This window comes from Natator depressus, chromosome 6 (genome assembly GCF_965152275.1).
Source record: "Natator depressus isolate rNatDep1 chromosome 6, rNatDep2.hap1, whole genome shotgun sequence".
NCBI classification, from domain to species: domain Eukaryota; kingdom Metazoa; phylum Chordata; order Testudines; family Cheloniidae; genus Natator; species Natator depressus.
The window spans coordinates 129,815,635-129,887,723 of record NC_134239.1 but is presented as its reverse complement, the minus strand read 5'-3'; the positions used below and the strand labels follow the sequence as shown (position 1 = coordinate 129,887,723).

The 72,089-nt window shown below is 45.6% G+C and overlaps 1 long non-coding RNA gene across 1 annotated transcript; it reads left to right on the top strand.

Annotated features, from left to right (window-relative positions):
• The first annotated feature begins 13,912 nt into the window (after positions 1-13,912).
• Positions 13,913-25,857, top strand: LOC141990245 (uncharacterized). The gene is made up of 5 exons (XR_012640120.1): positions 13,913-13,924; positions 16,207-16,289; positions 16,860-16,952; positions 17,908-17,976; positions 25,725-25,857. It is a non-coding gene; the product is annotated as an uncharacterized LOC141990245 (long non-coding RNA).
• Positions 25,858-72,089: the final 46,232 nt, after the last annotated feature.

Here is a 72,089-nt window from a genome sequence, read left to right as displayed (position 1 = left end):
ACACAGGGCTCTGGTTGGCACCAGTGAAAAATCCATACACTGCTGCTAACACATCATTATTATGCAACATGATCTAATGGAAAGGGTTTGATGTTCCTGAATAAAAAGTTTTCTGGATTTCTGTTCCACGAAACATTTAGAAATGTTGCCTTTTTCTTTTGATTGGGAATGAAAACACATTTTGGAACACTGGAATTTCCTGCAGGACAGAAATTCTATTTTCCAACCAGCCCTACCTGAAGCCTTTTGGATATACGTGCTGTTTGCCTCAGGGACAGCAGACATCGTGCAACTGGTATTGTTGTTTCTGTGACTTTGTGAGGATTAGAACAGGTTGTTGAGTTCCCCATGCCATGTGATGTGAGATACACAGCACTGCATTTGGCTTGCAACATCAAAACAAACAGGAAGAAGTGACAACAGCCTCATGAGATCTCCATTCATTGCCTGAAATATCAGACATGTCCATGCCTGGCCCTCACTCTACAGAGGATGCTCCTAGTTCCAGAGTCCCTGGCCACTGAAAACATTTAGGAATCTCACCCTGGATCACAGAGCAATATAGGTTAATAGATTCCAAGGCCAGAAGGGACCACTGTGATCGTCTAGTCTGACCTCCTATATAACGCAGGCCAGAGAATTCCTTTCGAACTAGCGCATATAACTAAAAAAAAAAACCCTCCAATCTTGATTTAAACATTGCTAGTGCTGGAGAATCTACCAAACCCTTGGTAAATTGTTCTAATGGTTAATTACCCTCAGACTTACTTCCAGTCTGAATTTGTCTAACTTCATCTTCCAGCCATTGGATCGTGTCAGACCTTTGTCAGCTAGATTAAAGATCTCATTTTCAAATATTTGTTCCCTATGTAGATACTTACATATTGTGATCAAGTCACCCTTTAACCATCTGTAAGGTTATGCATTTAGGGATTAATAACAAGAATTTTAGTTATAAACTGGGGATGCATCAATTAGAAGTAACAGAGGAGGAGAAGGACCTTGGAGTATTGGTTGATCATAGGATGACTATGAGCCGCCAGTGCGATATGGCCGTGAGAAAAGCTCTAGTGGTCTTGGGATGCATCAGGCGAGGTACTTCCAGTAAAGATAAGGAGGTTTTAGTACCATTATACAAGGCACTGGTGAGACCTCACCTGGAATACTGTGTGCACTTCTGGTCTCCCATGTTTAAGAAGGATAAATTCAAACTGGAACAGGTACAGAGAAGGGCTACTAGGATGATCCGAGGAATGGAAAACCTGTCTTATGAAAGGAGACTCAAGAGCTTGTCTTGTTTAGCCTAACTAAAAGAAGGTTGAGGGGAGATATGATTGCTCTCTATAAATATATCAGAGGGATAAATACCGGAGAGGGAGAGGAATTATTTAAGCTCAGTACCAATGTTGACACAAGAATAAATGGATATAAACTGGCCATCGGGAAGTTTAGACTTGACATTAGACGAAGGTTTCTAACTATTAGAGGAGTGAAGTTTTGGAATAGCCTTCTAAGGGAAGCAGTGAGGACAAAAGACCTATCTGGCTTCAAGATTAAACTTGATAAGTTTATGGAGGAGATGGTATGATGGGATAACATGATTTTGGTAATTAATTGATCTTTAACTATACATGGTAAATAGGCCCAATGACCTGTGATGGGATGTTAGATGGGGTGGGATCTGAGTTACTACAGAAAATTCTTTCCTGGCTATCTGGCTGGTGAATCTTGCCCACATGGTCAGGGTTTAGCTGATCACCATATTTGGGGTCAGGAAGGAATTTTCCTGCAGGGCAGATTGGAAGAGACCCTGGGGTTTTTCGCCTTCCTCTGCAGCATGGGGCACAGGTCACTTGCTGGAGGATTCTCTGCTCCTTGAAGTCTTTAAACCATGATTTGAGAACTTCAATAGCTCAGACATAGGTGAGAGGTTTTTTGCAGGAGTGGGTGGGTGAGATTCAGTGGCCTGCATTGTGCAGGAGGTCGGACTAGATGATCATAATGGTCCCTTCCGACCTTAGTATCTATGAATCTATCAATCTCCTTGCTAAATTAAATAGATTGAGCTCCTGGAGTCTCTCATGACAAGGCATATTTTATAATCCTTTCACTATTCCTGTGGCTCTTCTCTGAACCCTCCCCAATTTATCAACCATCCAGCATATATTAGTCTCTAAGGTGCCACGACTCCTCCTGTTCTTTCTGCGGGTACAGACGGACACGGCTGCTGCTCTAGCACCCGACCTACGAGGGAAGGTTAAAAACACTGAGCACGCACAGTCTCGAGAAAAGCAGACGGGGGCCTCTGGCTTCCAGGCTGTTAAAGGCTGTTATAAAGAGGCCAGCGATCAATTATTTTCTATGGATTCTGAAAGTAAAACAGGAAGCAGTGGGCTTAATCTGCAAGAGGAGAACTTCCTAGCTTGGATATTAGAGGGGAAAAACTTTCTAACCATGAAGAAAGTGAAGCTCTGAAGCAGGCTTCCAAGGGAGGTTGTTGATTCTCATCACTGGAGGTTTTTAAAAACAGGTCGGACAAACACTTGTAAGGGATGATCCAGGGTTACTAGGTTCTGCCACAGCACAGGGGGCTGGGTCTGGTGACATCTCAGGGTCCCTTCCAGCCCTACATTTCTATGATCCTAGCCTGTAACCATGGCCTACATCCATTGTTCCTAAGCATTCTTACATTTGTTCCTACATTTAGCTGTATTAAAGCACATATTGTTTGCTCGCACCCAGCTTACCAAGATCGCTCTGTATCATTGACCTTTCCTGTTCATTATTTACCATTCTCCCCCGTCTTTGTCTCATCTGCAAGCTTCATCATACAATTCTCATAGCAGCAACACACTGGGGAGAGATGGAGAAGGATAGACAAACCTTGGGGGTCAATCCGAAAGCCATTGATGTCAATGCAAAGCCTCCGATTGGAGTTTAATGTGTTTGGACTTAGTCCCATAGTTTCCATTTATAAGGAGGCTGGTACATTGGTGAATACTAGCTTCATGTACCTATCCCCATGAAAGGGGAATTGCATTAATACTGTGGACTCTTCCTGTCCACACAGAGTTATAATGTGTACAAACTACTGTACTTACATTCATTCTAAATGGTCTCATCCAGTCCATGGAAGCTCCAATGGAAACAGAAACCTATGCTAGCCCAATGCCACATGAAGAAGGTCTCACCTTGCAATGAATAGAGCTACACGACATATGTACACTCCACCTTGCAAAACTATTCTCTTGACACTATTACATACAGAAAACATTTGATCTTCTTCGGTATGAAGAGATTACAATGCTTTAATTTTAAGTCATTGTGCAGAAAGCAGCTTTCCCTTTCAGAAATACCTGTCAACATCCACCTCCTCTTTATGTGTGTATATACAGAACATACTTGTATGGATATGACCATAGAGAAAATATACTCCTTTCTGCAATTAGAAGGTACAGTATAATTAACTAAAACCAAACCAGGCAATCTGTTCAGCATATTCCCCATAAAACAGCAAAAAAGTCAATCTGCTTCCTTTTTAAAATGTAATAGAAAATCCTAACACAACCCTGTTTTTGTGAATTTTTAAAATCTTTCTGTGCCTGTTGGCAATCTGCTATTAAATAATCCCGAAAGATGCCTGAATAAAAGTAGTCTAAAAGGTATTCTTCAGTGTGGCTGCATTCCCCTTTTCATTCTATTTCTAACCTTGTCTGTTCCAAAGTCAAGCAGTTTCCTCAATGAACTCAAAAATTAATGCATAGATGCAGCCACAGGTTTATGCTTGAATATTGCAGTAATTCTGTTGCTTTGATGTCTGAAATTCTCTGAAATAAATGCCAGCTGGACCTGCAAGGGAAATGATTTTCAGACAGCTTCTGTAATCGGTGGTAAATTCATGCCATTCCAGCGAAAGCATTTAAAATGGACTGCAACTGACCAAAATTATCAAGGACAGAAATAGGAGCTAAAGCCATTATTTCTTCTCCAAACTTCTATCCTATAGATATATACAAACTATTTCTCTGTATGGAGACTAGGGGTAACATAGATCATTATATTCACAAGTGACTGACTAATTTAAAGAAGAGAGGTATGTCTGTCCAGCATGCAATAACATCCCTGCAAGTTGGTGCAGAAATTTTTAGTCCTGATAAAACAGTTATCTTTAGTGTATCCTGTGCTAATTTGGTATGAAAAGCACCTGATATTAGCCATACACCTCGTTTCACACAGGAAGAGAAATAATGGAAATTTGCCTTACTCGGCAGAAAAGTTCAGTGTCACTATCTTAGTGTTGTTATAAAGTTGTACAAAGAGCTCAACTCCTTATTGTATTTGTGAAAGGCTGGGATTGCAGAATTTGGCCTTTCACGCATCACATCTGATGTCCCTTCCTCTGACACAGGCTATTGCTGTTTTCTGACACTGTCATAAGGGAATTGACAGGGAATCTCTTGCATAACATGCTGTGAAAGTAGCCACTGCAGTGAGAAGGTGAACCTAGAACTGAACCTGCCCGGTGAGGTACCAGATCAGAGCTGGGGTGCCCAAGGAGGAGGATCAGAGCTGTACAGGAAATAGAAGCTGGACTACACTAAGAGTCATCCTGAGAGGAACGGGACCAGACAGGTGCAAGGAGATGCTGGACCTGACCTGTCTGAAGAGGGAACCACACCAGACTGGGGTGTTGGTGGGTGTCAGGAGAACATACTGTGCCTTTAAGGGAAGATCACACATTAGAGGGAACTGGATTGGGGCTAAAGAACACTGGTTGGAAGCAGCCAAGTGGCCACTTCCCTAGACACACAGCTAGGAGCTCATGGCTCTCCTGTTCCGTACCGAATTCTGCTTTAGTTCTAAGGAGTAAGGCTTTCTCAGTGTCCAGGCTGTGCCTTCCAATGAATTCACAAGATGACACATGGTACCAGAGTGAGTCAGAAGTGAGGACAGAGAAAGAAAACTGTGATGAAGGAGTAAGGGAGTCATCTTGGAGATGGAGTGACTAAAAGCCCCCAAGGAGTTGAAACTTTCAGGTAATGCAGCAGACTCCTGGAAGAGATTCTGATCTTATATATGCAAGCAACTCTCTTTGGTAAGAAGGAAGACCAGCAGAAAATCACAATCCTCTTAAACATTGCAGGACTTGAGACAGTTGATGTCTTTAATAGCATGTAATTAAATCAAACAGAGACATCAAGTTGTGACATAATTTTGCAGAAATTTGAAGAGTACTGCATACCTCAAAAGAGTGAAACATTTGAAAGGTATAAATTTCACTTTAGAAGACAAGAGGAAGGAGAGTCCTTTGAAGAATTCCTAACAGAGCTGAAGCTAATGAGCCAAGCCTGCAACTACGAACAATTAACAGATTCAGTTATAATGGATCCAATTGGAATTGGAATCAGAGACCTAGAGCTGCAGAAATGACTACTGGAAGATATGGATCTCACTTTGGATAAAACAGTAAGACTGTGTCAGGCAGCACAAATCTCTCCAAACAGAATAAAAATAATGGAAGGAAAACAGGACACCGCCAATCTTGATAGAGTGACAAGAGAGAGAAAAAACTGGCAAGCAGTAAGTCACTAGAGAACAAAAAACACAGAGAAGCTTGAAAAAAACAAAACGTGAGAGTTCACAAGGGACAGCTTCAAGCATTGCACAAGATGTGGACACAAATACAGACCTCAACAATGCCCGGCTTTTGTTAAGCGCTGCAATGTTTGTAAGAAATACAGTCATTTTGCCAAAGTCTGCAACCAGGATCAACAACAGCAGACAAGGAGGCAAAGCCTGCATTCCGAAGCACTAATCCAGGAAGAGAGTACAGACAGCAGCACAGAAGACGAGTTTTATCTAGGAGCTGTATCTGAAGAGGAAGGAACAGGTGAATGGACAATTTCCTTAGAGACTAATGGGACTCTTATAACCTACAGATTGGACACTGGAGCTCAGGTAAATGTTGTTTCAGATACTAGTGTTAAAAGGTTGAAGGGGAAAAAAAGCCAGGAAACATGGTGAGCAAACAGGTTAAACTCAAATCTTATAGTGGTGAACTCATTTCAACTAGCAGTATGCATGTAGTAGAAGTGAAGGTAAAGGATCAAATAGAATTCATAAACTTTGTGACAGTTAAAGGGAATAAAGCACTTATTTTGGGTTTAAAAGCATGTGAAGCCCTTGGGCTGATACAAAGAGTGCACATGGCAGAGAAGATAAGGGACATGGGCATAGAGGAACAGTCTCAGGATGTTTCAAGATCATAAGAAAACTAGCAACTGAATATAAAATTGAAGTAACAGAGCCCAATTGTCCCATCATACATGCCTCTAGAAATAGTCCTCTAAGGATGAGAAAAAAGTTCAAAGAAGAACTGGATTGTTTAGTAACAACAGATAGAATTAGAAGAGCCTACAAATGGGGGCACTCACTAGTAAAAGTTTCGGTGGGGAGGAGGATGGAATACAGTTTATGCCTGGATCCTTCAGAGCTTAACAAATATATCAAAAGGGAGCATTTTCAGTTCCCTACCAGGGAAGATATTACTGGGGGATACGACTGGTACAAAAGTATTCTACTACTTTAGATGCACTGTCTGGATTCTGGTGGATTCCCTGAGATGAGAGGAGTTTCAAATTATGTATTTTTATTACACCATATGGAAGATATTGCTTTCTCACATTATCACTTGATCTAAAATCTATCCACTCCAGAAGGCTTTCATAGGACTGTAAAGCAAATATTTGAGGGAATTGAAGTGTACACAGATTACATTCTCATCTGGGGCAGCACAACAGAAAAACATAATTACAGGTTAAAGAGAGCATTGGACAAGACGAGAACAGTAGGCCTGAAGCTAAACAAAAATGTAAATTCAGGCTCAGAGAAATTACCTATTGAGGAGAAAGGTTAACTGAACAAGGGGTATGTATTGATCGTAGCAGAGGGCAAGCTATAACAGATATGCCACACCCAGAAAATGAAGACGGACTACAGCTGTTCACAGGAATGGAGAATTTTGTTGAGATAGATAGATAGATAGATAGATAGATAGATAGATAGATAGATAGATAGATAGATAATGATAATTTGGCTGGATTAACCAGCAATCTCTGCATACTAATGCAAAAGAATAATCAATGGATGTGGGATACTAACCTGGACAAAGAGTTTGGCAACGTAAAACAATTGATTCAGAAAGCCCCTGTCCTGAGGTATTTTGACAACAGAAGACAGATCAAATTGTCCACAGATCCTCCAAAGAAGGCACAGGGGCTCCATTGCTACAAAATATGAGCACCACCTGGAGACTGGTGGCGTACGCATCCAGCACTCTTACAAAAACAGAGTGCCATTATGCCCAAATTGAAAAGGAAGCTTTAGCCCTGGTACATGGTTGTAAAACAAAGATCGTTCGTTCATTTATGGAAGACGAGTTGTTGCAGAAATAGACCATAAGCCTGTGATATCAATGGCAAAGAAGAGCTAGTGGACACTCTGCCCTGGTTACAATGACTGGTTTTCAGATCCAATTGTCTGATTTGGAAATAGTCTAAAAACAAGGAAAAGAGTAGGTGGTAGCACACTGTAAAGAATTGGGGCCTATCTCATAGGAGACACCTCGTACCCGGCCAGGCATTGCTCTTGCTGAGCCAGCTCACCCCCTGGGGTCATTGTATCGAAGCTCTCACAGACTCCAGGGAAGCAGTTTCCAGCAAAGTTAGGTATTATTTTAATTTATTTCAAGGCTTCTTAACAAACAAATCAAACTTCACTGCCTCTTCCCTCGGAGCCTGCACATGCTGAATAGTCCCTTCCCCAAGTCTGCCCGTCACACCACTAAGCTCAGCAACCCAAACGTTCCTGGCCCTTCCCTTAGAGCCTCGGTAATACAGTTACTCCAAACCAGTGACCCCTCAGCTTTCTAGGAAGTGTTGCTGACCCCCTCCCTCCAAATCCTGCTGCCCTCTTTTATGAGAATCTGCCAATTAAGTGCCAGCTCTTTTCCCCAGGTGCCGTGGACGGGGCTAATCAGCCAGCCAGGTGCTGGCCTCTGACCACAGAGGAATGGTATCTCTCAATACCTTCATACACACACATTGTCCAGACCATTTGATCAAACTGGAGTAGAAACAGAGGTGAAGTCAGACAGAGTGCATGTCCACTTGATAAAGAATTGTCCCGGCTCAGAAAGGATGTGGAATGAATTTGCTGGGACTATAGCTAATGACTAGACTTTACAGAGGGTGATCAAGGCTATTACCACAGGGTGGACAGGACATCACGTATCAAGTCCACATTTCCAGTTCAAAGCAGAACTGTCTCTCATTGATAGTGTATTGTTTAGAGAAAATAGAATAATAATAGTGCCTAAGATGTTACAGGCTGACATGCTCACAAGAATACACGAAGGCCACTTGGGCATGGAGAAATGTAACTGCAGAGCTGAAGAGATACTGTATTGGCCACAAATGAACAATGAGATGGAGAAAACTGTTAAAATGTGTGAAACATGTCAACAGTACCAACCTAAACAGAAAAGAAGAGCCTATGCTGGTATACAATGAACAGATAAGGGCATGGTCCAACGTTGGTGTGGATTTAGTTACATATGCAGTAAAGACTATGTTTTGATTTTGGATTATGATTCTCATTCTCCAAAGGTTGTTTCATTAGAATATACCACATCAAAATGTTATAATGTGCATGAAACCCATATTTTCCAGCCATGGAATCCATGAAGTGATTATGTCTGATAATGGTCCACAGTTTGATAGACATGAATTTAAATAATTGGCTGCAGTGTATGGGCTTAAGCAGGTAACTTCCAGTCCCAGGTATTCTCAAGCCAACCATTTTGTAGTGAATGGTGTGAAAATTGTGAAAAGACTTTTGAAAAAGACTGCTGACTCAGGTACAGAGCAGCATCAATGAATCGTGGGCTGTCACCTGCAGAGACATTGTTGGGCAGGAAGTTGAGAACAAGACTCCATAAGTTAGTCGTGAACCCTAATGGCAATACTGACTTAGGTGTCCATAAGGAACACTGTAAGTGTAAGCAAAAGATATATCATGACAGCAGCTCTAGTGTGTTGGAGCTGTTGAAGCCCAGCGATGCAGTGTGTATTCATGATAGTTCTTGCCAGGCACAGAGGCCAGTAGTGATTCATGGTCACCCCACTATCAGATGAAGTACAAACTCCTGCAGGGCATACATTTTGGGGGAACAGGAGACATCTGCAACTCTTTCCTGAAGAAGAGGGAGGTAAGGAGGCAGATTCTTCACTGACAGCTACAGGCCAAAGCCCTGAGAAACCCACTGAGCATCCTTCAGCCCAGTTCTGCAGAAAGAACCTGGGGATTACAGTGGACAAGAAGCTGGATATGAGTCAGCCGTGTGCCCTTGTTGCCAAGAAAGCTAATGGCATATTGGGCTGTATTAGCAGGAGCATTGCCAGCAGATCGAGGGAAATGATTATTCCCCTCTATTTGGCACTGGTGAGGCCACATCTGGAGTACTGCGTCCAGTTTTGGTCCCCCCACTACAGAAAGGATGTGGACAAATTGGAGAAAGTCCAGCGGAGGGCAACGAAAATGATTAGGGGGCTGGGGCACATGACTTACAAGGAGAGGCTGAGGGAACTGGGGTTATTTAGTCTGCAGAAGAGAAGAGTGAGGGGGAATTTGATAGAAGCCTTCCATTACCTGAAGGGGGGTTTTAAAGAGGATGGAGCTTGGCTGTTCTCATTGGTGATAGATGACAGAACAAGAAGCAATGGTCTCAAGTTGCAGTGTGGGAGGTCTAGGTTGGATATTAGGAAACACCATTTCACTAGGAGGGTGGTAAAGCACTGGAATGGGTTTCTTAGGGAGGTGGTGGAATCTCCATCCTTAGAGGTTTTTAAGGCCCAGCTTGACAAAGCCCTGACTGGGATGATTTAGTTGATGTTGGTCCTGCTTTGAGCAGGGGGTTGGACTAGATGGCCACCTAAGGTCCCTTGCAACCCTAATCTTCTATGATTCTATGATTCTAACCAGAGCAGTCAGCTGATTCAGCTTGTACAAGGACTGAAATGGTGCCTCGTCGATCTAATAGACTGTGACAAGTATCTGAAAGACTCATGGAGTCAAGAATCTGATGGTATTTGTAGAGAAACAGTTGGTATATATATTAAATTGTTTGGGATTGCTTTTACTGGAATGGGGAGATGCCAGGAGTATGTACTGTGCCTTGAAGAGCAGAGTGCTTGTTAGCGGGAACTGGACTGGGGCTAGAGAAAATTGGTTGGAAGGAATCCAGTGGCAGCTTCACAGACACACAGCTAAAAACTCATGGCTCTCCTTTAGCTTATGTAATTCTGTTTTAGTTCTAATCAAGGCTCACGTTTTAGAGTCCAGACTGTTTCTCCTCCTTATGAATGCACAAGAAAATATAAAGGAGGACTTGTGGCACCTTAGAGACTAACCAATTTATTTGAGCATAAGCTTTCGTGAGCTACAGCTCACTTCATCAGATGCATGCAGTGGAAAATACATTGAGGAGATTTATATACACACAGAACATGAAAAAATGGGTGTTATCATGCACACTGTAAGGAGAGTGATCACTTAAGATGAGCTAATACCAGCAGAAGAGTGGAGGGGGAGAAAACCTTTTGTAGTGATAATCAAGGTAAAATATAGTGGGTTTCTGGGGAGAATGGGAGGTGCCAGCTTCAGAATAACTTGTGTAACTGACATTTGGCCCTCTATTAGCCACCTCGGAAGATAAGGGACCTACTACTACTTTCAGCTCATGTGGAAGAGTCAACATGGTTTTTCTAAAGGGAAATCATGCCTCACCAATCTACCAGAATTCTTTGAAGGTGTCAACAAGCACGTGGACAAGAGGGATCCAGTGGATATAGTGTACTTAGATTTTCAGGTTTCAGAGTAGCAGCCATGTTAGTCTGTATTCGCAAAAAGAAAAGGAGTACTTGTGGCACCTTAGAGACTAACAAAAGCTCAGATAAATTTGTTAGTCTCCAAGGTGCCTTTTCCTTTTCTTTTTAGATTTTCAGATGTTTGATAATGCAGCAAGGAGGAAGATCGCACCTGAGATTTCCAAGAGAGTCCAGGGGATCAAGAGATTCATCTTCCATTAAATCTAAGATGAAAATCTCAACTGATTAGCATAATTTTCCACTAAATCCACAAGGACCAGTGTCAGAATGAACAGCCACGGCAATTCCTCGCACCTGCATTTGTGTCTGGGAGCAGCTGAGCAAAATCCACAAATAGCGCTGGAGATGCTGGACATCTGAACGGTCCAGGTAACAGCCGGTACAGACCATTCAGGGCGCCAGTGGAGGCCCTTGCAGTCCTGATGCACATTCCATGTTCCCTAACAAAGGAAGGGGGCACAGTGCTGCATAGCCAGCAGAGGGGCTTATAGAGAGAGGGCTCTGTTACCTGGCAGAGAGGCAGCCCCTTTGCCCCAGGAAGCTCAGGGCATCTATCTGGTCAGACTTGGGAATCAAGCAGAGGAACAAAAGATGAGCTTTCGACCTGCTCTGACCTCCTCCACAAATACACTCTCTGAAGGATCCCAGTCTCACTTTGATGTCTGGATTATGTGTCCATATGTCTGGAGTGGCTCAGGAGCATGAGTGCCAGCCTCAGGGCAGAGTGTTAAGAGCTGGGGCACAAACCCGAAACTGGTTGTGAGTTCTGTACTTAGATTTCACCAACCAAACATCAAGTGTGAACTCCTCAAGCGCGATCACAGCCTTAACATGGAGTCACAGACAGTCCACTTAGGCACTGCCACTCAGGAAAGCTTGTCTCTGTGACAGATGGTCCCTTTCACCAAAAGTCACAACAATATTTAGGTTACTCTCAGTCACAAAGAACCAGTCCCTTACCCCAGGTCAATTGTACCTTAGATCCTATACCAAAGACAACACTTGTAGCCAATCCTATAATAAATTAACTAAAGATTTATTAATTAAGAAAAATAAATGAGTTATTTACAAGGTTAAAGCAGGTAAACACACACACACACACGAGTTACAGTCTTTTTTTCCCAAAAGTTAATAGAAGCTGCTGTAATGTGCAAGCACTATATGTCCTTTAGGGCTAACTGAGGCTACGCAGCTGGGGATCTCTTGCTTATGCTTAGAAATCTTGCCCTCCCAAAGTCCAAGCAGCACAGAGATCCAGTTTCGTCTGGTCAGGGATTTTTATTCCCTTTCTGCAGAGTCCACCTCCATGTCTTCTCCTCATGGTTGTCAGGGGAGCAACCAACAAAGTCTTTGTCCTTTGCTCTTTCACAGTGGTTTCAATGGTGTCATTTGGATTCAGTGGGTCTTCTTGTGTGCCGCACCTAACACCTTCTGTAGGAAGCCAGCAAAAGTTATCAATGCTTCTTTCCTCTTTGGTAAGTTACACAGTCACTGAGGTTTACAGTGCAAACACTTGTTACCTGGGGTTCTTTCAATGCAAAGCTCTTGGTAACTTTACTTTGTGCAAGGTGGTGTCAGGAAATAAATCAAAGGAGACACGGCCATCTGACTGACACAAGCAGGACAACACAAGAGTGCTCTCACTTAAAGCTATACTTTACTTAGTCTTAAGCACTTACACATGTCCGCAGCAGGTTAGTAAAACACCCCAAAAGATCCCAGATGCATATTTACCCAGGGTCTTGAGGAGGTCTTAAGGGGATAACTGCAAACATCCAGTGGTCGGCCGCTGTCTGCAGGGGAACTTGAGAGGTGGCCAAGCATGCAAGTGTCCATCAAGCTCAGATTTCTTCCTCTTTTTATATCTAACTTGTTAGTATTACGTAGCTTGTCCATTAACAAAACTGCTGAGCAGACACTAAGTTAAGGGGAGAGCTCTCCAGACTGTCTGGTGGGCAACTTTCCATCAGTCAGGCAGGGGAATTTTCCACCAGTTAACCAGATGTAGAGCAATAGTTCACAATTGCTAGATTTTCCATCTTGCAAAAACAGCATGCTTCGGAAAAGCAACTCAAGTCAGGAGGGCAGAGGGTCATGTTTATTCCTTGAGGTCACTGACTTCACCTCCCGTCCTGGTCTGTTAGATGTGCTAAGATTTCAGAAAGGCCTCCTTCTAGCTGCTTTCAGCAATAGACGTAACAATCGGTATGCCAGCCGCTCACAGTGGTTTAAACATGATACTGGGCTCTGGGCTATCAAAACTCTGCTCCGACACATTCACTATACCTTATAACATGGGGTGAAGATGTTGTAAGTGAGATTAGATCATGCAGCACATACAAACATTTCAGAAAGTCTAAACACATTTGTATAAATCAAATACCTATTTTAACAATATGAACACACAGGGGAGCCAGAACGGTTTCCACTGTGCATTCATCACTGTTCAGTTGGGGCCTAGAGGCCTTGGCAGGACTGGCATCCGGTTTGCCAGTAGTACAGTGAGCTCCAGCAGATATGCAATTCCTCTGCAGGATTCCTAATCTGGACTTACATTTCAACCTCATAGAACTTAGGGGTTGTTATCATGTGCCAAAGTTAGGAAGAGAAGTCCATATTTGAGAATCCACCTCAGCATTAGCTCCAATGGGAGCCAGAGGTGCTCAGCACCTCTGACAGTAGGGCCTATGGGTCATTTAGGTGCCCAAATATGGCCTTGAAGTGCATTAGTTTAAGTACCCACTTGTGAACATTTGAGCTGAAATCGCTCCTCCTTAGCAGAAGCGACTGCATTCACATCACAGGGGGAAATAAACACTGATTCTGCATATTTTCACTCTCTTCCTGGTTTCTGCATTCAATTTCTTAAAGGTCTCCAAGCAACACTGGCTGTGCGCTCAATGCCATGTGCTCAACAATAGTGCCGTATTGATCACACCCCACAGGGCATGTGCTTAGAGGTGAAACAAAGTCAGAAGGTAAATCTTATTCTGCTCGTAAACAGTCTAAAATCCATGTTACATATTGACAAGAAAGAACCTGTTAAAATTCCTATTGGACAACTGAAATACTGTTTTTCTCCTTAAAATGTGAAAATGCTCGAAAATACAAAAGGCTTCGTTACAACTGAGCATTTCTCTTAGAGAACTTTAATTTTGCATGGCTGTGGGAGCACTGATTTATCAGCATCTCCTTTGATGCTTCTGATCCTATGAGGCACTATAAATAAACATTTAAACTCATTAAGTATAAAAGACAGGAAACTTTAATAATGAGATATGAGCTTTTCCAAGCAGATCTTTTGGTCCTGCTTTGATCAGGGGGTTGGACTAGATGACCTCCTGAGGTCTCTTTCAACCTTAATCTTCTATGATTCTATGAGTCCGTGCCTCATTCTCAACATAAAAGTGTAGGAGTGAAACACGAAGACAATGTTATTGCCAATGGAGAGACACTTCCCTTTTCAAGGTTCAGTTTAAATCATCACCTTCATCCCATCAGTCAAGCCCAGCTGTGCTGTCCTTACAGTGAGTAGTACCTCACTCTGCAAGTGGTTACATTCATTTAAACAAGAGTACTCGCAGAGTAAAGTGTAGCACAGCTAGCCAGGCTGTGAACCTCTTCCTCCCACTCTACAGTGGAGATGACAATTCCAGGCCTGCCCAGATGCACTTCATTGAGTGAGCACTCTCTGATACAGTGGGTAAAAAAACAGAACCTTCCTTTCACAGGAGAATTTCAGCCATTTTGAAATTCCGACCCGAAACGGCATGTTGAAATACCAAAAGTTTCATGAAACAAAACTCCAGGAAGCTTTGAATGGGAGCTGTTGACATGGAAAATTTGACGATGGTTCAATTGGAACAATATGTCAACAGGACATTTCCATGCCACTACGTTTTTCATTTTGATTTTCCAGATCACAAAATAGAAATGATTAACTAAATAAACATTTTTCCCCAGAGAAAATTTTGACAAAACCCTATTTTCTGATTGGAAAATGTTTTGTGGGAAACATTTTGACCAGCTCTACCCCTCAATTTCATTGAAAGCTCTGCAAGCCAACCCAGCCTGGATAAGGATGGGAGAATCTGCTCCAGTGAGTCATGTGTGTTACTCACAGCCATTCATGGACCTAAAAAGGTTTGGGTCTTCACTTCAGTTTAGAGAACATGAGAATGGCCATCTAGCCCAGTATCAAAGGTCCATCAAAGGTCCATCTAGCCCAGTACCCTGTCTTCTGACAGTGGCCAGTACCAGGTGCTACAGAGGGAATGAACAGAACAGGAAATCATCAAATGATCCATCCCCCTATCGCCCATGCCCAGCTTCTGGCAAATAGAAGTTAGGAACACTTCGGAGCATGCTTTTGCATCCCTGTCCATATTGGCTAATAGCCATTGATGGACCTATCCTCCATTAATTTTTCTAGTTCTTTTTTGGACCCTATTATAGTCTTGGCCTTCACAACATCCTCTGGCAAAGAGTTCCACAGGTTGACTGTGCACTGTGTGAAGAAATACTTCCTTTTCTTTGTTTCAAACCTGCTGCCTATTAAGAAGTAGCTGGAAATGCAGATGTCTGTGCAAGTATCACTCAAACCTCTCAGATCCCAAAAGCAGAGCGGAGGGAGAATATTGCCACAGAAGTCAGCTCTGTTGTGTTTCTTTATCTTAAACTCCCCCACCCCCAAAATTTAAGGATCAAGATTACCAAAGGTAGAAACCTGCTTGCGTACACCAAAACTCTGTGTGCCAAAATGCAACCCCATATTTAAGTTCACAATTATGTGTGCTGATCAAACAATTACCCACCTGAACACCCAACTTTGCAAACCTTTAGCATCAAAATGAGGAGCAAAAGCTTCCCACTCCTCCCGTGGGAGCAGGGAGCTGAAAGCAGCACATCTGTGTGGATGGTACTGCTATAATTCAAATGTTAAATGACAACAGTGAACATGAGGGTGGGAGGGATTGATGGTTCTTCAGCCTATTACCTCTTCTGCTCCAGTCCTGTGAAAGCCCCCTTTCAGGTGTTCCTCAAACAGGAGGAGAGTAGTGGCTGTTCTCCAGGGCATCATACATTTGCCATTCCCTACACAAGTCAATGCTGACTCCACATGCATTTCCTCCTGCCAGTTCCTCCATCATAAAATCAGCTTTCCCACTCCTGGAGGAGGGGATTTGGGGAGGCACCATGGGAACAGCTCTTGCAACGGCTCATGCAGAGCCTTCCTAAAACTGTCCCCGACTCCCCACAGATCTCCAGGAACCCAGCTTCCATGCCTACCCCGTGGTGTGGGATTGAGGGAAGCAGTACAAACTCCACTCTCTTCCCACCCGAGTGAGTAACAGCTGGAAATCCCAAGGCCACGCCCATTGAGTGTTCTGTCCCTGTACCTAGTTGTAACCAGAGCTGATCGGGAATTTTCAGTGTTGCTGAAAAATTTCAATTTTCTGTTGGGAAAATCAAAATGGATTATTTAATTTCAGGTGACTCTAACCTGAAACAAAGCATTTCAGGCCAACTCAACAAACCAAAATGGGACATTTTCATTTCAAAAGGTCAATTTTTTTGTTTCAATTGAAAATGTCAAAATGAAATGTTTGGACATTTCTAAATCAAAATTTTTCAGTAGAAAGTTGTTCCACAAAAAATTTGGCTATTTCAATTTATTGTCCCCACTTGGGATGAAAAGAAACATTGAAATCTCAGACTTTCCCAGGGGACAGATGGAAATTCCAAATGTCCCTCAGCAGAACAGTCTGTTTAGAGGACTATGTGACCCCTGATACCTCAACCAAGCATGGCCTTTCTTTGCACAGAAGCTAAACAAGAGCTACACACTTGTACTGGCAAAGAGAGAAAAATAAAGTTTCACAAATAAACTATATATTATATGTTCTCTTACAGTTCTGCACTGCATGCCTAGTTTGCCTGAGAATGAGGCTCCGCTCTGCAGCATTAATCCCCATGTTAGGGGTGAATTCTGAATGGCCCTCAAAGGTTTGCTGAGACATATTTACATACATACATTGTTTAGGGACATACTTTCTCTGTAATATTTTGGTATCAAGTGTATTAAATAAACAGGATTAACTTGTGCTTTTCTATTCCTCCTTTTCTACCCCTTTCTCTGTCACTTCACTTTCCCCTCTCTAGCTATGCCTCTATCTTTCCTCCTGTATTTAAGATTCTGGATTTATTTTTTTTAATCAGGTTTGATTCTCTAAGAGCACGTCTTTCATCCCTCTCAGGCATGTCTGGCTTTTAGAATCTGCCTTTGATAAAGGAAATACTACTTTTAAGTAAATATTGTAGGTTAAGTATTCCTATACAGATTCTTTGGAGGAAAGTTTAAAGAGTACAGAATATTGATCTGGCAAAAAGCTTAAGGTAAACTGTCTTAGGTATCTGGAGCTACAGAAAGCACAGAGCAGAAAGCAAAGCTAACAATTTTTTCCTGGTTTCAGGAAAAGACTATTTTGTTTTTGCCTACACCATTTTTCTCATGTTCACCATAAGTAAAACGTCTTTTACTTTCAAATGACAAGAGTGGTTCATTAACACAGAAGGGAGGCATATCCAAAGCTTATTTTTACTTGTCAAAAATCACTCCAACACCCAATCCATTGCAGTGCAATTCACAATAGAGACAACTTGAAGAAACAGAAACAGGCACATATAGGAGGCTTCTCGGGAGAAATTTTTAGTAAAGTTTCCGAAAGTTCGACAAATATCAGCTACATTGACTAAGTCTTTTAGTTTGGATCTTGGAAAGTTAATTACTAGTATGTAGACATCGAAGAAACTCAACATGCTTTGAAAACAGGAATTAATTTGGCCTTACAAAGGTAGGACTATCAAATAGCCAATTGTTCAGTCATTCACACCAGTTGGTTCCCTGTGAGGTGCTTCGGTTAACTGCTATTTTTGTCTATTTGGATGTTCTGTTCCTCAGGTCAAGGATCGGCATTTGCATTGAGAGTACAGCACCTGGCACAATGGGACTCCAGTCTCACGTCACCGAGTAAGTCAAATTAAATCACATAAAAGTTATAAGTTTTTAAATATTTTGTTGTCAGTGTGCCTCGAGATAGGATATGCATGTGGCATTAATAAATAATAATTCAATTAATTAATATTTTTCATAGCCTAAAAATTAAGCATCAACTCTCAGAGGTGTGAATCACCATTTCCTAAATTAAAATTATTTAATTTATGACACAGAAACTGAGCACACCTTCCCTTTAATCTCCCTGCTGTTTAATTCTGTGTGAATCCCGATTTTGTACCTATTGGTCAGGGAATACATAATGCTCAGCTATAACAGCATCTCTGAGGAGTAACTTTTTCTACCGTTTGTGGTGGCTAGGACACTCCATCACATCCCAGTGGATAATGACCTGACCTCAGTTATATAATCGTTCATTACCTCTTGGCTAGACTGCAGCAGTGCAATATACTGGGGCATGAAGCCTTCAGCTGTGAGGAAACACCAGCTAATTCAGAGTCCATCTCCAAGGCAACGCAGCTACTGTGAGCATATCAAACCTGTACTCTGCTTTCTGCACTAACTCCCCATAGAATATCGAGTCAAGTTATCTCTCGGGTGCCAAATTACCTGGGCCTAGAATATCTAAAAATTCACCTAACACTCCAAAATGAGGATCGTGGTTAACTCTGCTCCTCAGGTCCAGCGGAACTTTCTGCCACGCCGCAGAGGTGGCTCTCAAAGGCTCTGATGACATCTTCCTGGCCACAGCTCAGAGTCATTGTTCCATCCTCATCCTCCCCAACCTTTCAGCTGCTTTCAACTATCTACCACATTCTCCTTGGGATCACGTCTTCCCTTGGTTTCCACAACTCTGGTCTCCCTTTTACTTCTTCCCTCTCTAATCACTCCTTCAGCGTACTCCTGCAGAGGATCCTCCTCATCCCTGCTCCAGTTTTCTGTATAGCTTCATCCTCAGTCCCCTTCTCTTCTCCCTCTATACCTTGTCTCCTGGTAATCTCATCCACAAAGTTTCAACTACCACCCCTATGTGGACGATTCACCGACCTACCTCTCCACTCCAAACCATCTCTCTGGGATGTCCAACTGGCGACTTAAGATCAGCATGGTCAAAATATAACTCCCCATCTTTACCCGCACGGCCCCCGCACCCCTTCTTTCTCGATCACTAAGGACACCACCACCATCCTCCTCCTCACTCAGGCCCATGATTTGGGCATCATCCTCCACCCAGTGCTCTGTCTAGGTCCTCACATCCAGGGTAAGTCTTGCAGAGTCTTTCTGTACAACATCTCGAAGGCCACATCTACCCTTGGAGCTGAGGGTGGGATTCCCAGCTTGAGCAGATATACTTGCACTACCTACTATTAAGCGAGCGCACTGAACATGGTAGTCATGTAGATATGGTAGTATGGGCCATGGGAGCAGTGACACAGGCTAGCTTTCCTGAGTACATACCCACACAATCCAGGAGGGTTGGGATTCATTCCCCTAGCTCCCAGCGTAGAAGTAGCCATGAATACGGCCTTTCCTATCCATCCACACAGCTCCAACTTTCAACCAGACTCTCATCTTGCATCATGATTACTGTAACTCCCTTTCTTGAGAAATGCAACCTTGCCCCACATCCGTGCAAATGCTGCTGCAAATATCGTTTCTTAGCCTGCGCAGTGTAGCTGTAGCTGTGTCGGGATAATAGAGAGACAAAGTGGGTGAGGTGCTGTCTGTTATTGGACCAACTTCTCTTGGTGAGAGCTTTGTGTGGCTCAAAACCTTGTCTCTCTCACCAACATAAGTTGGTCCAATAAAAGACATCACCACACACACCTCGTCTCTCTAATTTCTTAGCCTGTCACTTTGACCATATCACCTCTCTGTTTGCTTCCCTCTCCTGGCCCCCTCTTCTGCCTATCCAAGGCTCTTCACAGTCAATCCCCACTCTACCTATCCTCTCTCATTTGCTCTCAATCTGTCCATGCTCACCTCCTATTGGTCCATCACTCACTTGGTCCATCATTCACTTATTAAATATTCAAACAAATACTTTCTCACATTCGCCTCTGCTGCCCCTCGCACTTGGGAGAAGCTCCCTGTAACAGCCACAAAGCTCCCTCATTATGCTCCTTCAACACCCTCCTTAAAACACCTGCGCCATGAGTCCTCCCAAAAACCTGGCAATGGGACGGGTTGCTGGTGAGCTGAGACCACGGCCTAGCCTGCTGACCAGTACTGCCTCATTGTCTCCTTGTACTTCCCTATCTCTTGTCTCATGTCATACTCAGATTGGAAGCTCTTTGGGGCAGGGGCTGTCTCTTTATTCTGAGTTTATACAGCGCCTACCACAATGGGGTCCTAGTCCATGACTCTGGCTCCTAGGCACTATGGTAATACCAATAATACCACCAGGGTATAGCTCATCTGTGTAGGAGACAATTTTCTCTGGGGCTAGGCCAAGACTTTCGACTCAACTCCCACTGGAACTAAGGAACCATCCCAAACCTCACCACCTCCTGCTCCAAGTGCAAGGTGCATCTCTCTGACCTGCCTTCTCCAATATAAACACAGAGCAGAGTGTACAATACATGTTTATTAAAAAAACCTACTGCTCCCTACACACACACCTCTCCCCCTGGGAAGAGGATGAGACACAGGGTGTGACTACACACCAAAGAATAACCCCTGACTGCCCTGTGACAGCTGACTCGGGCTTGCAGGGCTCAGGCTGTGGGGCCATTTCACTGCTGTGTAGACTTCCAGGCTTGGGCTGGAGCCCAAGCTCTGGGATCCTCTCACTTGCAGGGTCCTAAAGCCTGGGCTCCAGCCTGAGCCCAGGAGTCTGCATAGCAATGAAACAGCCCGGCAGACCAGGCTTTTTCTTTGCTGTGCAGACGGACCCACAGAAAGAACCACACAGATGTTAGTCACATCACTTAGTGCACAACGGCAAGCATTCACACCTTATAGTCAAGATGGCAGAATAAGAACCTGCCTAGAACAGAATCCTGCTATAGAGGACACTTCACCCCCCAGGAGACTTCAGCCCTTTTGTGCATTCATGGAGGAGCCACGGACAGAAGTGTCATGCTGCCCCTCTTCCACATGACCCACGCACAGAGCACCATGCTGGGGCAGGAAAGCTGCTGCAGCATCCATGGATCTGGTCCTAACACAAGTGGCAGAGAGGCACTGCAATCTGCTAGTTCAGTAGCTGAGGGTTATTCAGGCTTTACATTGGTTGGAGTGTATTTGACCCCTTTAATCTTTATTAATACGGATGAAGCTTTGCTTGCACTTCTCCCACCTGATATGTTTGCTACTTCTCCATGTAGCAATACATGCAAATCTGCGAGTACAGTAATCTGCGAGTACTGAATTTACTTAAAAGAGGTCAGTGCAATTGCCATGCCACCAACAATTTAAGAGCATTATTCCCTTTATACAAGATGTTAAATTACACTTTACAGGCTATGTGTAAAAGAAAACTGCAAACTAATTTCAGCAAACTGCTAGAACTGGGGCTTACACATAATTAAATTCCTGCATGCCAATTTTAAAATGATCTTAATATGAAATTAAAAGTCCCATTTTAATAATGCCGTCAATATTTCTAGTCACTGGGGCTTGGTGTTTAGATGCCATTCAGTGAAAGAAACAGCTTTCGTCTCCTGGAAATTTTCAGGTCACTGCATGTTTTGCTCTTTCATAAAATCACATCAATAATTGTTCTATTGCTCTACGTTAATGTAAAGCCCCCAGATCTGCTCTATACATTTATAAATAAGGCACTTGCTAACTCAGTGGCCTCATCTCTTGAGCCAATGCTATCATACGGCTGAGTTTTATGCTAACTCATTCTTATCAGAGGGGTAGCCGTGTTCTGTAAAAGCAGCAAAGAGTCCTGTGGCACCTTATAGACTAACAGACGTATTGGAGCATAAGCTTTTGTGGGTGAACACCCACTTCATCGGATGCATGTCATTCTTAGAACTGGCTATTAAATTGCAGATTCTTCCCAAAAATAATCATACCCCCAGAAAGTTGGATTTCTCTCCTCTGCCTGCAGCAATCAGCTGTTCTTGACCTGATCTTACAAGGTGCTGCACCTCAATGCCCCGTGTCTTAAATAATCACAGAAATGTAGGACTAGAGAGACCTCAAGTCCAGCCCAGAACCAAGTAAACCTTGTCCATCCCTGACAGGTGTTTGTTCAACCTGTCCTTAAAAACCTCTAGTGATGGTGATTCCACAACTTCCCATGGAAGCCTGCTCCAGAGCTCAATTATCCTTATAGCTAGAAATGTTTTCCTAATATTTAACCTAAATCTCCCTTCCAACAGAGGAAGCCTGTTACTTCTTGTCCTGCCTTCAGCAGAAATGGAGAACAATTGATCACCATCCTCTTTAAAAAACCCTTAACATATTTGAAGACTGTTATCAAGTCCCCCCACTCAGTTTTCTTTTCTCAAGTCTAAACAAGTGAACTTTTAAAAAACTTTTCCTCAGGGGTCAGGTTCTCTAAACCTTTGATCATTTTTGTTGCTCTCTTTTGGGCTCTCTCCAGTTTGTCCACATCTTTCTTAAAGTGTGGTGCCCAGAACTGGATACAGTCCTCCAGATGAGGCATTGTCTGTGCTGAATAGAGTGGAACAGTTACTTCCTGTGTCTTGTACAAAATACTCCTGTTAATATGCACCAAAAAATATTAGCCTTTTTCACAGGTATGTCCCATAGTTGACTCATATTCAATTTGTGTTCCACTAGAACCTTCAGATCCTTTTCAGCAGTTCTACCACCTAGCTAGTTATCCCCCACTTGACAGCTGCGTATTTGGTTTTTTTTCTTCCTAAGTGTAGTACTTTACACTTGTCTTTACTGAATTTCATCTTGTTGATTTCAGACCAATTCTCCAATTTGTCAAGGTCATTTTGAATTCTAATCCTCTTCTCCAAAATGCTTCAACTCCTCCCATCTTGGTGTCATCTGCAAATTTTATGAGCATACTCTTCGCTCCATTATCTAAGTCATTGGTGAAAATATTGACTAGTACCAGACCCAGGACTGATTGCTCCAGGACTCCACCAGATACACCCCCACTCCCAGTTTGACCGCAAACCATTGATATGTAACCTATATTTTAAATTGAATTGAGAGTTCTGTGGTGAATTATAGTGAGTCCCGCTCCTGTGTGGCCATGGTTTTAAGACCAATAGGGTGGTCTTAGATTTAGAGACTCTAGGAACACATGAAGAATGAAGACTGTGACTACACACACAGTCATAAATAAGAAATCTTGTCTTTTTTGTAAGTTTTTGCTAAACAGATGATTAAGGTTACAATCACAAACAAATATATAAAACCTACAAGTGTCCATGCAGTAACTAATGCCATATTCATGCTCATATACTCAAAGATACTATGGCGTCTGGTGGATCTCTCCACAGGGGGTCATTGGTAGAGGGGTGGTTCCTGCTGGGGTCTTCCCAGTGAGATCTCCCCTAAGCATCTTCCCACTTTTAACCTGACCAGGGGACCTTTTTATCTTGTTGTTCTGACCACGCCTAACACCTTATGCATATGCATGAGGGCTCCAACCTCCTTTTCCTTACCTGTACTTCCACACCCCATAAATTTTTGGGTGCCCCACTTTTCATAGGTGGTTCTCTTATTTCCGCTTTTTTCTTATTAGGATCTTATTAACATTTACGTCAACTTGTTTCCCAGGTGACCTGTGGTCAGAACAGAACATTCCGTGACATCACAATCAGGTGCCATGAGGTCTAGATCGGTACATTGCAATCTATTTTTCTGTAACATCAATTATTGGCACATCCTTTACAGTAATCTTGTGGCTTTATTGGCATAGGGTCAGTCTTGGGTCACCCACTCATGTCTAGGCTCCTTAAGCCTGAGGCCTAGTGTGGCTAAGCTGAAATCTTACAGGCCTTAGTCTATTGCATTACAGCCTTGTTTTACTTACATACCTAATACAAACTCATCACTCCTAAATACTTGTCAATCTTATACTCCTATCCTACTTAAATCTATTCATCACACATTGAGTATTTGTGACATACTGTATGGGTTCACCTGACAATAACACAATTCAATGATAAAATGAATTGACTGGCTACAGATAACTACTTTTTAAGTATGGTCTTTCAACCAGTTGTGCACCCACCTTACAGTAAGGTAGTCTAGAGACTACGTCTTCCCATTTAGCTTATGAGAATGTCATACGGGACTGTGTCAGAAGCCTTCCTAAAATCAAGATGTATCACATCTACTGCTTCTCCACCAGCCACTAGGCCAGTAACCACATCAATGAAGGAAATGAGGTTGGTTTTACACAATTTGTTCTTGACCAGGAGTTGAAAATACAGGAGGGCACTCTGCTTCTTGTGCGATAGAGGCTTTTGCCTGATACTCTAGAGAGACACCCAGCAGGCTTTGGCTCATAGATTGTTTTCTGTTTAATTTCTTTAATATCAGTCTGGGGGCCCAGTGCTGGAGTGTTCACAGCATTTATACCTGAGCAAAGGCTGAAGAAAGGGCCTCTTACATATGGGGCAAAAATGAAAGAGGAGTAATCACAGATCACACATGATTGTCATAGTCATTGGAAATAAAGTCCAGGCTCAGCGATCAGTACAAGTCAGCTTGATAGCTAAAGAGAACCAAACTGTACAAAAATATGGCATAATTTTACGTGACCTCTTTAGAAATGATCATTAAATTAAGAGGTGATATCATTACACTATGACACATACATGTTCAATACTCATTTGATACATTTCATTGATCTATCATTGCATGTATGACAGTAATTTTTTTACCCTATTTGACTATGACTTCCAAAAACATTTAACAGCATAATTTATGTTTATAAAGTCCAGAAATGCCCTCCTCCTCTTATCTATCATTGCTGCAGATTTTTGAATTCTATTTATCTTTTCTACAGTGTTTTTTCCATGGGCTTCCAATAAATCCACCTTTTAACATTTTAAAAGGTGGCCATAATTTGATGCACTGCTGACCAGTTGTTGCTTTGGGGGGGTGGAGGGTGTCTGTTGAAGAGGTTTGAGGATCTGAGGGTGAAGTCTTGCTATTTGGTTACTTCTATTCTTCATTGCTCATGTCATTAGATCCTTAGATTTTAAAGCTTAAATTTAGTCCTACAACAGGGACCTCTCCAAGAGGAATGCGACGCAACTTCTGAAGAGAATGTGAGAAAAAGAAAGAGAAAAAGAAAAAGAACTACATGCAACCTGGTTTTTCACATGACTGAATCTAGGGCTCAATGCTAAAATACCACTGAGACATTCTGGAACTTTTAAACTTTCACTAAGAAAGCTCCCCAACTCGTTCATACTATGGGAGTTTCTCTTAAAAGATGAACTTCAGAACCTTATTGTAAAAACTTCTGAGGGATTCTGAAGGCTTAACTGAGCAGCTGTCTCTGTGGCTCAGGGCTGGAGGCTCGAAAGGATCCTGTTATCTACTCTAATAATTGGCTTATGCCAGATGCAAGCTCTCTTCGGTAACCTGTTACAGTCAGACCTAGTTAACCTGTGCCTGGTATATCAGCAAATCTGGGTGTCGAAAGAATTGAGGGGCAAAGTAAGCAATCTGAACACAGGCACATGCTATTGGCTTGATTATTTGAACTTACTTATTCCATTTAAAATGTAAATCTACTTTGCAAAAATAAAGAAATAAGGATAATCATATCTGGGGTTCTTTTGTTTTTGTTTGTCTGAACTCAGATGAATGGAATTCCAGTCCACCCTGAAATCATTCACTCATTGGAAGAGAGCAGCAGATCTTGGTATCAGGCTGTGAGTCACAAAAAATGCGGGACTGGTCAATAATGCAGCGGGCAGGCCACTGATACAGAGCGATCAGGATCACTTGGTAAGCTGGGTACAAGCCAACATTTCACTTTTCTGTCATTTCAAGCTGAATCAGAACATTTGATTGTTTGGATTGACCTGAAACATTGAGTTTTGAACCTGTTGAGAAAACCAGTAAACTTCACTTCTCTATCAGCACATTGCCTTGTGGAAATTATAGTCTGGGCCCCTCATTCTCTTCTATAGGCTGGGCCCCCTGGAGGACGACAGCTTCTCATAACGCAATGAATATAACCTCCTGCGTGAGCTGCATGATCCATCATGGGAATCACATTATTGTGGGTCCATTTTGGGAAATATAGTCCAGGCAGGGTGGGGAGTCTATTCCATAAGGGATATCAGGCTCACAAACTAAACTCCTGTGATGCAATGTACCACTTAAGAGGGGGGACAATTAAAAAATACAAAATACTCAATGGTTTAGAGAGGGTAGAATGGGAGCGTCTGTTCGCCCCGTCTCATAAGAACAAGAGAACAGTCAGAACTGATAAAAAGAAACATGCTCTCATACAACAGATAGTTAAACAATGGACCTCATTGTCACATGATGTCAGTGAGACAAAGAGTTTAGCTGGATTGAACAACAATTGGCCATTTATTGTGATAACAGGAACATCCAGTGTTATATGGTAAATATGGTAAAAACACAGCTAAGAGCTCTGGAAGGGCTATAACCCCAAAAGATTCAGGGTGTGGCCCAACATTTAAATATTGGGGTCAGGAGGAAATTTCCACTGGGGGCAGATTATCCCATAACTGTATACTACTGGGATTCTTACCTCTTCTTCCGAAGCATATGGTGCCAGACCCTGCCAGAGATGGGATCATGGACTAGACCAGGGGTGGGCAAACTTTTTGGCCTGAGGGCCACATCAGGTTTCCGAAATTGTTTGGAGGGCCGGTTAGAGGAGGCTCTGCCTCCCCAAACAGCCAGGCGTGGCCCGGCCACTGCCCCCTATCTGACCCCCCACTGCTTCTCGCTCCCTGACGGCCCCCCCAGGACTCCTGCCCCATCCAACCCCCCCTGTTCCCTGTCCCCGATGGCCCCCCCGGGACCCCTGCCCCATCCAACCACCTTCTCCCTGACTGCCCCCGGAACCCCTGCCGCTGACTGCCCCCCGCCACCCATCCAACCCCGCCTCTCCTTCCTGACTGCCCCCCCGGGACCCCTACCCTCCTTCAACTCCCCTGTTCCCAGCCCACCACCCCAAACTCCCCCGCTCCCTGCCCCCTTACCGCGCTGCCTGGAGCACCAGTGGCTGGCTGCCCTACAGCCGAACCACCCAGCCGGAGCCAGCCACGCACCGCGCAGCCCAGAGACCGGGTCCGGCCTGGCTCTGCAGCTGCACTGCCCCAGAGCTCGCAGCCCCGCCGCCCCGAGCATCGCACTGGCGGCACCATAAGCTGAGGCTGCGGGGGAGAGCGACAGCAGTGCGGGGGCTGGGGGGAGCCTCCCAGGCCAGGAGCTCAGGGGGCCGGGCAGGAGGGTCCCGCGGGCCGGATGTGGCCCGCGGGCCATAGTTTGCCCACCTCTGGACTAGACAGACCAGCAGTCTAATCCAAGAGGACTATTCCTATGTTCCTATATTCCTATGTGGTTCAATAAATTTTCGGCTGGCTCCTCTGCAAAAGCGGGGTTTCACCCTAAGGTGAGTAAACTCTGGTAACTGGAGTTAGTCATTTTTATTGAGTTAATTACCATTAAATGCCATCTTTTTGCCATCAGCCAATGCAGTTTCGTTTAACCTGGCACAGTGTCCCCAGATACATACTCCTTTTTGTGGTATCAATTGCTGCTTTTGGTACAGAATGTTCTCATTGTTGCAGATGAGCTAATTAATGGCCCTTTGTGCCACAGTTTCTTAGAAATAAAAATCACTGGAATCATTTGGGCTGGTAATTTATATTGCAACATAAAACCATATAATGATCCCAAGAGAAGTTAAGCCTCACCACCAACGGGTTTTTTGTATATTAATAAATACCTGCTAAGATGAATAAATCATTACACAGCAGGTTGCCTTTATTGTACTTTGCAATTCACAGAACAGACCCCAGAAGAGTATATTTTAACACCTACAATGGCAGTGTGAAGAGTTCTCTCCTGTCGGCTCATGCTGCCATTTTTGAATCCTCCTAATTTAAGTAAACCATTAGTCAGCTTGTACTTTTGCTGCCCTTTTTGGCAGTTTGGTTTTTATGGACTCTCTTCGGATCATCCTGTGTTTGTTTTCTAATTAGACTAGGTCCTGAAGAACACCTAATATCTGCAGTAGCAGAGACCATAGTGCATGCAGTCTGCTATCAACAGATGAACAAGGATACCTTCTGGCACAATCTTTATGGCCTAGCTGAATTGGGCAATTGCTTTAACTCATCACTTTAATAATCCAAAGGACCATTCAATTGTGAACTATTCTGTCTACAGTTTTGGGGATTTTGACCAAATTTTTGCTAGACAATGTACCGTTCTGAACAGTGTTTATTGTAATTAAACCTTTCCCTGTTTAAAATGGCCTGCATGCTATACCATTGTATTAATGTGAGAGATAATAGCACTTCCCTCCCTTACAGGGTTGTTGCAAGGATAAAATCCATTAGTTAATTAAAACTGAACTTAAAACATATTTAAACTAGAGAGTTGCATCCTTCAATACTTCTGTAGACCAAACTACACACCCAGAGAGAAAGCAGCATGTTAAGCTGCTGCCTGTAATACGTTAGCAGTAGGGGGTGCCAGAGAGAATCCTCCATATAGAAACTGCATGGAAATTGGAGGGAGGAGCACAAGTTTCAAGACGCTCCAGGAAGTCAGTCTGTGTGCACATGGCTGGAATGCCAGCTGCAGTGGCAACATCTCTGTAAAGTTCTCTGAATAAAATGTCAGTTTAGTTTTAGAAACCTGGAGTTCTTTCATGTTGTTACCCAGCACATGAAACATTTCTATCTGCAGGACCAGACAGCCCATGGACCAGATTTTCCTCTAAATCAGGTTTTTCCTGTTTTCTGATTTCCACCAGAATGACCAGGCTTTCTGCTTATTGATGCCTAGAACCGTCCCAGAAATTCTGGAACTGAGCAATTGATATTCAAGAGTGACCATATTACAGACAGACAAAACAGAGGAATGCCATGGAGTGTAGATCCTCTCTTTGCTTGGCCAACTACCTACTGAAGAGAAGTCCTTTGATTGCAGGGCAGTGACTGGGACTTCCTCTGTGTGTGGACAGCACCTAGCACACTGAGTGCTACCGCAAGACAACTAAGGAATTATTATTAATACTCTTAGATAAATTGTCCCACCTTTTGCTTGCCACTTGGTGAAACACTGAAGGGAACCCTAGAACATGTTAAAGTGCATCATACTTACATTACTGTCTGTGGCCGTTCGTTAGCTCCTAGACAAAGTACTTTAGGAAGTGGAACAGCACATATTTAGATCGACAGTACAGTGCTGTATTTTTATACCCCTGATTCAAATTATGCCTCTCTTTCCCACAGAACAGGGATAATTTCTAGACATCTGAAACTGTGGCCAAATCTTGTTCATATTGCTCAACTGAATGGAGACCTCAGTGGGACTATTTGTCTGAATAAAGTGGGGGGAAATGGCCCCCAAAGATAAATATTTTTGTAATTCATCATTTCAATTCTATATGTTTTATGCTACTCATGAGACAGTCACAAGAATACCATATTATGCCCCACACTAAAGGCCATTCCTAGACATACCAGACCCACAGAGCAGGAAGAAAGGACTTTCTGTTAATGCTAGAAACATGGGAAAAATCGTTAGTGATTACCTTTGAAAAGTCATGGAAGATGGGAGAGAGTCCAAAGGACTGGAAAAGGGCAAATATAGTGTCAATCTATAAAAAAGGGAATAAGGACAAACCAGGGAAGTATAGACCAGTCAGCCTAACTTCAGTACCCAGAAAGATAATGGAGCAAGTAATTAAGCAATCAATTTACAAACATCTAGAAGATAATAAGGTGATAAGTAACAGTTAGCATAGATTTGTCAAGAACAAATCATGTCAGACCAACCAGATAGCTGTCTATGACAAGGTAACAAGCCTTGTGGCTAGGGGGGAAGCAGTAGATGTAGTGTATCTTGACTTTAGTAAGGCTTTTGGTACTGTCTCTCATGACCTTCTCATAAACAATGTGGAAGGCCTGAAATCATAGAACAAGCTTTTGTAGCATAGCCACTGATGACAGCTACTTCCTCCCTCCCGCCCTAAGTAGTTTTGCAATTTTCTAAAATTAAAAGAGCAGCTTTGCATTTTTAAGTTACCATTGTGCCTGCAATTCTTTTGCTGTGTTTAACCAGGCTGTGCCCAGGTAGCTTCTGTGGCCTGAAGCTGCCCTCTCACAATATACTGAAGTTCAGTTTGGAAAAGTATCATTTTATGTCCTTGAAATTCCACAGGGATTTGTTTCTGTGTGCCTGCACGGAGCTATTTGAGACAATAACCCTCTGTCTTGTCCTGATCCAAGCCCTCGACCTCTACAGGACCTCCACAATTCACCCACGCTGCAGCAGAAGCCCAGGCCAACGTACTTTCATAGACCATTCAAAGGCAAGTGTTTCTGTGATGAACTCATGGTTGAAGTTCTGGAGAGGGCCAACAAGCAAGTCCAGAACCAAAGACAGCGGGACTTGTGGCTGGTGGAAAGGCCTGGTGAGAGGCGAGAGGTAAGAGGAAAGGCTCAGGCTCAAGCAATTAGGTGCTGGGGCTCATGGAATTTTTTTAACATTCAAACCTGATGCAGCAAGCCCAGAGGTGCCAGGGCTATGAACCACCAAGCCTAGAGGTGCTGGAGCTCAGCGCTGGCAAGCCCTGGCACAAATTAAGCCCTGGCTCTAGGGAGTCTGGGAAATGGTTGGTTGGACACAGATCTGCATGCTGCAGTGTGGATACCAGAGGCCCAGGTTCAAGCCTGGGTTTGAAAATTCTCAACCTAGGGTTAGCAATCAGTGTAGATTCTCAAGCCCTGCATTTGCTAACCCAAGTTCAGCTGACTTGAGTCCCACTAACCCTGGGCTTGCAGTGCAGACATACCCAGAGATGCTAAGTGACTTGTGTAAGCACAATAAGTCTGTATGGACCAGGAACTTGAATCCTGGTCTCCCAACTCTGAAGGTAGCACCCCAGCCAGTCAGCCATGGTTCTTTTGCTGTGGGTGGGGGGCATTAGAATAGTGTAGTTCCTGCTCCTCCAATGAAACAATCACTGCAGGGAGTTGCAAAGATTACCGAATTTGACCCCTGCTATTCAAACAGTGTGATAGAGGCTTCCCATGGTTTTCTCAGTTGCTCAACATTGCTGACAATAATAATTAATGTGAACTCACGGGGTTATTTTTCCCCAGGCAAAATGGAAAATGTCCGCCTGTCTAGTCCATGTCACTACATACTGTAGCAAACCTGCAGGTCAATAAGCATCGTGCCATCCTAGCCACTTCTGTAGTACAGCCGGCTCCCCTAACAATGCTCGTCACTGTTACATTTAAAAAACAAAGGTGAACATTTAAACAAGGTGAACATTTAAAAAACAAAATCCTCATTCTCCCCTCTCCCCTCCTCAAGTTCTACTTACTGTACTTTTCTGGCACTTGGGTGAAACTTCTGCCAGAGTGAGACCCTCTCAACCAGTTTCCCCAGCATCCCTCCACCACTACAGGACAGGGCTGTAAGCTCTAAGGATTCATAACCATCGACGCCGCCCTTTACTAGTCAGACAGGGCATTCCCCTGTCTATAGACGGAGGGCGAAGGCTGCTCACGTCTAAAAAAGCACTCTGACCTATTTGCAAAGGCCAGCATGCTGCACAGACGCACACACAAAGAGCCTTGGATACAATGGGGACTGGCACTGTAGAAAGGCTATAGGCAGACACAGAGAGATGTCCGTAATAAAAAGGCTTAAGAATATGTTTTTAAAAATTAAAGGTAAAGATGCATTGGCAGAGAAAGCATGTGTATATACAGAGAGAGAGAGACCACACAGCACGTGTGCAATCAAGTGACGCTTGAATGTCAATTGGAAACAGTAATAATACCTCCCTCTTATACAGCGCTTTTCATCAGTAGTGTTTCACACTCGTCTGAAGTATTTATGCTCACTACTCCCCCAGGAGGTAGGGCAATGAGCCTGCTAATGTCAAGTTCAGCATCTCAGTTGCCACTGCATGCATGATTGCATTCCCAATGAATGCAAGTGTCCCTGCCTCTCTAGTAACCCACACACCTCCTGGGTGTGGTGTTCTGTCCCCTCTAGTGGCACTGAGACCGCTTAGAGATTAATTTTGGTTTCAGAGTAGCAGCTGTGTTAGTCTGTATTCGCAAAAAGAAAAGGAGGACTTGTGGCACCTTAGAGACTAACCAATTTATTTGCGCATGAGCTTTTGTGCTCATGCTCAAATAAATTGGTTAGTCTCTAAGGTGCCACAAGTCCTCCTTTTCTTTTTTAGAGATTAATGAGTCAGCGACAGCCTTAGCACATGGCCTTGGGGCTCATGCATTTAGCTTCAGAGGTCCCAGGTCCGATCCTGCCTGTTGACAATGGGGGTCTGTTGATGTTACATATATATGCACTTCTGCAGCCCAAGTGTGCATCTGCCCTTGAAAAGTTTGGCTTTAGCAGCGATTGCATATGATCATTCCATTGTCCTTTCAGGCTGACTGCTTGCAAGGTTCTTGAGGCACACTACTGAAATATACAAGAATCCTTCTCTGTAACTGTTGGAAATACGTGTTTACCTGATTGATGGGAGCAGCTGCAAAGGCGTCATTCCCATCTGCTGGGGGAAACAGCAACATATGTTTAAAAAAAACCACCCAAACATAATCACATGTATTATTTATCAAATCGTATAATTTATATTCAGACAACAACATCTTTTCAATGTCTATCTAAATACGTATTTGAAGGAGTCATCATTCCAATCTCCTGGATGAAATAATGTGTATTTTAAAGAACCTTTCAGGAAGGATTTTTTTTAAATGAATCATAAAAAACACAGAAGTACCGAAACAAGTTGGCATGCTAATCATGTAGTGTCACAAATGGACAAAAGGCCGCTGCCGTTCTGTCAGAAGGCCATTATTCCAAGATTAGCATGGCCCATCACTTTGCATTTCCCTGGCTGTTGTGATGCAGTGTCACATTTTTCATGTTCTTAAAGCACATGTTCAAAAAAGTCTCAGAGACCCTCCTAATTCTGTTGTTACCCACACAATCAGTGTCAGCGTGTCCCTGCTGATGGGCATGGCTAGCTAACACAGAACACTCTCGGGCAGCATGCGACAGGCCTACGTCCCTGCCACACAGGGAACATACTTGGAACTGCAGAAGCTGGGGATGGCCTTTGAGGAAGGCTGCAATGGCGCATGGGACTGCTTTCATCTGGCTGTCATTGAAGGAGATAGGCCTGTGATGCAGGACAATCGGAGCACTGCGGAGAGGCTGCTGTGCAGTGCGAGATAGAGTAGGGCACTGAGAGGCAGGCCTTATCTGTAGCTCTCTCTGCTAGTATCAAGCTGCCTCCTTCTGCCTCTTGTCGGCTTGCCTGTGTTCAGTGACTTCTTGGGTAAAATGAACAGCCGTACCCGAGATGAATGCCCCCTGCCTGCTACGAAACGTGGGCTGGGAGTGAAGAGTCAAAGCCAGCGTGATTCCACTGAGTGCTTTGATTCTATGCTGTCTTGCACTTAGCAATAAATTAAGGTTGGCCTTTCGTACCCCATCGCCACTGGCATGTGTTTGGCTGGGCCGCTGTCATTGCCGTGACAAGATCCCATTCGCCTTTCAACAATCACCAAATGACTCCCAAGGCTGAATCTCAAAACTCTGAAGTTTAGCAGCAGGTTTCCTAGCACAATTGCTGTTTCTTTAGCACCAGGCTCCCTGCCTGTGAAGCATGATCAGAAAACAAGATAATGCGCGTTCCTCACTAGGAAAATACCTTCTGGGAGAGATCAGCCGACGGAGTTTCTAGCTGGGATGGAAATATAAATATAAACTTAGACTGTAAAATGTACATGCTCACTATTCCTTTTGTGAAAATGTCCTTGTAATTAACCCAGAGAGTCACTTTCCAACTGATAAAACAACCCCTTTAAAATCAGTAAATCCCATATATATAATACAAGGAGAAACTGACCAGTGTCCTAAAAAGGTGGTGAATTGGGGTGACTGTTCCATGCTTTGGGGGGCCCCCCAGGCCGGTGAGATTGGCCGGCGTGGTTGGTCCTGCAAGAGACGAATCTGTCACTTCCGCCCCAGACCCCGCACTCCCCAGGGATGGCCCTTTTATTGATAACACCAGAACAGTCCAGAAAGAGGGATTCATGGATCCCAGCTCTGAATGAGTGTGTAAGGGAAGAGCACACAAAGAAGGCATAGGCAGAGGTGCTGGGCATGATCCCACTGGAGATCATAAGCACTGCTCCCAGGCTGTGAATCAGCTAGATCCCTGAAGTGGGGGTTGGGCCAGGAGAGGGAGAAGAGTACGGCTGATCCCCCAATGCATTGCATACACCTTTCTGCAATGAAATCACACTCTGATCCCACCAAGGGGATGCTCCTGAAAACCACAGTCTGGAGGTGAGATCAAATGTTCACCCTAGATTTCAGACAGGAGAACATTCCATTTTCAAGTGCCATCCTGGGCCCTGATCCTGGAATCGAATCTGTGCTTAGAGCCTTTGACTTCAGCAGGATCCCATGTGAGCCCAGGGGTGCACCAGCGCCAACCTGATGGCAGACTCGTCACTGTGCGGGCCATCTCGCACACATGCAGTAGGAGATTAGAGACTCTGGCAATTAACAAAGTTTACTGTTGGCAATAGGTTTCAGAGTAACAGCCGTGTTAGTCTGTATTCACAAAAAGAAAAGGAGTACTTGTGGCACCTTAGAGACTAACCAATTTATTTGAGCATAAGCTTTATTTATTTGATGCATCCGATGAAGTGAGCTGTAGCTCACGAAAGCTTATGCTCAAATAAATTGGTTAGTCTCTAAGGTGCCACAAGTCCTCCTTTTCTTGTTGGCAATAGATATTCCTATTACATAGCAGCTGTCATTCCAGCAGCTGAATCTGCCCTAGGTTTTTATGGCTAGAATAAATTTTTTATGCAGAAAAGAGTGCTACAAAATACACCATTTAATTTATTTTTCAGTGACTGCCTTTCAGAGTTTTCCAGGGCTGATAAGCACTCGAGTTTCTACAGGAATTCCACTATGTTTCTGGCTGTTCAGGTTTTATTATTATTAAGGGAAGAGACGAGTGAAGAGACTGAAGAGGCACTAGGGGGTCTGGAGAAAAATCATTCATGAGATCTCATTGTGATGATACGCGGGCTTTAAGCAGTGATGAGCTGCCAAAATCTTAACAACCGGTTCCCTCCTCACCCCATGAGGGGGTCTTAGCCCGCCCTTTCCCCCCCACCCCCCAGGACCCCTGCTCCATCCACCCTCCTCCCCTGACAGTCCCCGGAACCAGGCAGGAGGGTCTCGTAGGCCACCATAGTGGGTGCCCACTCCGCCCCGCCCCTAAGAGCCAGAGGGACCTGCTGGGGCAAGGTGGGGAGTCCTGGCTGTGCTTACCTGGGTGGCCTCCCGGGAAGCAGCCGGCAGGTCCCTCTGGCTCCTAGGGGCGGGGGAGCGTAGCTGGGGGGGAGCAGGGGAAGCAGCTGCTCCCCCCCCATCACATCAAAAGTGGTGCCTTAGGCACCGACTCCAGGGTGCTCCGGGGCTGGAGCACCCACAGGGAAAATTTGGTGGGTGCAGAGCCCGCACCGGCAGCTCCCCGCCCGGCCCCAGCTCACCTCTGCTCCGCCTCTGCCCCTGAACACGCCGCCCCGCTCTGCTTCTCCTCCCCCCACCCCGGCTTCCCACGAATCAGCTGTTGGCGCGGGAAGCCAGGGGGGCTGAGACGCAGGCTGCGGCTTCGCGGTCAGGCCCAGGGAAGCGGAGGTGAGCTGGGGTGGGGAGCGGTTCTCCTGTGCCCCCCCCCGGGTTACCTCTTGCGGCACGGGCAACCCCCCCTCCCCCTGCCCCAGCTCACCTCCGGTCCGCCTCCCTGGGCCTGAGCGCGAAGCTGCCACCTGCTTCTCAGCCCCCCGGCTTCCTGCGCGAAGAGCTGATTCACGGGAAACCGGGGGGAGGGGGGGTGGAGAAGCAGAGTGGGGCGGAGCGTAACTCAGGGGTGGGGGCGGAGCAGAGGAGGTGAGCTGGGGCCGGGCGGGGAGCTGCTGGTGGGTGCTCTGCACCCACCAAATTTTCCCTGTGGGTGCTCCAGCCCCGGAGCACCCTGGAGTCGGTGCCTAAGGCGCCACTTTTGGCCGGTTAAATTTAGAAGCCCTTTTAGAACTGGTTCTCCCCCGCAGGACAACCGGTTCTAAAAGGGCTTCTAAATTTAACAACCAGTTCCAGCGAACAGGTGAGAACCGGCTCCAGCTCACCACTGGCTTTAAGTAGCATAAAGATGACCACCATGAAGAGAAAGTAATTTTAAAGAACTCATGTGCCTAATTCAGAATGATGGCCTTTAGCTATTTGGACACCCATAAATCTGCAATAATTACATTAGCATTGTTTGGTTTCACTGGGGTGTTTAGGCGTTTTGGATAAAATGTAAGTAAAAAAGTGATCTTTAGTCCCCAGTCCAGCAAAACCGCATGTTAAAGTGTTTTTCATGATCGGGGCTTTAATTTACATTTTGTACTATTCATCCCACTGTAAAGCCCCCTGAGTCTATAAAAAAGCAGCAAGTAACTCAATTTGAGAATCTCCAGAAGAATGATACAGCTCAGACTGGTTTCATGCTTCAGGGTTTTAGCCAGCCATTTCGTGGGGTCAGGAAGGGATTCCCCCCCAGTGTATTCTGGAAGGGTTTGTGGGTTTTTTAAAAAATCTCCTTCCTCTGAAGCATCAGAGATGAATATGGATGGAGATGGGTCATAGGATGGGGAAGGCCAGGGCTCTGAGATGGTACCGAGCATTTTCTCTCTCTCTCAGGAGCTTACTTGGCTGGTTCTTGCTCATGAGCTCAGAGGCTAACTAATTGCCATATGGGCCATCTGCTGGGGCCAGGAAGGAATTTCCCCCAGGTCAGATTGACAGTAATCTGGGTGGGGGCGGGTGTTGTCTTCCTCTGCAGTATGTGGGTGCGGGTCACTTGCGAGGATTATCTGGATATATCTCACTTCCTCATTTCTTTGAGTCTTGAGCACTGCTCCACTCCATCCCTCCGGTGTCACATAATAGTCTAGTCTCCTGTGGGCTGTAATATTTTGGTCTAATTTCACTTCTTGGTTTTAATATGCAGGTGCTAAGTGGTGATAGTGGCCTGTGACATACAGGAGGTTAGACTAGATGATGTAGCAATGCCTTCTGGCCTTGAACTCTAAGACTCTGTGAACCATGGATACTAACATGAGAGGACACCATGTTTCTAAAACTAGACTTGCGCTTTATTAAGAGACCTATTTACAAAGATATTGCAACTGCAGCTGACATTCCAGCCATGTGCACAAAGACTGACTTCCTGGTGCCTTCTTGTGATGGAGTATGTTCCCCCACACTTGTCCTGAAGGGGTTAATCCAGGCCAGAGGGGCCAATTAACCTATTAGGCTGCAATCTGGGAGAATTAAGGCTGAGAGGGAAGCCCTAATTAAGGAAAGCTCAGCTGTGCAAGAACAGGAAGCGTTTCTATAAAGCGGGGAGCTGGTAGCAGAAAGATGCTGCAGGGTGGAGGGCTAAATTCACTTTCCCAGGGATAAGGGAGAGAAAGGGATTTTGGACCAAAGAGAAAGGGTTTGTCTAGCAGACCCAGGCAGCAGGGGGTTTAGCTAGGGTGGAGAATGCAAGCCTGGGATAGGCAAGGCAGAAGTAGGCCAAGGGAGAAGCAGAAAGGTTTGGGGTAGTGCAGGCCTTGGCTGCCAAAGATTGGGCCCTTGGACAGGAACCCACAGTAGAGGGCAGGCCTGGGTTCCCTTACCAGCTACTGAATGAGTGGCACAATCTGCGCAGTGATCTTGTGGGCTGTCCAGGACTGTTCATCCCAGCCACTGCGGGAGCGGCTCAGCCTGGGCAGTGGAGTTAAGGACGGCTTGGGACGCTGCAGAGGATGGATAGAACCCTGGAAGGGGAGGACTCTTGTGATTCGGCTGGAGGGCTAAGCCATGAAGATGAGGCGCTGGAGCTCCTGAGGTGCAAGAGAGGGGTCGCAGGGTGACAGAGCGAGGCGACGGGCTGAGAAACTGCCAGACGAGGGCGTCAGGCTGAAAGAGCTAATCCCCAGAGCAGCCAGCAGGAGGTGCCCTTACCGGTGCACAGTGAACCCCATGGCACTCTTCCAAGCTCCTCCCTCCTGCAACCTGTGCTCCTCCCCCCATGTGCCGCGCACTTTGCTACAATACCCAGTGGCAGCTCAAAGAGATTCCCAATGGCATTTTAGAAACAATTTTTTAAAAGGTAATTTCAAAGTTCTGTTTTCTGATTTAACGAAACCTCCCAAGCAGAATGCTCAGATAACGGCTAGCCATGAAGTTCCTACACAGTCTCTTTCCTGTGACACAACTTGCTTTGAAACTTCCACTAGGCCTAGAAACAACTGCCTCAGCCAGCAAAGTGAGGGTAGAACTTAAAGCCTGGTCATCACGTAGCTGCTCTATGCACGGGACTCCCCATTGACTTCAGTGGGAGAGAAGATGCTGAGTCAGAGCAAAAGTCATTCAGGACTTGCTGCACAGTATTTGGGTTTGCCAGACAAACACACTGCACAAGACAAAAGGAACAAAAACTAACACAGAGGACGTTCACTTGCACAAGCGGTACCAATGGGAAGCACCAATGTAGATGAAGTTCCTGCAGCTACATCTTAATGTTCTTAACACGGCATCATTAAGGCCTGCTCCAAGCAAGATCGACTGACTCATCAGCATAATGTTAGTAGGCACAGGAACCTTGTCTACACTAGCGCTCCCACCAGGAGCCTCACGATGCAGTAGTGGGGATTTTTGCCAACAACAAAGTGTACATCTAGCAAATGTCCAGAGGCCCTCATCACTGAAATGCTTCTGTTTTGCAATAGGTATTGCTCTTAGGCATGTCCTCCAGAAATGTAGTGAGCTACCCACTGTTTTCACCCACTTGTGTGCCCGTAACACATCCATCTACAGAAACACACCGCAACAGTGCACAGGAGGTTACACCCTGGCTTGACTTAGGTTTGCTTCAAGACAAAGTCAAAATGATCTTGATAAAAATGGAAAATCGCTCTGAAATCAACAAGTAAATTAATCAGTAAAGACAAGTGCAAAGAACTACACTTAGGGAAGAAAAATCAAATGCACAACTAGATAATGGGGAAGCACTGGCTAGGTGGTCGTACTCCTACAGAGGACCTGGGGGTTCTAGTGCATCTTAAATTGAATATGAGCCAACAACACGATGCAGTTGTGAAAAAGGTTCATGCCCTTCTGGGGTGTATTAAGCAGAGCATTGTACATAAGAAACGGAAGGTCATTGTTCCCTCTTTTCACAGGTGAGGCTTTAGCTGGAGTACTGTGTCCAGTTTTGGGTGCCGCACTTTAAGAAAGATGTGGATAAATTGGAGAGAGTCCAGAGATGAGCAACAAAAATGATAAAAAGTTTAGAAACCCTGAGCTGTGAGAAAAGGCTATAAACGGAGCATGCTCAATCTTGAGAAAAGAAGACTGCGGGGGGACCTGATAACAGTCTTCTAATATGTTAAGTGTTGCTACAGAAAGAACAGTGAGCACTGGTCTTCCATGTCCACTGGAGGTAGGACAAGTAGTAATAGGCTTAATTAGGAGCATAAGAACGGCCAGACTGGGTCAGACCAAAGGTCCATCTAGCCCAGTATCCTGTCTGCCGACAGCAGCCAAGGCCAGGTGCCCCAGAGGGAATGGACGGAAAAGGTCATCATCAGGTGATCCATTCCCTGTTGCCCATCCAAATTATGTTCATCTCTGTGTCCGACAATTTTGTTCTTTACTATAGTTTCAACCAGTTTGCCTGGTACTGAAGTCAGGCTTACTGGCCTGCAATTGCCAGGCTCACCTCTGGAGCCCTTTTTCAAAATTGGCATCACACTAGCAGACCTGCATCAGTGGGGAGAGGCACCCCTCCCTGCTGGCCCCAGCACAGACCTGCCCCGGAATTGCCTCGCCCCCGGCCCCGAGCTGCTGCGGCGAGAGAGGGCTGCAGGGAGTCCTCTCTCCCACTACAGGCCCGGGGCAGCCTGCACCCCAAACCCTCATCCTTGGCCCCACCCCAGAGCCTGCAACCCATGCACCCCAACCCTCTGCTCCAGCCCTAAGCCCCTTCTCACACCCTGAACCCCTCAGCCCCAACCCCACCCCAGAGCCTTCACCCCAGCCACCCAACCCTTGGCCCCAGCCCTGAGCCCCCTCTGCACCATGAACCCCTTATCCGCAGTCCCACTCCAGAGCCCTCATCCCCCACACCCCAAACCCTCTGCCCCAGCCCTGAGCCCGCTCCCATACGAACCCCTCGGTCCCACCCCCACCACATGAATTTTGTTGTGTGCACCAATATGGAGGTGATCCATTCCACACATGGACATAAAAAACAGGAGGGAACACTGATACTGTGGATGGAAATAACCTCAGGATTGCACAGAAGCCTCCCACTAGCATCCCTCCAACACACTGGCCACTGCTTAGGAGTCCTGCCGGGTCGACCCTGAGCATTCTACTGCCCTGGGGCCCGGTTTGCTAGAAGCCATGTACCTGGACTCAGGCGTGTAGTGTCTTGCCAGCATCTGTTACTTGCACAGCGATCTACTCCATCCATAGGACAGATGGGTCAGAGGAAGCCTCCCTGAGCATGTCGCCAGCTAGCCAGGAGCCAGCCCACAGATGCTCAAGACCATTTCGGGCAATGAAGAAATCCAGCCCCAGACAAACTCACTTCCTGAGCACTCTGGGCTTGCGGAGAAGAGCAGCACTTTGCCTGACGAGCAGAGCCATTCAACAAGGGCCTCAAGGTCAAGTATCCTAAAGCTGGGACAATAGGAGGTGAGCTGCAGGAAGCAAACCCTGTCCCTTCTTTGAAGAGCTTCCCTCCTCCATTGCACTTTAGGGAGGTTTCTTGTTCTCTAAACACACGCCTGCGGTGGGATATTCCCTATGTGAAGGGTCTTTTCCTGCCTCTGTCTCAGTCCACACAGCGGGGAGGCTTTCTCTTGCTAGAAGCAGGTGGGGAGAACATACCAGGTGCTCTCTCTGCAAAACGAATCCTGTCTTACTAACAGCTGTCTGCCTGCCCCTTGCCCCCAACCACACTTGGTCACTCCTTCCTCCCCTGCATCCTCATTCTCAACAACATGCTCCATAGAGGACCCATGTAGCCCAGTAGCCAGAGTACCAGACAGTGGTTCAGAGACTTGGGTTTTCTTCCTGGCTCCATTTCCTTTTTCACCCTGGCAGTCCTGTGGACATGGATTAGAAGGGCTGTAAAGGGGTAGTAAATGGTCTCGGTGTGCATGGGTGAAGCAGCAAGCACAATGGAGTCCCCGTCTCAGTTGAGACCTCTAGTCACGGCTGTAATACAAATAACTGCTTTCTTGTTCTGTGTTTGTACAGCACCTTGCACACAATCAGGTCCTGGCCAGGACCGGGGCTCCTACATGCTACCACAACATGAATCATAGTGATAACAACAAACAGCAGCAACCAAATTACCAAGGACAAGGCGATTAGCATCCACGTAGGCTTATGTCTCACCTATAGGGTGGCTACGTGTTACAGACAATAAAATCACTACGATAAGTGAGATATTGCAGGTTTGGGCAGGAGCATGGGAAGAGATGAAGAGAAACTGGACTGGAGGTTTTGAGGGAATCAGGAAAGCTTAGACAGTCAGTACAGACTTGGCCCTCTGCAAGTACCTTCCCCTGAGTTAAACTGGAACAAAATGATCAAGCTGTAAATTTTCCATGTTTATAGATCGCACCCAGCCATGGCAAGGTTCTTTATAATAAGCAGCAGCAGTCTGAGCATCTTTTTTAAAAATCAGGTCAGGTGCTAAAAGGCAGGATGCTTGGGTTACCTGGTTTCCATAGCAACCACATCTATGGCTCAGAACGGGGAAAGGATGGTCAGAAATCTCTGGCATTCTCCTTTACTGATTAACTGAATTTTACTCCCCTTAAATTCCTTTTCACTGAATGGCAGCGCTTCATTGCATTACACTCCAGCCTGAGCGCAAAGGTTTAAACTCATTCACTATTCATAAGTGACAGGCAGCGGAAAAACGGGGAAATGAACATTCGGCAACCTGATTATGTTCTGCCTATTGCAGACTTTAAATGTAATCTAATCACGACAAAACCTGAAACGAACAATACACTCGTGTCTCAGAATAACTGATGATGAGCAGTCATATCTGTAGCTATTGAGCAAGTACCAGTGTGCTGAGAACAGTGTGCAAATGCAAAATGTGCTCCACCCATTCAGGGTATTTCTAATCTATAGCACCGCATACACCTTTTACGTCAAAGTCAGCCATCGTCCCTTTTATGTTGGCACAGAAAGTCTCTATCTCCACATGAAGCATTTCGTCCTGAATTAAACCATCCTCATTGTGTGATCACCTGGATCGATCGGTCTTCAGCTGTTGTTAAGACTCCGCTGATCACAACACATCCGCCATTCTTCTCGCACGCTTGCCTTTCTTCTCCATGTTTGTCCGAAACGTTTAACAATGTCATCTTCCCAACTTCTTGGAGGCCGACCGGGTGGTCTTTTCTGTTCTCGCGGGTACCACTCAGCAATGATTGCAGTCCACCTATTGTCCGTGAGCTATGCTGTGTGGCCCGCCCATCGTATCTTGTTATGTCTGCTTTCTACGATAATATCTTTCACACTGCTGCGTTCTCTGATCATTCCATTTGGGATGCGAACCAGAAGGGAAATTCCCAACATAGCTCGTTCCATTGCCCTTTCAGCTACCGACAGCCACTGTTCTTCTCTCTTCATCAGTGCCCAAGTTTCACTGCCATACAGCATGGCTGGCAGCACTGTTGAATTGAAGATATTTGTATGTGTGGTCTTGTCGATTTTTCCTTTGAGGACGTCCTTGATGGAATTAAACGCACACCATCCTGCCCGAATCCTTCGCGAGAGATCTCCGTTCAGGTCTTGGTGCATATTAACTTCTTGGTCCAAATATATGTACTGTTCCACTTCTTCGATTTCTTCTCCTGTTACCGTTATTCGGGCTTTTTGTAAGACATCTGATCACATGTATTTCGTTTTGCAGTGGTTCATTTTCAAGCCGACCTGACTGCTTTGCTTGTCGAGTCTTCGTAGCATGCTCTGCAGTTGGTTGGTGCTTTCAGCAATTAGTACGATGTCATCCACAAATCTGAGATGGGATAATCATTCTCCATTTATGTTGACACCACTCCTCCAACTGATCTTGTTCATAACCATTTTGAGGCAGGCGGTGAATAGTTTCGGTGCAATCGTATCTCCTTGCTTTACGCCTTTCTCGATTGGGATGCAGAGGGGAGTTTCACGGAGAGTAATGTCTGTTGTACATCCGGTATTCTCTTCCTTCAACAAACTGATGTACTGCGTGTTAATGCCCTGCTCTGCGAGTGCCTTTAATATTGAGTTAAACTCGATGCTATCGAAGGCCTTTTCATAGTCGACAAAAGCAATGCACAGTGGGAGTTTGTATTCCCTCGCTCTTTCTAGGAGCTGGCTACGGGGAAATATATGGTCGATCGTGCTGAAATTTCTTCGAAATCCTGCCTGCTCTCCTGGCTGTTGTTCATCCAGACTCTGCGAGAGTCGGTCCGTTATAACTTTTGTAAATATCTTGCAGATGTGAGACAGCAGGTATATAGGGTGATAGTTCTTAAGATTTTCTTGATCATCCTTCTTGTGCAACAAGATGGTATTCGACTCCTTCCAGCTTGATGGTATTTTTCCTTCTTCAAGATATCGATTAAATCTTAAAGCGAGGGCCTTCCAAAGTTTTTCGCCTCCTGCAGAAATCATTTCTGATGTTATTCCATATTTGCCTGGAGCTTTTCCCTTCTTAATCTGGTGTAGTGCACTTCGGACTTCACTGACGATTACTGGGGGACACGTTCTTCTGACTCTTGGAGCATTGGGAGAGGGACGTTGATTCTTGATTTGAACAGTTCTGTATAGAAGTCCTTGCAGACCTCCTCCATCCCTGCTCTGTTGATTACTGTCTCTCCATCCTTGTTCTTTAATGCTGTTACGCTCAATCTATACTGCATCAATTCCTGCTTGCATGTCCTCAGGCTCTTGCGTGATTCAGCTGTTTTGAGGAGCTTTTCTTTCCGGAAGTTCTCAAAGTCGTCCTTCAGTTTTCGCTGTATAAGTTTGCACAGGATGGAGTACTCAAGGTTGTTATCTGAGCTCCTTTTCATGTTTCTCTGCTTCTCCAACAAGCTTTTCGTTTCATTCGAGATTCTTCCCTGCACCTTCTTCAGCTTTTCAATTTCAGATGCGTCAGCAAAGATACGATAGTCCACATCACACTTTTCCGTCTGGCTCCAGTCAAACCCAGAAATCGCTTTCTTCAGCTTTGCTTCATCAAATGTCTTTGGTTGCTGTTTCCTGTTTGCCATCTGTAACGCCTTCTTTTCCACCACTTCGTCAAAAATCAACTTCACTCTAAGCAGTCGATGGTCACTGCCAGTGTTGAAAGGCTGCACCACAGAGACATCTTGAACGATGCGCCTGTTAGAGAGCTTATTCCTTCACTCTCCCACTTCCCTGGTCCTTCTCGCATGAACAGAGAGCAACAATACCCGAAGTCCGAAGGTGCAAACAATTCCATGTTTATTGGGGTGAATTTCCAGCAAGCTTAAATACAAGTTCCTTTTTCCTTATTTTCAAATCCCAACTTACTTCCTGTTTGCCCCTAATTTATATAGTAATATTCTTAGCTATACCTTAACCAATCATTCTACTGAAATTTAACTAACCAATCCTAACATATTGTAACATGATTAGCTAACCAGTTATATCCCACCACCTTAATTAGATTACACCCAGCAAAATTAATTATACAGCAGACAGAAACAATCATAGAACCAGACAGAGATTATACAGACAAACAATAGCAAAGTGGGAACTATAATGACAAAACAATACAGAAGTGAGGATTTCACATCCCAGCTATTGATAAGTTAGTTCTTGCCAGACAGGATGCTATCAAACTAAGTTTCCTTTTACATTTTCTAGGCACTTCCCTTTCTCTGGAGGTGATAGGAATACAATCCTGTCCTGATAGTGCCTGACAGCCCAATAGCACCTTATTTCAATGTGACTAGTTTGGAATGTGGGGAGGTGACCGGTCGCTTCCCAGCTTATGGCTGCCTCTGCTGCTTAGCCAAAGGCCTTAGCCTAAGAACAGGGCCTCAATCTGACACAGTAAGAGAAAGGCCCTTACACCAGCAGACAGTGATTTTGATTCTTTCTTTTATACCTCTAGAACTAGCCAAGTGATAAGAATACCCCTAAATTCTTAAAGTACAGGCCTTTGCAGACAGGCCTGAATATCTATATCCTAACAGCGCCTTTTATTGACTAAAATATAGTCGATTTCATTCTTGCTTTTCGCGTTTGGCGTGATCCACATCCACCTTCTTTCAGTCTTCTTTTTGTACCAGGTGTTTGCCACATACATTTTTTCATTTCTGCCATCACTACCAGCCTTCCTCCTCTTTCATTCCTTTTGCCCCTGCTGTATCTCCCTATGAACTTTTCGCAAGCTTCCCCTCGCCTGACCTTGGCATTGAAATCTCCCATCGTGACAGTGTAAGTGGACTTTTGCATGAGAGCTCTTTCGAGCTCTCGGTAGAATTCTTCCACTTCTTTGTCCTCACTTGCACTTGTGGGAGCATAGGCCTGGATGACCTTGAGGGTAGCTTTTGACTCCATCTGAAGATGCAGCACACCAATATGTGATGATATTAGCAGGCATGATATGCCTTTTGAAGACCAATCCTTACTGATGATAAATCCGACTCCTCCAACATTTCTAGTGCCATCTCCCTTTCCGAGCCTCACAGCGCTTCCATCCTTCCAGTTGACTTCCAACTCCTTCTTTCATTGGGTTTTGCAGACATGGAGGATATTGCATCTTATCCTTTTCTTCTCCTCTATCAGATGGTTTAACGTTTCCTCCCTCGCCAGCGACCTACAATCGTAAGTACACACAGCGAGGGTTGTCCTTTTGCATGTTGGACTAGCACCTGACATTTTTAGCAACCTCTCATCAATTTCTGCTCCCCCACCGTAGAACAGTTCAATGACGCACAGGGAACTAAGACCCATTTACTCGTGTTTTTTAGCTGTTAACTTCAAGCCAACCCACTGGCTATGCAGGCAGGCATGCGTACCTCCTCAAGCTTAGCTAGCCTTCAACCTCTAAGGAGAAGGAAAAGTGTTCTTTCCTCTGAGGGAGCAATCTCCCTCCCTGGATTGGATAGTCCGACACCTTTGTGGCATGGTTAGACATACCAGGGCATACGCCCTGCTACCATAGCTGTCAGATGGCCAGGGTCACCACTGCACCACGATGAGGTAGGATTTTGCAGTGATACAATTGGTAAACTATAAAAATTGTTGCAAGTTTACAACAGCTAAGAAATAAAACCCATGAAAGCACATGATGGCTGGGTACATTGTTAGGTTAAACTGAGAATATTTCCTTGCACTGAGGACAGTCCAGAAGGAGGCTGAATGCTGTCTCAAGCAGGAAGAAACAAAAGCTGCAAATATCTCATGTGCTGCTTTTTGCCTGATATTGAGATACACCATAGCATTGGCTGCAGGATGTTTCGTAAGTAACAGGAAATCAGTTTCTGGCTGTACAGTTTAATTCCCCAAGTTAAATACCTCTCAATTATTAAAACACATTAAAAGTTGCTCATGAGGCTGGAGACTTAATGAACAGTGATTTCATTGCTCCTGGTGTCAGCAAGCCACAGGATTCGTTAGGAAGTATGCAGAGATGCCAAGTGAGGGACGTTAAAGCAGTCGAGAGCCTAGCAGGCAGAATACAGGGATGTCACTGTCAATAAGTATGTGTCTAGGATTATTCACAACACTCATTCTTTATGGACCTTTTTGCAATACACCCCTATGCTGTAAGAGCATGAGGCTTTTAATGTCATCCAGATTACAAATGATGCACTAACACTTGCAATGAGCTGTAGTTCTCTTCTGTAAATGACAGTGCACTGGGGACCCTGTACTGTAGATAAATAAAGATAGATGAGCTTGTAAAGTACAGTTTACGATAAATAACGGGTGCGATTTATGGTAAAACTAACTGATACAGGAGGGTACATTCACATTGATTTTTCTCATAGTCTTGCACAGTAATGTGCGTTCTGCCACATTTGTGAGTTATAAATAACTCAAGTGGCACTTATGCAACCCCATCAAATCCCAGGATCTCAAAGCACTTGACAAACATCTAGTCAGTTCTAGCAGTGAGGCAGTCATTATTATTGCACACCTCAGGCTTGATGCTGCTGACTCTCCATGCACAGACCTTGGGCTTGCACACACTTGCTTTTCTAACTGGCCATTGACTCCTACACCCAGAAGGCGGGAAGGATCAAGTCACTGAGGCCCAGAGAGGTTAAGGACCCATCACAACAGCTGCTGACTGCCTACCTGACCCACATACAGGAGGTATTCAGCACTGAGCAGGACAGCTCCCTACAAGCTCACGGAAATCTTTCCATTGACTTCAATAGGTGCTTGTCACGGGGTGCTCTACTCACTGCTGTAGCGCCTCCTTCAGGCCGCCTCTGGGGATTAGCTCTGCCAGGCCAACGCCCATTCCTGTGATTGCACTCTCAGTCTCTCTCACTCCGAGGACTTGAGGACTCCCACCTACCCTCCAGCCAAGTCACTGTAGTTTTCCCCTTCTGGGGGTACCAACATCTTGCAGGACCCACTGTCCCAGCCAGTCTTTCCTCTCCCTGCCCCTTAACAGCACCACTGCCCAGTGGCTGGTAGGGGAACACAGCCCTGTCCTCTACACTGGGGTCCCACCCAGGGACCCTACAGCAAGCCGTCAAGATCTGCACTGTCCTGAACCTTACTGCTGTATCCACAGCCTGCTTCCTACCTGACCTCCTCTCACCTTGAGAGTGGCTGCAGCCCCTTTCTCCGCAGCCCCGCTTCTGTTCTCAGCTCCCAGGCTTCACACAAGTCCCTCCTCCTCCTGTCCAGCTGAGCCTCTTCTTTAATTAATCCTCCTTGCTCCCTGGCTCCTCCTCCAGGTGCAGCCTAGGTGGTTAATTGGCCCACCTGTCCCCCTTAACCCTGTCAGGCCTGGTGTGGGGTGGACACCCCCTCACATATCCTCCCCCCAAGCCTGTAATCCCCAAGGGGTAAGGAGCCACCTCCCTTGGAGTTGCCAGAGCTAGGCTCATAAATCATCTTGCTCTTGCTCAAAGTCACCCAGCAGGTGACACAGATTATCCTGGTCCTCCCTAGTGCTCCTGAACTTTCCCCTCTGGAACTGCAGGTCTCCTTCAGCCTCTTGCCTGGCCTGCTCAGCAGCTAATAGCTTCTCCTGTAGCACCTTCACTTCCCCACAGAATCCCCCTGGCCCCTTTCACTGCATCCCCACCGTAGCCTGCTCTCTTTCTGTGTTTGTCCCTATCCCTGTCTGGGCCCTCTCTGCCCCACTCATTTTATCTGCTAGGTCCTTACTACCCACTACTGGGTGCACGGGTTGACCACCTTCCAGGTCCATGGACATCACCGCCATGTCTATCCTGATGACTTCTGGCCCTGGACACCCCCTCCTTCTTTTCTGTTTCACTGGGTTCCATGCCTTCCCCTTTGCTACCCCATAAATTCTTGAGAGGGCAGGGCCTTTTTATATGGCCGACCCTGCAGCACCCAAAGCAAACCCTTGTCCTCGCCTTGTTGGTAGGCCATGCTTTGGTTTTGTCTTGTCTTGCCCCCTCTCCTGGCCTAGCCTTCCCCTCACAGTTCATAAATGGGCACCTTCTTCTTATGTGCCCCTGCTGACCACAGGCAAAACACACCCCTCCCTTTCCTGTTCTCCACACAGGTTGGACTTTTTTGGGCTTTCTTGTTTTCCTGCCTTCTAAGTAAGACTTCTCATCTCCGTACCGGTCAGGGCACTCACTTTTTAGATGTCCCCTTCATCCGCAGGCATAACACTCCCCTGGCCAGGTTTCTGGCCTCCTGGACCTGGTAACTCCTTTCTGGTCTCAATCTCTGCAACCTCTGCTAATTTCTTCCCACACCAGCTTAGAAAAATACAGCTGCTGTTCCGCCAGCTGTGTCAAATAGTTTTCCAGGTAGAAATATGCCTCCCACTGTCTTTGCTGGGTCTCCAGCACCTGGCTCAGCAGGGCTTGGATCCATCCCTGCTGTTTGTTAGCTACTCTGGGGTCCAGCCTGGGAGGGTGGAAGTGCCCTGTGCAAAATAGGATTCTGCTCCATTGTCTCTTTCCCTGTTTTTTTTCTGCTACAGCCTTTCGCAGTCCCCTTGTACCGGAAGTGGCCACCTTATAATGTCTTCCACAGTCCCCCACAGTCTCTTAGACTCCCCTTTTATCAGGGGCACCATAGGTGGCATGTGACTGTTGCATTTCGGCGCTGAAAGCACCCTAGAAGTGGGAGGGCCACTGGCACCTGTGCATGACACCTTACTCCCCACCGGCTTCCTCCCCTCAAGGCCCTGCTCATGCTCCATGGCCACTTCCCCTGAGGCCCTGCCCCACCCACTACCTGCTCCTCTCCCCCAAGATCACCCCTGCTCTTTCAGTCCCCTCCCCAGAGGACTACCCCCCCCACTAGCTCCTCTCTGCCCCCTCCTCCAAGGCACCCACCACTCACTCCTCTCTGCCGCTTTCCCAAAGCCTCCACTGCTCGCTCCTTTCTGCACCCTCCTGCCTTAAGGGTGAGCATCGGAGGTGTGGGGACGAGAGGAGCAATCGGCGGCGGGGAGGGCCTCAGGGGAGAGGCAGGGCAGTGGCGGGAAGAGGCATAGCACGGGCAGGGCCATGGGGGAAGAGTGGGAGCAGGGCCTTGGGGTGGAGCACAGGCGGGATACTGGTGGCCTCCCCATTTCTCGGGTGCTTCCAGAGATGGCGCTTCAAAGGCAGTGAGACAGTATGCCTTCAGAAGGAAGTGTGGTGCTTCCAGCATTTTTTGCCTGGTTTCTGGTCTCTTATACCACCACCCATAAGAGGCACCCATCAAGCACAGTCTTTAACCTCCGCTGGTATCAGGAGTAAGCACCTGCCCGCGTTCTCCACCAAGATGTCCCGGGTGCCATACTCACAGCTGTAGTGCCTCCTTCTGCCATCTGGGGATTAGCTCTGCCGGGCCAATGCCCCTTCCTGCAGTTGCATTCTGTCATGCTCTCAGTCTCTCTCTCCCAGGACTTGACTGGGCCCGCTTCATGACTTGGCCCTCTGGCCAGGTCACCGTAACCCTCCTCATTTGGGATATCAGAGTCTCTCAAGATCCACTGTCTTATCCAGTCTTTCCTTTACCTGCCCCTTAATGACACCACTGCCCAGTGTGGTAGAGGACCCAGGCACGTCCTCTCACTGGGGTCCAGCCAGGGGCCCTACAACAAGCAGTCAAAGTCTGCACAGTCCTGAACCTTACTGCTGTATCCACGGCCTGCTTCCTAACTGATCTTCCCTCACCCTGACAGTACCTACAGCCTCTCTCTCTCCTGCCCCCTTCTGCTCTCAGCTACAGGGCTTTACACAGCCCCCTCCTGTTCCTGCCCATCTGAGCCTCCCATTTAATTAATCCTCATTGCTCCCTGGTTCCTCCTGCAGGTGCAGCATAGGCAGTTAATTGGCCCACCTGGCCCCCTTAACCCTGCCAGGCCTCATGTCGGGGGACACCCCCTCACAGTGTAGAACAGGCCTTGGGACTTCCCTGAAGTCAGAGAGCAAGTCAGTGGCAGAACCAAGAGTAGGAACCAGAGGCCACATTCGGTGCTGCAGTAACCGCTGACTTAAAAGTGGAGTTACACCAGCAGAGAATTTGGTCCCTAAGATGTTGATTCGCTATTCCTGTTCTGCCCTCCCTGGAGCAAATCTCCATCCATTTTCCCATCACTTCTAGCAAACATGGCGAGTTCAGACTTTGAAAGCATTTTGGAAGAGCCTGGAGCCAAAGAACATTTTTGAACAGGATGAAACCACCTTTCAAATATTCCCATTCTCTAGTTATCTGTTCTGTCTTCCATCCATCCACTGTTGCCTCAGAATCTATTTCCAGTGTTGTTGGCAACATGACATCAAGTCATAAAGCCCTGCATGGTAAAGAAAATGTGGCACACCACATTTACACATGAACCTGGGAAATCTTTCAGATTACACCACCAGTCCTAAGCAGAACTCTGGGGGCCAAGGCTGAACAGAAGGTCAACAAAGATTCATGTTACATGCTCTCTGTCATACAGTCATCAGAGCCGCTGCCAAAACCAGCTCTGCTGTTTCCTCACTAGCAAAGAAGACAATCAAAGGTCTGCCAGACACCTATGCCCATGGACTCTGCTGCTGAGGTGCCTGCAGAACATGGCCCAGGCCAGTACAGCCATTTTATATGGGGGTGTCCAGAGGATGGATGCAAGGAGAGGAATCCTGTAGAAAAATAAAATCCAACACACACAAAGAAATAAGTGTTTTCCCGGTCTCTTCTGTTATCTCTGAAAATACTACTGGGAGGAAAGTTCACAAATAGAAAGTTCTGAGAGTTTGGTGGGGTATGGAGATGTAATTTTATGGCAGAAAGATCCTAGCTGTCTACACCAACCTGCCTGATGGATACACACCAAGGGGATCTTCCACTCAGGGAATTTGGGCCATGTCCTGTCAGAAGTCACAGCATTTCTCCCCCACCCCTCAAGAGTCCACCAAGCAGCTAAGAAAGTTATTTTGCTGTGATTTGAGGGTGCAGTGGTATCAGAACCTGGATTCTGCCCAAATTTTACAGGTGAACATGTTAAAAAGAGAAGAGAAGAGTGAGGGGGGATTTGATAGCAGCCTTCAACGACCTGAAGGGGGGTTCCAAAGAGGATGGAGCTCGGCTGTTCTCAGTGGTGGCAGATGACAGAACAAGGAGCAGTGGTCTCAAGTTGCAGTGGGGGAGGTCTAAGTTGGATATTAGGAAACACTATTTCACTAGGAGGGTGGTGAAGCACTGGAATGTGTTACCTAGGGAGGTGGAAGAATCTCCTTCCTTAGAGGTTTTTAAGGTCAGGCTTGACAAAGCCCTGGCTGGGATGATTTAGTTGGGGATTGGTCCTGCTTTGAGCAGGGGGTGGACTAGATGACCTCCCAAGGTCTCTTCCAACGCTAATCTTCTATGATTCTATGAAAAGGTGGGGTGACCCTGGTCAGAGCAAGGATCCAGTACTAGCAATAGGAGCCTGCCGAGAATACACTCATTGGCATGTGAAATCCAAGAACATATTTCATAGGAAAGACAGACAGACTTAGCGGATATTCTCCCCGCAAAATACACACAGAATTCCCATTGGCTTCAAGAGTAGTCACATACATCCCTGAGGGGAGAAAAAGGCCCTATTGACAACTCAGCTTTTCAGCTAGTAACCAAGAAGATAATTATTTCTGGTGACTCTTCATCTGCAGAGCATGAAATCAAGCACATGGTATTCATTTGCCTAGAATGCACAATATATTCATTGAGAGTCATTCCAGCACAATTACACTTTTTAAAAAGCTACATTTCAAGTACCTGCCCAGTGCATTGTTCTGACTCAAATTTGCAATTATAATCCTGTTCTATTTCAAACTGCTTCCTTGAGAGACCATGAAGCTTCCTGGATACAGAACTGACTGATAAACTCCAAAAGTAACTTGGAAAGCAGGATAAAACCAGAACAGAAAGAATTTCGTCAAACATGGAGGACCCCAGAATTCAAAGCAAGAGCACACAGATATAAAAAGACCAATGTCCATCTTCAAAAGCACCCCAAGTACAATCAGAGAATGGGCTCAATGTTCCTGCTCATCCAAACTCCATTTGGTACAGAGGGTGGAGAAGGAAGGTACAGAGCTGGCATCAACTCCCCAGTTCTATTCCAGTCAGCACCTAGATGCTGATCTAATTTATACCAGTGGAGAACCAGTGTAATGGAGCTGAGCTCTCTCCCATCCCCATCCCTGACTCTGTATGCCCTCTACACCATGGGTGGGGATCAGTACCCCCCCACACCAACCTTGTATGCCCTCTATGCCAGAGGTGGAGATCAACTGTTGGAGTAGACAACTGTTGGCTTTACATTAATCGGTTCTTTGCATCCACCAGGCCAATTCTCCAGTGGCCTGTTATGGAATCACGAATCTGGCCCAGTAGCGTTTAACTGCCATTCATTGGCTATAACTGGAAATCCTCATTAATAAATACATTTAACAAAATAAGATGTAAGTATGCAAGGCTCATTGAATTCAATGGGAGCTAGACTGGGCCCTTTGAAGGTTCTTGGATCTGGACTTGGGGAAGTGCTGGGAAAGAATTACTTATTGCATGGTGCCAGAAGCAAAAACTTAATCTTTGGCAAAACCAAAATTAATGGAATCCCGGCATCTGGAAGGGAACCTGGAGAGACCACAATTTCCTCCAAACAAGTTGATTGCCGAGAAACCAGAGAGGATGAGAGGTTCCCAACTTCTGCATGTGGCAGACACAGAGGCAGGCGACATCTTCATCAGGCTCCAGTGTGGGGTGAAGGGATTGAACGGCTAGGCCATGCCAGTCAATCATTTCAAGAATATTGGGAGCCATGAAAAAATGTCACTCAAGATGGGGACTTTTCCTTCACAGCAAGCTGGCTGCCCAGGGAGTCCACTGATCATTATGCTGCAGAGATCTACCTTTGGGAAAAGGTCTATTGGTTGTTTTTGTTGGTATGTTTAAGATATCTTGGTAATTTTCAATGGAGAGGGAGTGTTGAACAAGTCTCCAGTTGTTTATTGCTCCTGCCCTTCATGAAACAGCCATGGCAGTGGCAAGAGAGATAAAGGCACCGCTGGGTGGGAAGTGTACAAGAGCAATAGGAATGGTTGGAAGTCGGCTGCCGGCAGTCACCTCAGCTTGGATGTACACTTGTTATTTCAGTGCAGCCAGGTGTCCTGTGAACTCTTCACATTCTGGAGCAGGTTCTCTCTCTGCTGAGGAGCATCCCAGCTGGCTCTCAGTGACCGAACAGGAGCAGTACTGACTGCAGTGAGGAATCCAGGGGGTAGACCCCAGGCATACTGCTGAGATGAGTACTTTCCTTGTCACCCCTGCTAATGTGGCCCCCACATCCCTGCAGCTGGCAACACAGACCCCAGCCCTGCAGCATGGCTCCCACACCCCACTCTGGAGAGGAGGAACTGAAACAAGAACATGGATAATTCTCTTCTCCTCAGCCCCATCACAAAGCACTGAGCCCTTAGCAGCATACAGACGTGCTACCGTGGAGCCCACTTTTCACTGTGAAGTAACTAACCATTGGAACAACTTTCCTAGGGACATGCGCCTCCATCACTTACAGCCTTTAAACCAAGACTGGCCGCCCTTCTAAAGGATTATGCTCTAGTTCAGCCATAAGGTTTGGACTCGATGCCAGGATGACAGGATGAATTTCTTTGTCCTCCTGTGATTAATGTGGGGGTGCTTGGTGAGGAGCACTGACCTGTGCCCCAAAATGAGGCTTAAGTGTAGGATTTCTGAGGTGTATGCTGGATGGTCAGAGGGGAGCAGGTGATCTCAGCACACTCCCCCACAGGAAGATGGAGTCATTTGACCAGTGGTTGCCATGAAGGCTGACTGGGACCAGCTGCCTACCAGAGTAATTGTCATGGGGACAGTCGCCTGGATGGCAAGTGGGGAAAACAGAGTGAGGCAAAAGGCAGCCTTCACACTGGGACCCTGCAACAAACGCCATTGAGGAACATGGTAACTGAGTCCAGGCTAGATATCACCTTACAGTCACGTACCGGTTGTTCTGTTTGTTAAGTGTGCAATAGGGAATGTGGAATTGTATTGTGGAAGACCCAAGATGAAAGTTCCTGCAACTGCCCTGCCCCCCATGACTCTATAGTCTAAAATCATTACTGATATTCTCTTAGCTCAACAGTGACTGCTACATTTAGCACGCTGCACATGTAAACCACATGCAAATAAAACCAAATATTTCGGAAATGAGATCTACACTGCTGGTGACTTTCAGGCAACATGGCAATTTGAAATGAAGATAGTAGAAGACAGGGATATTACCCGATAACTCCAAGAGTCTCTGTGCAGTTCCCAAATAGAAGCGTGCAGTTGAAATAATTGTTTATGAGCATGGGCATGAAGATGAGCACTGAGCTGAGATGTTTGTGTGAAACACTGAAGTGTGAGAGGTTAGAAACATTATTTTAATAGAACTTTAATTGCCTTAGGTTTTGGGAAGGATCTGAGGCATAGATAGAATAAAACACACCGGAATTATTAGAAGATATAAGGTGTTTCTGTACAAATTAAGAGCTTTGAACTATGAGGTCCTCTGTTAAAAAAGCTACAGCTAACATAAGCCTTAATTGCCATCTTTTCCCCTCTTCACTCGATTAAAGTCTGTTACAAATGCCACCATTAGAATATTCTGCACAAAATGCTACATTGGGTGAATGTTAAGGTTATCCAGTGAAGCACTTAGTTCTCAGGAAATGCTCAAGTTAAGGCTGCAGGATCAACATTAATTCTGCCCCCTGGACTGTGTGATTTGTGATGCATTAACGCAGCCCTCTTGCATCTTGGAGTGTCCGTGGTTGTCCTTCCTTAAGCCCTGTGCTCTTTACAAGATCTGCTGGCATTACAACAAGGTAGGAACCCTTTCCTCTGATCCCTGCTCACCTTCCAGTATGCCAGCAGAGGCAGCCAGCATAGCTTCTGCTAGCTACACATTGTGTGAGCTTAGTAGGAAAACACTAAGAAAAGTCGCTCTGTGTATATACTGAACACAACATCTAATTTTCTCTTGTTATGAAACAGATACTGAACCAGAAACATGACTCCCCTTGATGAGGTGAGATGGATGAAGGGAAGTTAAAGGTGAATTTCTGGATATACTGAACTTAATGGGAATTTTGCCATTTACTTCACTGGAGCCAGGATTTCACCCTTAGTGCTCAGACACCACAGGAATGAGCTCACTATAAATACCCGAGCAGATAAGTGAAAATTAGCATAGATCCAAAACCAGTGCTGGGAATTCTCATGTTAGAGCAGGGCTATTCATCATCACCAGACTGAGTAACTGGGATGCAGATTGGGTAGTTCACAGCTGGAAAGGTGAAAGGAGAGCTGGTCAGAAAATGGAAATCATTTTTCATCAAATAAACATATTTTTGAAGTACTTTTCGTTCCACTGCTTTTGGAAAGTAATGATAGCTCATCTATTGAATTGTTTTGTTTGTGAACATTTCCAGTTTTCCCCCTTTTCTCCACAGAAAAGGAGGGATGGGGAGGAGAGAAGGGAAAAGAGAGTGTGTGTGAGAGAGGAGGACAAAATAATAAACTCAATAATGAAAACCCAAAGAAACAAAAATATAACGACATGTCTCATTTCCCACTGTCATCAAAAAATGGAAAGTTTAAAAAAATGCAAAAAAATTGGCTTTTTTTTTAAAGGCCATTTTTGGATGGAAAAATAATTTTGTCCAAAAAAGTAGGAGAGGGAGAACCTGCCGAAGACACAAGAGTACAGAATGCGTTGGCTTTCTGACTGCTGCATCAGGATGAATGCTAAAGGTAGATTAGTCCTAACTCCATTTGCACTCGGCCAGTAAAGCATTTCTATTCCAAGCAGAGTGTAATACACTTGATATTCAAATCACTTCATTCTGACGGCCATGCAGTGCACCTTTGGCGAGCTGGTGAGATAAGCCAATCTTGTAGAGCCTTGGTTACTTGAGAGAGATCTGACCTAAAAATAATCCTTGGTCCCACATTTTAGCAGTTTGTTGATATCAAGTCCAAGACCTTCCCAAGCCCTTGCAAAACTCTATATTTTCTTTTAAAAATATACATACGTCTGGCACAACAGGGGACGAGGATAGTGTAAAGCAGCTCCTAGAAGGAGATTTCCCTGGTAACAAGGACAGGTCTTTCCAGGTCAGACCCGCAGCTTTCATAGCCCCATTTACACTTAGCAAAAAAACACTGTGAGAAAATATTGCTTGGACTCTCGTGACTGTGAAACATGGATATGTTTAAACAGGATACCCCACAACAGCTCTGCCCCGATGTTACAAGTCTTGGTTCATTTTTTAGCTCCAAGATAGCAAAACAGATACAGTCTACCGTGGTTCTCTCCCCAATGTGGAGAAGAAATTAGAGGTGTTGCAGCTGGACCTATTGTTTAACTCCAACTTATAAAGCAATGCCTCATTTTTGAAAGTGACCCCATATTGTCTAGAGAGGTTACCTCTGTGTTTAGTCCTGGTGTGACTGCTGCTGGAACAGTGTCCAGTTCTGGTGCTCACAATTCAAGAAGGGTGCTGATAAATTGGAGAGGGTTCAGCAAAGAGCTACAAGAATGATTGAAGGATTAAAAAACATTCCCTATGGGGACAGATTTAAAGAAAAGGTTAAGGAATGACTTGATCACAGCCTATAAATACCTACATGGGCAATAAATATTTGACAATGGACACTTCATTCTAGTAGAGAAAGGTATGATACAATCCAATTGCTGGAAGTTGAAGCTAGATTAATTCAGACTGGAAATGAGACATTATTTTTTAAAGAGTGAGAGTAATTAACCATTGGAACAATTTACCAAAGGTCATGGTGGATTCTCTGTCATGGGCATTTTTTAAGTCAAGGTTGGATATTTTTTTCTTAAAGATCTGATATAGGAATTATTTTGGGGAAGTTCTATGGTCTTATACAGGAGGTCAGACTAGATGATCACAGTGGTCCCTTCTCACCTTGGAATCTATGAATCACTAGTGACAGTGACTATGGGACAGGTGCATCAGGAGTTCCAGAAGGCACTGGTACAAAAACAGTTACAAACATGATGGGTTGATTCACTGCGTGTTTCTGTAGACCCTAAACATTAATACATTGACCGATGATGGAACCAACCATTACACATCACGACAATTAGTGTCCCTCACACAGGTTTTTCGTGAAGTCACATCCACAGGGGGTCACCACAAATGATACTAGAGAGACTTTAAGTACATTCTATTAATAACTGTTTAGATCCCTAGTGTATATCCCTAGGGATTTGAAATGATGGCCATGCCAACGTATGGTGTGACACTTAGGAGAGTGGTCAACAGACATAGTTTTCAGAGACATGGACCAACAGTTTATCCACCAGAGTGGAGGTGAAGGTCTATCTTAAGAGCTAGCCAGTTGACATGCTGTTCTAGTTTGCATCAAATTCAAGAAGAACTAAAAACATCAGTTTGCACATAATGTTCCGTTTTCACCATGTAAGACCCTCAGAGCTAAAGAGATGTTTATATTACTTCACTTTCCTGAAAGGATGCCTGGATTTCACCATTAAGGTGCATCACATCATTACACTTTGGAAAACAACATACGGCAGGATGTGCCTAAATGGCAAAAAAACAGGTTCACTGCTAAGGAAAAAAAAACTTTAGAGGATGTTCACAATACCTTGTCTGTGGTCGCAAAAGCCCAGCTAGTGATTGCATATGCTGGCTTTCCTTAGTACAGTAAGGTGCATCACTGTACGGTCAGCAAAAGCCCTGTTCTAAGAGAGTCTGTATCCTGCAGAAGGTTAATTTACATATGCTTTAAAGGAGGAACATGACAAAATGCACCACTCCTGGCTAACTTACAGCATGAAAAATCAGGTATTTTTTTTCCTTCAGTGAAGATACAGCGATACATGCAAGTGCTCTCCCATTATCTTTTAGCATCCAAGTGCTTCTATGGGTCATTCCTCTGATCAAATCCCAGAGCAGTGGTGGAATCCAAGGTCTGGTCCTCTGCTCATGCCTGTGGCCCCCCACCACAATTAAACATTCCAGTGCTTTAGAGCAATGGTTACACTTTAATAACCATCTAATCTAGCTCCTCCCTCCTCTCTGGCACCACAATTGGTTTTCCTTCTTCTTGGCATGTGAAGGTATCCAAACAGCGGTGAATTCGCAAAGAACTGATGCCTACACATCATAAGGCTGCCAGTTCTCTCTCTCTCTCTCACACACACACACACACACAAACATACACACACACACACACACTCATTCTCTCTCTCTCTCTCTCCTCCTCCAACCTCCAAGTGGAAAATTTGTTAGGTCCCCTGTAGAGTTTGGTCAGCTGAGTGACATGCCACCCTCACTAGACCCCCCCCCCCGACTTCTCTCTCCCATCTTGTATAACTGTGTCAGATGGATCCGTCCCTACCTATGAATCTAGCTGTGCCTCTGAGTCATCATTCTAGGTTGTTTACCCTCTGCTAATCTTACTGCAAAGAACTGTACTTTTCACCACCCGTGCAGTCAAATCTGCCATGACGCTCTCTTCAGGGAGCCCAGAATGGTAAACCACTGCATTATCCCTCTGCCTCAGCAAGGGAGGGCATGTGGCAGCTCCCTGCCTCGCCACTCTCTCTGCCTTGCCAGGAAACACTTTGAGGGTCTGCCAGTCTTACCCTTGCCTTGCAGGTGACAATCAGTAAACAGCACTTCCCAAGATCCCCAGAGACATCTCTCAGCAGCGTCCTGTCCCTCTCATTGGCACTCACTGAAATTGTTAAGCCTGCTGGCTCCAAAGAAACAGCACAAACCCCAGCCTGTGAGGTTAGCTGAGGACTCAGGCTTGGTCTACATGACATACTTACTTTGGTGTAACTACAGCACTCGGGGTGTGAGAAATCCACACCCCTGAGTGACGTACTTATACCTACCCAACCACCCCCCCATCTAGACACCGCTATGTCAGCGGGAAAGCCTCTCCCACCAACCTAGCTACCACCTCTCACATTGGTGCAGCTGTGCCAGTGTCAATTTCTGGTGTAGGCCTGCCCTCAGACTACTTCAACAGAACAGCACTGAGATGGTTTATAAGAAAATTAAGAATACGTTGATTAATAAAGAACAGAGATTTAAGTGATACTAAACAAAAGAAAAAGAGACAGGTAAGGTTACAAACAAAACCAAACATGCTTTCTAGTGACTAAAACTTTTAGCAAGTTACAAATTTTGCATAAGCAGTTTTCTCACTTACACCACGTTACCAGCATCTCCAGCCCTCCCAGGTCAGAGGGTCCAACATTCACAGAATCAGAGGGTGCTGTCCCCTTTGTTCCCTAAGTGATGGATAACTAGAATGTCTTTTTGTTCCCCTTATACTTCCCAAAGTCCATTGACTGGGCCTCAAGCTCCAGGAAGATTCTGTGGATGAAGGGAAAGCAGTGGATGTATTGTTTCTTGACTTTAGCAAAGCTTTTGACACGGTCTCCCACAGTATTCTTGTCAGCAAGTTAAAGAAGTATGGGCTGGATGAATGTACTATAAGGTGGGTAGAAAGTTGGCTAGATTGTCGGGCTCAACGGGTAGTGATCAATGGCTCCATGTCTAGTTGGCAGCCGGTGTCAAGTGGAGTGCCCCAGGGGTCGGTCCTGGGGCCGGTTTTGTTCAATATCTTCATAAATGATCTGGAGGATGGTGTGGATTGCACTCTCAGCAAATTTGCGGATGATACTAAACTGGGAGGAGTGGTAGATACGCTGGAGGGCAGAGATAGGATACAGAGGGACCTAGACAAATTGGAGGATTGGGCCAAAAGAAATCTGATGAGGTTCAATAAGGATAAGTGCAGGGTCCTGCACTTAGGATGGAAGAATCCAATGCACCGCTACAGACTAGGGACCGAATGGCTAGGCAGCAGTTCTGCGGAAAAGGACCTGGGGTGACAGTGGACGAGAAGCTGGATATGAGTCAGCAGTGTGCCCTTGTTGCCAAGAAGGCCAATGGCATTTTGGGATGTATAAGTAGGGGCATAGCGAGCAGATCGAGGGACGTGATCGTTCCCCTCTATTCAACATTGGTGAGGCCTCATCTGGAGTACTGTGTCCAGTTTTGGGCCCCACACTATAAGAAGGATGTGGATAAATTGGAGAGAGTCCAGCGGAGGGCAACAAAAATGATTAGGGGGTTGGGACACATGACTTATGAGGAGAGGCTGAGGGAACTGGGATTGTTTAGTCTGCGGAAGAGAAGAATGAGGGGGGATTTGATAGCTGCTTTCAACTACCTGAGAGGTGGTTCCAGAGAGGATGGTTCTAGACTATTCTCAGTGGTAGAAGAGGCAGGACAAGGAGTAATGGTCTCAAGTTGCAGTGGGGGAGGTTTAGGTTGGATATTAGGAAAAACTTTTTCACCAGGAGGGTGGTGAAACACTGGAATGCGTTACCTAGGGAGGTGGTAGAATCTCCTTCCTTGGAAGTTTTTAAGGTCAGGCTTGACAAAGCTTTGGATGGGATGATTTGATTGGGGATTGGTCCTGCTTTGGGCAGGGGGTTGGACTGGATGACCTCCTGAGGTCCCTTCCAACCCTGATATTCTATGATTCTATGATTCTATGAAGACTTCCTGGGGGTGCAGACTCTGTCTCCAGGTGTGACCATTTCTTAGCTTGATTGCTTTGTTTACCTTATATGTCCTTTCATGGTCCTCTGCCTGTAACCAAGCCAGTCAGACAGATAACTCCACATTCCTTTGTCTAGGGCAGGCTGAAATTATGCACTACCTCCAAAACATATTATAAGAACATATTTCCAGCACACATACAACTCTTTATACACAACCCAAACATATACCACACAGTGATACTCCTGACGAGCACACCACCAGTTTACATGCAAGATACCTTTTGGATACATCTTCTGCAATAGTGTGTTGGGGGAAGGGAGTGTGTCAGACCTGATATGAGTTACGGGTTTGTAGGCCCTGTGCCAGTGGGCATTGAAAGGGTCTTAGGGTCACCAAAATGCAAATGATTTAATGAATCTCTACCTAGGAAGGTACATTCACAGACCCTTTCACTGTCCCCAGATATAGTTAATTACAACAAATATGGAGAAGCTCCTTTTGCCCCACCAAACTGGGATAATTATTATAACATTTACTTTGTTTGAATGTCTGAAGTTCAAAGAGTTATTTACTCTAAGGGTGCCTGGATAATGTGTAAATAAATCAGTCTAAAACAATAATTCGGTTTCCCTAACTGTAGGTCAAATAATATATTTGAAATGGACAGAAGTTTCAAATAATCATATAAACTGCAGGAAATAGATCATCAAGCAAGACGAATCTGAATTAATTGTTTGTCTTGTAAATCAGGAGGAAAGAAGAAGTGATGGCTTTGGACTGTGATACTTAATGATCAAAAGGGAACTGACCTAAACCTGAGGGTAGGTCTCTACAAGCTGATAGATTCATTCTGGAAGATGCATAATGTTGGTGGTGCACAGAACACTCAGAATCTGCCTGGATACACATCCAGCACCAGAAGAGTATAAAATATACTGCTGGAGCTCTGCTGGTGAGAAAGAGGAGTTCGAGTGCACGACGATGATGGAGACTGGAGGGTCTAAATATAGCACAGAAATAATAATAGTCAACTTCCACTTTCCACATGTAAACTGATTGTGTATCACAACAGGACAAGGCCCAGAAAAGCAATTCCTTGACACCTTAAAACAATCTCTTCTTAGAGCAGATAATTGCAGAGCAAACTAAGGAAAGGCTATTTTGATTAGTGCTAAGTAACACAAAGGAGTCTATTCAAGTAGTAACTTAGCTGGCACACTAGTAATAGGGACCACAATATTATTGAATTGAGCATCCCTTTTGGAGGGACTATATCAAAAATTAGCATGATGACATTACACTTTAGAAGGAGGATTTCAAGGAAGGAATTGGTCAAGAGACCCTAAAGGAAGGGTGACATAATTTGAACTTCCAAAAAGCCTTACATCTCTTGCAAGAGGGAATTAAGAAAACTAAGTAGTCATGAGGTGAGTGGTAAATCACTATCATGGATTAGAAACTGGATAAGAGGCAGAAAACAAAGGATAAGAACAAATAGCTTTATTTTCTACATGGTAAATGGTTAATATTGCAGGTTGCCACAAGACGCCACACTAGGAATGGTATTATTAAACAACTGTATAGAAATGAGGGTGAACAAGCAGATAGCAAATTTTTCCAATGACCCAGAATTATTGTTGATTGTTAAGAGTGTGAAGAACTTCTGGGACACTGAAAATCAGTGTTGACAAATATAAGGTAATGCATACTGGAAGACAGAGTTTGAACTACATCTATGCATTGCTGGGTTCTAAATTAACTGTAACCATCCAGGATAGAGAACTAGGCATCACCGTGGGCAGCTAAACGGACACCTTCACCTAATGTGCAGCAGCAATCAAAATAATAGACAGTTTGCATAAGGAATAGGACAGAACATAAGTCCGAACATACCATAGTACCATTATTAGAGCGACAAGGTGGGTGAGGTGTTATCCTATTGGACCAGCTTCTGTTGGTGAAACAGACATGCTTTCAAGCTTATACAGACCTGAAGAAGAGCTCAAAAGCTTGTCTCTCTTACCAAGAGAAGTTGGTCCAATAAAATATATTAACTCACCTGCCTTGTCTCTCCAATATCCTGGGACCAAAATGGCTACAACAGCGCACACAACAACACCATTATATGATTCAGTGGTGCACCCTCACCTGGAGTAGTTCTGGTCATTCTTCCTATCTCCAAAAGCATATGTCAGAAAGAGAGGAGGCTCAGAGACTGATTTAGTGGGTGTTGGTCCTGCTTTGAGCAGGGGGTTGGACTAGATGACCTCCTGAGGTCTGTTCCAACCCTAATAGTCTATGATTCTATGACGGATGACAAAAAAAACCATCAGAATCATGAAAAGGCCTCCATAAGAAGAGAGTTTGAAAGAACGCATTGTTATACAGAGCATAATCAATCTGTGCAGCTCACTGCTACAGGATATTATTGAATCACAGAATTGTAGGGCTGGAAGGGATATTGAGAGAGCATCTAGTCCAGCCCCCTGAACTGAGGCAGAATCAAGTAAACCTAGACCATCCCTGTCTAATCTGTTCTTAAAAACCTATTAGGAATGAGGGACCACAGTGTGGGAAGGTAACAACGAGAGGAGATAAATCATGAACAAACGGTAGTGGAGAACCCTGTTATTTGTTTTCTAAGCTCCCCCAGAATTGTAGGATCTGTTGTATTCTATGGAGATTTTTATCCCATGCCCATCACCATGGTATCTGATCTAGGACTGCTGGAAACTGTCATAATGTCACTGAGGTCAGTGGAGCTATACCAGTGTAAGGACCAGTGCTGCATCAGTCAGATCACTGACTTTAATGGGAACCCTGACAGAGGGTAGATTTGATCCATCATCTAGAGTCTGAGCCAAAAGACATTGAAGAAAGAGCCGAAACACCTTCCTCAGAGGAGCAAATATCAAGCCACAGGGATGGTTTACAGGCCTAAATGTAGCAATATTACACTGCAAACTATTATCCTCCAGCGAAACAAGGACATCTACTTAGACTAGATTGCTCATGTGTCACTAGGCATCAGGAATAAGTCAGTATTAAAAATAAATCCAACTCATTTGCTCTAGGCTTATCTTTGAAAAATATGTTCATTCATCCATGGTTTAAGTACAGTTTAGATTAGCCAGAGGATGTTAATGACTGCGTAGGGTGTAATATAATGTACAGTAAAACTTCACGTTACTAGCTGCCGTGAAAGCAGTAACAGCAGGTGTATACTACATATGCCTCTCTGTGACATGCCGCGATAAAATTAACCATGAAAATCAATTCTGAACATACCAGCGAAGACACTGCCAGCAATGATCATTTAGAATGCATCTGCAGATCACCTGGATTCAAAACGATGAGGACTACACGTACAGCGGGTGGCTGAGTGCCCTGGCTGGGCTGTGCCAGTGGCACACGGCTTTTGTAGGGAGCAGGGTGGACCCACACAAGCCCTTCCAGAGGCACTGGGGGCCAGGGTATTTAGGAACCTACCTCCCACTAACATCAGTGAAATACTTTTGAGGACTTGGGTCCTGGGACAGCTCAGTTGGCATGCTTAGCGCCATCCAGCAGAATGGCAGAGACTGCATCACACAGTGGAAGGACAGAGCACTGACCCGGGAACCAGGAGGTCTGGATTAAGTTTGTTGCACTGCTACAGTGTCCCTGTGTGACCTTGGGCAAATTGCTTAACCACCCTGTGCCTCAGTTCCCCCTTGTGCAATTGAGTTAACAGCCCTGCCCTTCCTCATGGTCTCCTGGGAAGAACTCCGATGAAAGCAACGTGACCTGTGTTTAAGATGCAGTTTGACATTACAGAAGCTAGATGGTCTCAAGGTAATCTCCATTACACCTCTTTGAGACAGGGTATTGATCTGGTTCCACTTAACAGAAATCCCAGGTTTACATAACCCACAAAATTGCAGCCAGAGGAATTAAATACATTTATGTTTTAAAAGACCTGCCTTATTTCCAATGAATATTTATCAGCAGTTCGACATTGCATGGGGATGACCGGCTCAGCATGGTTTTTGCAAATAAAAAGGCAGATGAACAAAGTGTATACGGATTTGTTGACCTCCGAGACTTTCATACTCTGTACGTGCAATGCACTGTGGGTGCTTGCTAACAAAAAGCAAACATTTGAATATTGTGTATACAATCATTTCCAGAAGGATTTAATCAAAGTAAAACAGATTCTGTATGACACCAGATCCCTAATGCTTATCAGAAAGCAAAAACCACTAACAAATAACAAGAAATCAGAGACACTAATATGCTACATATTTCAGCATCAAAACAGATAGTCCTGTAAATTACCCCTCCAGTTCACGTGGCTAATGAAGTATTTACATTCGTGCTGTGGAAGAGCTGCATAGCCAACTATACCAACTGTGAAATGTTATCCAAAGAAGGATGTTTTAAACAGATGTAGTATAAAAGTTCTTGTGGATTTGATGTTTTAAATAGGAAATCAAATTACATAGCCAATCAAATACACGATTTTGTTTAGTTTTACCCATACCTACACCCCATGCAATCCCCCGGATATCAGTGGGATTGAAAGGTGCGAGTCTGGCCAAAACTGGTACCCAAGGAAAGCTGCATTGTAGGAGTGGATGTGGTGCTGTTGGACTGGGCTGAAGGAAGCAGATTCTCACTTTAGTAAAAGCTGCATAGCTGTGGGTATTGCCTACACCCCAGGTCTGGGAAAGGACAAAATACTCCTTTGGAAATATTGTTGTGCCCATGTTACACACAGCTGAGCCCACCTCCACTCTTCCCTGGTACTCTCTGGCGTGAGATGACTTCACCTTCTATTTCTAATACTGTCATACACTATTTATGAGGATTAGACTCTGAATGCTCAAGTAGGTGCTCTGATTAGAAGTCATTACAGGAACAGAGCTAGGGGCTTCTAATGCAAAAATGAATGGAATGTCTTGATTAATATCTAATCACACACCCATTTTTTCCAACCAATTTTGTTGTGCTGGCGTATCCATCGAAACTGATCACTGAATTTTACAGTGTATCTATCGTAATTGGGACATAACAGAAGAAATGCCCCAGATAAATAGATCAGGTTTTCCGTACCACATTATGAACGGGCCTGAACAGCCATGGGATCAGATCCAAGTCTGATGAACACAATGATTAACAAATGTGCATTGATTAATCTGATTAAATATTTCTTTAGGGTAGTAATGGCAAATTACCAGCATCTTACACCAATTCCACCTTCCGCATACCATAGCCAGACATCCAATCCCAGACCAGCCAGCTACCCTGTGATGAGATTTGAATTCCTGGTGATTTATGGGATGCCTACAAGGAGAGTTAAAATGAAGGGGAGCAGCGACCCAATCAATTCTCTATGGAGCAGCTCCCTTTGAAGTTATTGTTATTAACATACCCTGGGAAACATTGCAAGTTAGACACAAGGTTGTTTTTCCTTTTATATTTGGTGTGGAAGGGGAGCAATGGAGCCTTTTAAGGGAGATTACACAATAAAAGGTGAGCATTGAACAGAGAGCACAAGGAAGAGCAGCTTTTAGACAGCTGATTCTGTTTTCAAAGGAGGAAACAGGCTTATAATGTGTCAACCGCTTATATAGCAGATCAAGCCTCTTTCTGAGCTGCAAACTTGTCACCCCACTGTGCAGACGTCCAGGTAGTGAGCCTGCTGAACACAGCCAAGGACCTTTTCTGTCCATCAGCCGTGGCCTAGCAACTGGTTCCTTTGAGGCCCTAAGTTTAGGTTTTGGCTCAGCAAGTCTGACACACTAGCCAGGAGTCTTAGGCAAAGCACACTTCTTTCCTGAATACAAAACACCGAGCAGCCACCGAATGCGGAACTTACCGTGTGTCTTTACTGCAGTCGCAGTGTGCGACTGCAGCTTGTGCTGACGTACCAAGCCAGCTTTACTCCGGCTAGCTCGGGGCCTGGACCAATGAAGCTGCAGCAGTGCAAGTTTCAGCACAGGTGGTCCAAGCCCACCTGGAATTCTGGTTATTATTTGTGGGGCTAGTCTGCCCTGAAGATCTCACTGCCATGTCTTCACTGGTCTGGGACCTGAGAGCGCTGGACTGAAGCTAGCTTAGGTGTGTCTGCTTGAGCTGCAGCCACACCCAGTGACTGCAGCGTAGACACAGAGTGACGACGGTCCACAGGCAAGTAGCTTCCTGTTGGTTGCATATGCCCGTTTCCTCCCACACTCCTGCCAACAACATGGGTTGCAGAAAGTTTGCTCACCTCACCAGAGTCAGCTATATAAGAACGGCCATGCTGGGACAGACCAAAGGTCCATCTAGCCCAGTGTCCTGTCTTCCGACAGTGGCGAATGCCAGGTGCTTCAGAGGGAATGAACAGAATGGTCAATTACCGAGTGACCCATCTCTCTGCCACGCTGTCTCCCCTCCCTCCATCCGTGCTGCCTTGTAGAGTGTGGGGCTACGTTAACTACAATGAGTTAACCCTTGAGGGCTCAGCCGAGTGTTAGTTCATCATTTAGCAGTAAGGCAACACCTGGGAAATATCCCACCCTCTTCCACCCTCTGACTTCACCGCCTCAACCAAGCTTCACAATCATCATTGCTGTGTACAGTACTAAATTGTTTGTTTAAAACTTATGCTCTGTGTGTGTGTATATATATAAAATACAGTCTTTTTGTCTGGCAAAAAAAATTTCCCTGGAACCTAACCCCGCATATTTACATTAATTCCTATGGGGAAATCAGATTCACTTAACATCGTTTAGCTTAAAGTAGCATTTTTCAGGAACATAACTACAACATTAAGCAAGGAGTTACTGTAATCCATTCATCCAATCCATACTTTTTTAACTTGCTGACTGTGGGAGACCCTATCAACTGGAATTAATTTGCAAACTGGACACCATCAAATTAGGCCTGAATAAAGACTGAGAGTGGATGGGTCATTACAAAAACTAATTTCCCCATACTGTTACTCACACCTTCTTGTCAACTGTTTGAAATGGGCCACCCTCATTACCACTACAAAAGTGATTTTTCCTCCCTGGGTATGCTACTGTTAATTGAATTGTCTCGTTAGACTGACCCCCCACTTGGTAAGGCAACTCCTATATCTTTTCATGCATATATATACATACCTGCTACTGTATTTTCCACTCCATGCATCTGATGAAGTGGGTTTTAGCCCACAGAAGCTTATGCCCAAATAAATTTGTTAGTCTCTAAGGTGCCACAAGGACTCCTCATTGTTTTTTTTTTCATATCAAAAGCTTTGCTAAATCAAGATATAAATATAAAGATCAGACAGCCCCTGCTCCCATCTTACTTTTGGGGGCTACTCAGTGGGTCACTACCCCCCATCCAATGGGGCACCTCATCACCAGGTGGAAGTGCCCCTCTTCCCCTTCTGCCAGGATGGCACAGCTGGCTCCCGTCCTTAGCCAGGAAAGCTCTAGAAAGCCCCATCCCCAACAGACAGGGGTTCCCTCTGGAGATAGCCCATACGGGGGCAGGGTGACTCCCACACATATTCTGAGAAAAGGATTTTCTCCAGGCCAGACTTCAGGCCCCCTGCCCCATGTGCAAAGGGGTCAATGGGCAGGATCCTTTCCCCTTCAGGGAGTAGGAGGTAAGGAAAGGTAATTGCACCTCTCCCCTCTGTCAAGTGTGGGAGGAGGGGGTTAAGGCTGAGCCCCTCTGTCCAATCCCAACTCATCCCATTGCCCTAGAGGATATGGCTGACCCCTCTGCCCACCACTGCCCTGGCGGGCAGCACTTGGCACCCCAGAACATTTTGATTAACAAACTAGAGTAATGGCACATATTAACTGGACTAAAAGCTGGCTAACTGCTTGGCCTTAAAAGGTAACTGTAAATGCGATAGCAGCATTGAGTGGGTGTGTTTCTAGTGGGGTCCTGCAGGGACCAGTTCTTGGCCCTTAATTATTTAACATTTTTATCAAGGACCAGAAGGAAAACATAAAATCATCACTGGGAAAGTTTGCAGATGACACAAAACTTGGGGAGTGGTAAATAACGAAGAGGGGCCACTGACACAGAGCAATCTGGATCACCGAGTACACTGGGCACAAGCACACAGCATGTGTTTTCAAATGTAAATGGCTACATCTAGGAACAAAGACGACCAGTCACCTTTACAGGATAGGGGATTCTATTCTGGGAAGCAGTGACATAGGAAATGCTTTAGGGGTGGGGGAGGATAACCAGCTGAACATGAGCTCCCAGGGTGATACTGTGGCCAAAAGATCTAACACAATCCTGGGACACATAAATAGTGGAATCTTGAGCAGGAATAAAGTTATTTTACCTCTGTATTTGGCACTGGTGCGACCGCTGCTGGAATCCTGTGTCCAGTTCTGGTGCCCACGACTCAAGAAAGATGTTGATAAATTAGAGCTGGTTCAGAGAAGTGCCACGAGAATGATTAAGAGAGAAAACATGCCTCATAGTGATAGCGATAGACTCAAAGAGCTCAATTTATTTATCTTAACAAAGAGAAGCTTAAAGGGGGACTTCGTCTCAGTCTATAGGTACCTACATGGGTACAAACTTTTACTTATAGATTCGTCAGTCTAGCAGACAAAGGTGTAACATGATCCGATGGCTGGAAGTTAAAGCAAGAGAAATTCAGGCTGCAAAGAAGGCAGACATTTTTTATTGCAAGAATAATTAACCACTGGAACAATTTACCAAGGGTCGTGGTGGATTCTCCATCACTGACAATATTGAAATCAAGATGGGATGTTTTTCTAAAAGATCTGCTCTGGGACTTGTTTGGGGGTAGTTGGGCCGTGTTATGCAGGGGGTCAGACTAGATCAGGGGTCGGCAACCTATGGCACACGAGCCAAAGATGGCACGGGAGCCAATTTTTAATGGCATGCTGCTGCCTGCCAGGTCCCGGCTGCCGGCCCCGCTCCGCCCGCTGCCGAACCCAGGCGGGGACCCTGGCAGGCAGCAGCGAGCCATTAAAAATAGTGCCCTCCCCGACCCGCTCTTCTCCGCCCCCCCCTTCCCCGGGGCAGGGTGAAGAAGCTTGGTCCTGCCGGCTGCTGCTGCAGGGCAGGCAAGGTCCCCCCCTTGCCCCACCTCTTCCCCCAGCCTGCTGGGTCCTGCCCCTCCCACTCTCCCCCCTCCCCCACCTCTTCCCCCAGCCTGATGGGTCCTGCCCCTCCCCCTCCCTGCCTCCAACCTGCTGATGGCCCCTGCGAGGGAGGGGGAGAAGCAGAGCCGAAGCAGCCCTGCTCACGGGAGGAGGCCGAGAAGAGGTGGGGATGGGGCTGTGGAGATGGGGGGTGGAATCAGGGCATATCCCCTCCAGCCCCCTGCCGTGAACCGCTCTGGGCAGGGGGCTGGGAGCACCCCCATGACTCCAGCCCACACCCCCAGCCCTCTGCCCTGACCCCTGCACCCCCCTCACACACTCCCAGCCCTCTGCCCTGACCCCTGCACCCTGCACCCCCTCACACACGGCAGCCCTGACTCCAGCCCCCCTACACATACCCAGCCCCCCCACAGCTTTTGCCAACTCCTGCACCCCCTCACATGCCCCCAGCCCTCTGCCCTGACCCCTGCACCCCCCCCACACACCCCAGCCCTCTGCCCTGACCCCTGCACCCCCCACACACCCCAGCCCTCTGCCCTGACCCCTGCACCCCCCTCACACACACCCAGCCCTCTGCCCTGACCCCTGCACCCCCCACACACCCCAGCCCTCTGCCCTGACCCCTGCACCCCCTCACAAACCCCAGCCCTGACTCCAGCCCCCCCACACATACCCAGCCCTCTGCCCTGACCTCTGCACCCCCTCACACACACCCAGCCCCCCCACCCCATGCCCTGACTCTTGCACCCCCCACATTCCCACCCCCACCCCTCGCACCAAATGGGAGCTGCCCAGGTAAGCACTCCATCCCCAAGCCTCCTGCGCCAACCCTGAGCCCCCTCCCTCATTCTAGCTCCTGGCCAGACCCTACACCCCACCCCCCAGCCCTGTGCTCAGTGCACCCCCACCCTCAGCTCAGTGCAGAGAGAGAGGAAGAGAATGGGCTAGAACCAGGGAGAAGGTAGGTACCCGCTCTATGTGGGCCAGGACCCCAGACCGGCAGTGGGCTGAGCGGGGCCGGCAGATGGAACCCCAGACCGGCAGCGGGCTGAGTGGCAGCAGGCTGAGCTGCTCAGCCCGCTGCCAGTCTGGGTCCCAGCCGCCGGCCCCGCTCAGCCTGCTGCCGGCCCAGGTGAACGGAAGCCCAGGCTGGCAGCGGGCTGAGCAGGCCAGCAGCGTAAGATCTGCATTTTAATTTAATTTTAAATGAAGCTTCTTAAACATTTTGAAACCTTTGTTTACTTTACATACAACAATAGTTTAGCTATATATTATACAGACTTATAGAGAGAGACCTTCTAAAAAACGTTAAAATGTATTCCTGGCACAGGAAACCTTAAATTAAAGTGAATAAATGAAGACTCGGCACACTGCTCCTGAAAGGTTGCCGACCCCT